Source organism: Narcine bancroftii, chromosome 12, assembly GCF_036971445.1.
Source record: "Narcine bancroftii isolate sNarBan1 chromosome 12, sNarBan1.hap1, whole genome shotgun sequence".
NCBI classification, from domain to species: domain Eukaryota; kingdom Metazoa; phylum Chordata; class Chondrichthyes; order Torpediniformes; family Narcinidae; genus Narcine; species Narcine bancroftii.
In genome coordinates this window covers 49,697,744-49,769,832 of record NC_091480.1, presented here as the reverse complement: position 1 = coordinate 49,769,832, position 72,089 = coordinate 49,697,744, and positions in this window count along the sequence as shown.

The following is a 72,089-nucleotide window of genomic DNA, read 5'->3' as shown; positions in this document are numbered from 1 at the left end:
GTGTGAGGGAGTGTGGGAAAAGGAGTGTGGTGAACTGAGAATGGTGGGAGGGTGATTAGGGGGAGTGCGTGTGATGCGAGGGATTGTGGCGCAAGGGAGTGTGGTGAGATGGCGTGTGGTGCGAGGGTGTTTTGGAGGAGTGTGGTTAAGGGAGTGCGGTGGGAGGGCGTCTGTTCGGAGGGTGTGTGGAGCGAGGGAGTATGTGAGAAGTAGTGTGGTGAAGTGAGGTATGAGCTTGATGTGCGTGTGATGCGAGGGAATCTGGTGGGAGGGCGTGGGGTGCAATGTTGAACGGAGATTGGTGGGAGGGCATGTGTTGTGAGGATGTGTGGTGCGAGGGAGTGTTGAAGAAGGAGTATGGTGAAGGGAGTGTGTTGGGAGGGTGTGTGGTGTGATGGCGTGTGGTTAGTGGCTGTGTGGTACGAAGGGGTGTGGGAGAATGACTGTGGTGGGAGGGTGAGTGGTGGGGGTGCATGTGGTGCGAGGGAGTGTGGTGAGTGGGCGTGCTGTGCGTGTGTGTGTAGGAGAAGGTGTGTGGTGAAGGGAGTGCTGTGGGAGGGCATCCGGTCAGAGGGTGTGCGGAGCGAGAGTGCATGGGAAGGGTAGTGTGGTGAGGTGAGTTTGATGGGAGGGAGTGCGGATGGAGGGCATGTGGTTAGAGGAACTGTGGGATAAGGAGTGTGATTTAGGCAATGTGGTGGGAGGGCATGTGTTGCGAAGGTGTGTGGTGAAAGTTAGTGTGGGGAGGAGTGTGTTAGAAGAAGTGTGGTGAAGGCTGTGTGGTGGGAGGGACTGTGGTTGCAGTACATGTGGTGCCATGGTGTGTGGTGCGTGGGAATGTGGGATAAGGAGTGTGGAAAAGGGAGTGTGGTGGGAGGACGTGTGGTGGGAGGGCTTTTGGGTAAAGGTAGTGTGGGGAGGAGTATGGGAGAAGTAGCGTGGTGAAGGAAATGTCGTTTGAGTTTGTGTGGTGGTTTAGCGTGTGGCCGGAGTGTGTGTGGTGCAAAGGAGTGTGTGACCAGGAGTGTAGCGAAGGGAATTTGGTGGGAGGGTGGTTGGTAGTAGGGCATGTGGTGTGAGGGTGTATGTGAATAGGAATGTGGTGAATGGTGTGTGGTGGGAGTGCGTGTGGTGTGAGGGCATGTGGTACGTAGGAATGTGATGGGTTGACATGTGGAGAAAGAGTGTGGTGGGAGGGCTTGTAGGAAAGGTATTGTGGGGAAGTGTGAGGGTGAAGAAGTGTGGTGAAAGAAATGTGGTGGGAGTACATGTGTTGGGAGAGTGTGTGGAGCGAAGGAGTGTTTGACCAGGAGTGTGGCGAACAGATTTTGGTGAGAGGGCATGTGGTGGGAGGGCGTGTGGTGTGTAGGAATGTGGTGGGTTGACACGTGAAGAAGGAGTGTGGTGAGAGGGCTTGTAGGGAATGGTATTGTGGGGAAGTGTAAGGGTGAAGAAGTGAGGTGAAAGAAGTGTGGTGGGAGTACATGAGGTGGGAGAGTGTGTGGGGCGAAGGAGTGTTTGACCAGGAGTATGACGAATGGAGTTTAGTGGGAGGCCATGTGGTGGGAGGGCTTGTGGTGCGAAGGAATATGGTGGGTAGAGCTGTGGTGAAAGAAGTGTGGTTGGAGGACGTGTGTTGTTTGGGTGCATGGTGGGAGGGCGGGTGTTTGGAGGATGTGTGGTGGTAGTGCGTGTGGTGCGAGTGAGTGTTGAGAAGGGAGAGTAGTGTGAGGTGGTGTGGTGAAATGTTGTTTGGTGCTAGTGAGTGCGGTGAACTGGTAAATGGAGTGTGGTGGTAGGGCGAGTCACCAAGGGTGTTTGGTGCGAGTGAGTGTGGAAGAGAATATGGAGGGTGTGTGTGGCGAGGACATGTTGTGCGAGGTTGACTGGTGCAGGGGAGCATGGGAAGAGCGTGTGGTGCGAGGAGTTTGGGAGAAGGAGTGTAGTGAAGGTTGTGTGGTGGGAGGGCGTGTGGTGCGAGTGTGCGTGGTGCAAGTGAGTGTGGGAGAAGTATATGGAGAAGGGATTATGCTTGGAGGGTGTGTGGGGTGAGGACTCATGGTGCAAGGTTGTGTGGTCCAAGGGAGTGTGGAAGAATGAATGTGGTATGAGGGTGTGTGGGAGAAGGGGTGTGGTGAAGTGAGTGTGCTGGGAGGGCGTGTGGTTGGAGGGCTTGTGGAGTGGGGAGGAATGTGGGAGAATGTGCATGGTGAAGGAAATGTGCTGTGAGGTAGCGTGGTGGGAGAACGTGTGGAGCGAGGGAGTTTGTTAGGAGGAGTGTGGTGAAGGGTCTGTGGTGGGAGGATGTATGGTGTGAGGGCGCGTGGTGCGATGGGCGTGTGGTGGGAGGACGTGTGGTGCTAGGACGTGTGGTGCGAGGGAGTGTGGAGAAGGCAGAGTAGTGTGAGGGCGTGTGGTGCGAGGGAGTGTGGGATAAGGAGTGTGGTGAAGTGAGTGTGGGGAGGGGATGAGTTGGAAGGGCGTGAGGCACGAGGGCGTGTGGTGGGGGTGTGTGGAGAAATGATGGGAGGTCGTGTGGTGCGAGGGTGTTTGGTGCGAATGTTTGTGGGACAAGGATATGTTGAAGGGATTTTTTGGGACGTGTGGAGCGAGTTTGAGTTGTTTGAGGGAGTGTGGGAGAAGGAGTGTGCTGCGAGGGAGTGTGGGAGAAGGAGTGTGGTGAAGGGCGTGTGCTGCCAGCTCGTGAGGTGGGAGGGCATCTGGTGCGAGGTTGTGTGTGAGAAGGAATTTGTTGATGTGTTTGTGGTGGGAGGACCCGTGGTGCGAGGGAATGTGGTGGGAGGCTGTGTGGGAGTAGGAGTGTGGTGGGAGGCCTTGTGGGTAAAGGTTTTGTGGGGAGGAGTGTGGGAGAATGTGTGTGGTGAAAGAAGTGTGGTGGCAGGACGTGGATTGGAGAGCACGTGGTGGGAGGGTGGTGGTGGGAGGGCGAGAGAAGGAAGGACGTGTGGTGCCAGGGCGTGTGGTGCCAGGGCGTGTGGAGAAGGAATGTGGTGGGAGCCAGTGCGGTGCGAGGGAGTGTGGGGGAAGGAGTGTGGTGAAGTGAGTGTGGTGGGAGGCAGGTTGTGGGAATGCGTGTGGTGCGAGGCCATGTGGGTGAAGGAGTGTGGAGAAGGGAGTGTGGTGGGAAGGTGTCCGGTCAGAGGATGTGTGGAACAAGGGAGTATTGGAGAAGTAGTGTGGTGAAGTGAGTGTGGTGGGAGGGGTGTGGTTGGAGGGCGTGTGGTAGGAGGGCATGTGGTGTGAGGGAGTGTGTTAGTAGGAGTGCTGTGAAGGGTGTGTGTTGGGAGGGCGTGTGGTGCGAAGGAATATGGTGGGTTAACGTGTGGAGAGGGAATATGGTGGGAAGGCTTGTAGGGAGAGGTATTGTGTGGAAGTGTAAGGGAGAAGAGTGTGGTGAAAGAAGTGTGGTGGGAGTACTTGTGGTGGTTGGGCGCGTGCTGCGAGCGCGGGTGTTTGGAGGACCTGTGGTGCTTGGTCGTGTGTTGCGAGTGAATGTGGAGAATGGAGAGTTGTGTGAGGGCGTGTTGTGTGAGGGAGTGTGTGATAAGGAGTGTGGTGAAGGGAGTGTTTTGGGAGGGGATGAGGTGGAAGGGCGTGTGGTGGGAGGGCTTGTGGTGAAATAGTGAATGGAGTGTGGTGGTTGGGCATGAGGTGGGAGAGTGTGTGGAGCGAAGGAGTGTTTGACCAGGAGTGTGGTGAACGGAGTTTGGTGGGAGAGCATGTGGTGGGAGGGCGTGTGGTATGAGGGCGTGTGGTGCAAATGAATATGATGGGTGGAGCTGTGGTGAAAGGAGTGTGGTGGGAGGACGTGTGGTAGTTGGGTGCATGGTGGGAGGGCCGGTGTTTGGAGGATGTGTGGTGGTTGTGCGTGTGGTGCGAGTGAGTGTGGAGAAGGGAGAGTAGTGTGAGAGCATGTGGTGTGAAGGCATGTGGTGAAATGGTGAATGGAGTGTGGTGGCAAGGTGTGTGGTGTAAGGGTGTGTGGTGCGAGTGAGTGTGTTCAAAGAATATGGTAAAGAGAGTTAGTTGGGAGGGAGTATGTGGTCAGGACATGTGGTGCGAGGTTGACAGGTGCGAGGGAGTTTGGGAAAAGGGGTGTGGTGAACTAAGAGGAGTGGGGGGAGTTCGTGTGGTGCGAGGGAGAGTGGTGAAGGGAGTGTGGTGAGAGGGCTTCCGTTAGGAGGGTGTGTGCAGCGAGGGAGTATGTGAGAAGTGGTATGGTGAAGTACTTTATGTGGGTGGGAGTGTGTTTGGAGGGCGTGTGGTAAGAGGAAGTGTGGAATAAGGAATGTGATGTTGGCAATGTGGTGGGAGGGCATGTGGAGCGAAGGTGTATGGTGAAAGTTAGTGTGGGGTGATAGGGCGTGTGGTGTAGGGGTGTGTGGTGAAGTGACTTTAGTAAAAGGATATGGTAAAGAGAGTTAGTTAGGAGGGTTTGTGTTGCGAGGACATGTGGTGTGAGGTTGACTGGTGCGAGGGAGTGTGGGAAAAGGAGTGTGGTGAACTGAGAGTGATGGGAGGGCGAGTTGGAGGAGTGCATGTTGTGCTAGAGAGTGTGGTGCGAGGGAGTGTTGGTGGAGTGTGGTGAAGGGAGTGTGGTGGGAGGGTGTCCGTTCGGGGGTTGTCTGGAGTGAGGGAGTGTGTGAGAAGCAGTGTAGTTAAGTGAGTGTGGTGGGAGGGATTGTGGTTGGAGGGCGTGTGGTAAGAGGAAGTGTGGAATAAGGAATGTGATGTTGGCATTGTGGTGGAAGGGCATGTGGAGCGAAGGTGTATGGTGAAAGTTAGTGTGGGGTGGAATTTGTTAGAAGATGTGTGGTGAAGGGTGTGTGGTGGGAGGGACTGTGGTTGGAGCGCATGTGATGCCAGCGTGTGTGGTGCGTGGGAATGTGGGATAAGGAGTGTGGAGAAGGGAGTGTGGTGCGTGTGCGTGTGGTGCGAGGGAGTGTGGGAAAAGGAGTGGGGTGAAGGGAGTGTTGTCAGAGTTACTGTGGTGGGAGCCCGTGTGGTGCGAGGGTGTGTCGTGTGTGGGAATGTGGGTCAAGGAGTGTGGTGAATTGAGTGTTGTGGGAGGTTTTGTGGTGGGAGGGCGTGTTGTGCGAGTGAGTGTGGAGAAATTGTGAATGGAGTGTGATAGTAGGGTGTGTGGTTTAAGGGTGTGTGGTACGACTGAGTGTGGTGACGTGGTGAATGGATTGTGGTGGTAGGGCGTGTGGTGTAGTGGTGTGTGGTGCGAGTGAGTGTAGTAAAATGATATGGTAAAGAGAGTTAGTTGGGAGGGTTTGTGTTGCGAGGACATGTGGTTTGAGGTTGACTGGTGCGAGGGAGTGTGGGAAAAGGAGTGTGGTGAACTGAGAGTGGTGGGAGGGCGAGTTGGAGGAGTGCGTGTGGTGCTAGGGAGTGTGGTGCGAGGGAGTGCTGTGAGATGGCGTGTTGTGCGAGGGTGTGTTGGTGGAGTGTGGTGAATGGAGTGTGGTGGGAGGGATGGTGGCTGGAGTGCGTGTGGTACCATGGTGTGTGGTGCGTGGGAATGTGGGATAAGGCGTGTGGAGAAGGTAGTGTGGTGCGAGTGTGTGTTGTGCGAGGGAGTATGTGAGAGGGAGTGTCGTGAGGGGAGTGTTGTGGGAGGGAGTGTGGTGGGAGTGCGAGTGCTGCGAGGGTGTGTGGTGGGAGGAGTTGTGTGCGAGGGAGTGTGTGGGAGGGTGTGTGGTGGGAAGGTATGAAGTTGATGCAAGCTCGTGTGATGTGCGTGTGATGCGATTGATGCGAGGGCGTGGGGAGCAATGTTGAAAGGAGCTTGGTGGGAGCGCATATGGTGTGAGCATGTGTGGTGTGAGGGTGTATAAGAAGGAGTATGGTGAAGGTGGTGTGTTGGGTGGGTGTGTGGTGTGAGGACGTGTGGTTCATGGTTGTGTGGTTCGAAGGAGTGTGGGAGAATGAGTGTGGTGAGAGGGAGTGTGGTGAGTGGGCGTGCCATGCGTTGGTGTGTGGGAGAAGGTGTGTGGCGAAGGGATTGTGGTGGGAGGGCATCCGTTCAGACGGTGTGTGGAGCGAGCGTGAGGTAGTGTGGTGAGGTGAGTGTGATGGGAGGAAGTGTGATTGGAGGGCGTGTGATTAGAGTAAGTATGGGATAAGGAGTGTGTTTGAGGCAATGTGGTGGGAGGGCATGTGTTGCAAAGGTGTGTGGTGAATGTTAGCATGGGGAGGAGTGTGTTAGAAGAAGTGCGGTGAATGCTGTGTGGTGGTAGGGACTGTGGTGTGATGGCGTGTGGTAAGAACGTGTGTGGGAGGGGTGTGGTGAAGAATGATTGGTGGGTGGGAGTGTGGTTGGAGGGCGTGTGGTAACAGGAAATGTAGAATAAGGAATGTGATGTAGGCAATGTGGTGGGAGGGCATGTGGTGCGAAGGTGTATGGTGAAAGTTAGTGTGGGGTGGAATTTGTTAGAAGAAGTGCGGTGAAGTGTGTGTGGTGGGAGGGAGAGTGCTTGGAGTGTGTGTGGAGCCAGGGTGAGTGGTGCGTTGGAATGTGGAATAAGGAATGTGGAGAAGGGAGTGTGGTGCGTGTGCGTTTGGTGTGAGGGTGTTTGGGAGAATCACTGTGGTGAGGGGAGTGAGATGGGAGGGCGTCCTTTCGGGGGGTATCTGGAGCGAGGGAGTGTGTGAGAAGCAGTGTTGTTAAGTGAGTGTGGTGGGAGGGATTGTGGTTGGAGGGCGTGTGGTAAGAGGAAGTGTGGAATAAGGTATGTTATGTTGGCAATGTGGTGGGTGGGCATGTGGAGTGAAGGTGTATGGTGAAAGTTAGTGTGGGGTGGAATTTGTTAGAAGATGTGCGGTGAAGGGTGTGTGGTGGGAGGGACTGTGGTTGGAGCGCATGTGATGCCAGCATGTGTGGTGCGTGGGAATGTGGGATAAGGGGTGTGGAGAAGGGAGTGTGGTGCGTGTGCGTGTGGTGCGAGGGAGTGTGGGAAAAGGAGTGGGGTGAAGGGAGTGTTGTCAGAGTGACTGTGGTGGGAGCTCGTGTGGTGCGAGGGTGTGTAGTGTGTGGGAATGTGGGTCAAGGAGTGTGGTGAATTGAGTGTGGTGGGAAGTTTTGTGGTGGGAGGGCGTGTGGTGCGAGTGAGTGTGGAGAAGGTAGAATAGTGTGAGGGCGTGTGGTGTGAAAGAGTGGGGAGAAATTGTGAATGGAGTGTGGTGGTAGGGTGTGTGGTGGACGGGTATGTGGTACGAATGAGTGTGTTGACGTGGTCAATGGATTGTGGTGGTAGGGCATGTGGTGTAGGGGTGTGTGGTGCGAGTGAGTTTAGTAAAAGGATATGGTAAAGAGAGATAGTTGGGAGGGTTTGTGTTGCGAGGACATGTGGTTTGAGGTTGACTGGTACGAGGGAGTTTGGGAAAAGGAGTGTGGTGAACTGAGAGTGGTGGGAGGGCGAGTTGGAGGAGAGCATGTGGTGAAGGGAGTGTGGTTGGAGGGCGTCCGTTCGGGGGGTGTCTGGAGCGATGGAGTGTGTGAGAAGCAGTGTGGTTAAGTGAGTGTTGTGGGAGGGATTGTGGTTGGAGGGCGTGTGGTTTGATGAATTGTGGAATAAGGATTTTGACGTAGGTATCGTGGTGGTAGGGCATGTCTTGAGAAGGTGTGTGGTGAAAGTTAGTGTTTGGAAGAATGTGTTAGAAGAAGTGCGGTGAAGGGTGTGTGGTGGGAGGGACGGTGGTTGGAGTGGGTGTGGTGCCATGGTGTGTGGTGCGTGGGAATGTGGGATAAGGAGTGTGGAGAAGGGAGTGTGGTGCTAGTGAGTGTTGTGCGAGGGTGTTTGATGGAATGTGTGGTGAGGGGAGTGTGGTGGGAGGTCCTGTGGTGGGAGTTGCAGCGCTGCAAGGGCGTGTGGTGGGAGAAGGTGTGTGCGAGGGAGTGTGTGAGAGGGAGTGTGGTGAAGGGAGTGTGGTGGGAAGGTATGAAGTTGATGCGAGCTCCTGTGATGTGCGTGTGATGCGTGTGATGCGAGGGCGTGTGGAGCAATATTGAAAGGAGGTTGGTGGGAGCGTGTATGGTGTGAGGATGTGTGGTGTGAGGGTGTATATGAAGGTGTGTGGTGAAGGGGGTGTGTTGGGAGTGTGTGTGGTGTGAGGACGTGTAGTTCATGGTTGTGTGGTTCGAAGGAGTGTGGGAGAATGAGTGTGGTGAAGGGATTTTGGTGGGACGGCGTCCGTTCAGACGGTGTGTGGAGCGAGAGTGTATGCGTGAGGTAGTGTGGTGAGGTGAGTGTGATGGGAGGGAGTTATGGACGGCGTGTGATTAGTGTAAATTTGGGATAAGGAGTGTGAGTGAGGCAATGTGGTTGGAGGTCATGTGTTGCCAAGGTATGTGGTGAATGTTAGCGTGGGGAGGAGTGTGTTAGAAGTGCGGTGAAGGGTGTGTGGTGGAAGGGACTGTGGTTGGAGTGCGTGTGGAGCCAGGGTGAGTGGTGCATTGGAATGTGGGATAAGGAGTGTGGAGAAGGGAGTGTGGTGCGTGTGCGTGTGGTAAAAGGATATGGTAAAGAGAGTTCGTTGGGAGGGTGTGTGTGGCGAGGACATGTGGTGCGAGGTTGACTGGTGTGAGGGAGTGTGGGAATAGGATTGTGGTGAACTGAGTGGTGGGAGGGCAAGTGGGTGGAGTGCGTGTGGTGCTAGGTAGTGGGTTTCGAGGGAGTGTTGGAGGAATGTGGTGATGGGAGTGTGGTGGGAAGGCGTCCGTTCGGGGGGAGTGTTGAGCGAGGGAGTGTGTGAGAAGCAGTGTGGTGAGATGGCGTTTTAAGTGAGGGTGTGTTGGTGGAGTGTGGTGAAGAGAGTGAGGTGGGAAGGCGTCCGTTCGGGGGGAGTGTTGAGCGAGGGAGTGTGTGAGAAGCAGTGTGGTTAACTGAGAGTGGTGGGAGGCTATGTGTTTGGAGAACGTATGGTTAGAGAAAGTGTTGAATAACGAGTGTGATGTAGGGAATGTGGTGGGAGGGGTTGTGGTGAGAAGCTGTGAGGTGTAAGTTAGTCTTTTGAGGAACGTGTTAGAAGAAGTGCGGTGAAGGGTGTGTGGTGGGAGGGACGGTGGTTGGAGTGTGTGTTGTGCCATGGTGTGTGGTTTTCATTTTGAAATTTAAATGCGAATTTCTTTATCTACATTTTGTTTTCTGGTTGTATAGTATATTTTCAAAGTTCTTTAAACGTTTTACAAAGACTATTAACATGAAACATGAAAGTTCATAGATGTCAAGAAATGCTTAAACATTTCTCAAAAAGCATTTTATTTTATGTTTGTAATTTCATTTTAAGCATTTATATTATCTTTTAAATATTGAAATGTAAATGTGAATTTACTGATCTACAATTGGGTTTCTTGAAGAAAAGTACTTTTACAACCTCTGACAAACTTTTACATGTTCTGTTAAACTATAAAATACGTACTTCATACATGAGAAAGCTATGTTTAATCTTTCATAAAATGCATTCAATTCAATGTTCGCACCTTCATTGTGGCATTTATTTATACTTTTTGTAATTGAAATTTAAATGCGAATTTCTTTGCCTCCATTTTGTTTTCTGTTGCATAGTACATGTTAAAACTTCTTTAAACGTTTTATAAAGGCTATTAATATTTAAAGATGAAAGTTCATAGATGTGAAAAAATGTTTAAACATGACTCCAAAAAGTATTTTGTATTATGTTTGTAATTTCATATTGGGCATTCATATCATTCTATTTAAATTTTAAATGTAAATGTGAATTTACTGATGCACAATTTGTGTCTTGAAGAAAAGTACTTTTCCAACCTCTGACACACGTTTAACATATGCTGTTAAACTATAAACAACGTAGTTCATAGATGAGAAAGCTATGTTTAATCTTTTCCAAAAATGAATTCATTTGAATGTTTGCAGCTTCATATTAGCATTAAATTTTACTTTTTGAAATTGAAATGTAAATGCGAATTTCTTTGCCTAAATTTTGTTTTCTTGTTGCATAGTATATTGTAAAACTTCTTTAAATGTTTTACAAAGGCTACTAATATCTAAACATGACTATTGATAGGTGTGAAACATTGTTTAAACATCACTCAAAACTACATTAATGTTTGCAGCTTCATGTTAGAAATTATAATATGCTTTTTAAAATTTGAAATGTAGATGTGAATTTACTCTTCTACATTTCATTTAATTATTACTATTTTTACAAACTCTGACATACGTTTTACATGTATGTTTATATTTTAACGATGGAGTTCATAGCTGAGAAAACTATGTTTAATCTTTCCCAAAAGTGCATTCATTTCAATGTTTCCAGCTTCATATTAGCATTTATTTATACTTTTTCAAATTGAAAATTAAATGCGATTTCCTTATCTACATTTTGTTATCTGGTTGTATAGTATATTATTAAACTTCTTTAAAGGATATTAATATGAAACATGAAAGTTCATAGATGTGAAAAAATATTTAAAAATTTCTCAAAAAAAGCATTTTATTCTATATTTGTAATTTCATTTTAAGTATTTATATTATTCATTTAAATATTGAAATGTAAATGTGAATTTACTGATCTACATTTGGTTTCTTGAAGAAAAGTACTTTTACAACCTCTGACAAACTTTTACATGTTCTGTTCAACTTTAAACAACGTAGTTCATAGATGAGAAAGCAATGTTTAATCTTTCATAAAATGCATTCAATTCAATGTTCGCACCTTCATATTAGCATTTATTTATACTTTTTGAAATTTAAATTTAAATGCAAATTTTTTTGCCTACATTTCATTTTCTGGTTCCATAGTATATTTTAAAACTTCTTTAAACATTTTACAAAGGCTATTAATATTTAAACATGACTATTGATAGGAGTGAATCATTGTTTAAACATTACCCAAAAATACATATATATATTATTGTTCACAGCTTCATGTTAGAAATTATAATATGCTTTTCAAAATTGGAAATGTAGATGTGAATTTACTGTTCAACATTTTATTTCTTTTAGAAAAGTTCTTTTCAAACCTCTGGCAAAGAGTTTTAAATGTGCTGTTTAAATATAAACAACGTAGTTCATAGGTGACAAAACTGGGTTTAACCATTTCTCAAAGAAACATTCTTTCAATGTTTGCAATAAATAAATATTTATTCTTCATGACATTGAAATTTAAAAGCCAATTTTCTTATCTACATTTTGTTTTCTGGTTGTAAAGATAATGTTTTTAACTTTTATAAAAGTTTTACATCTGTTATTAATATTTAAAGATGAACATTCATAGATGTGATACAATGTTTAAACATTTCTGAAAAAAGCATTTATGTTTATGTTTGTAATTTCATTTCAAGCATTTATATTATTCCTTTCAAAATTTAAATGTAGACGTGAATTTCCTGATCTACATTGGGGATTCCTGTAGGAAAGTACTCTTTCAACCTCTCACAAACGTTTTACATGTGCGGTTAAACTCTAAATAACGTAGTTCATCGCTGAGAAAACTATGTTTAATCTTTTCCTAAAAAGCATTTATTTCAATGATTGCAGCTGCATATTAGCATTTATTAACACATTTTGAAATTGAAATTAAAATGCGAACTTCTTTTCTGGTTGTACGTATATTTTAAAAATTCTTTAAACATTTTACATATGCTATTAATATTTAAACATGAAAGTTCATTGGTGAAATAATTTTAATATTTTTCTCAAATATACTTCCGCAATAATGTTTTTAGCTTTATTTTGTAAATTATACTATGGTTTTTAAAATTTGAAATGTAGATGTGAATTTACTCTTCTACGTTTCATTTAATTATAAGTATTTTTACAAACTCTGACAAACGTTTTACAAGCATGTTTATATTTTAACGATGGAGTTCATAGCTGAGAAAACTATGTTTAATCTTTCCCAAAAATGCATTCATATCAATGTTTGCAGCTTCATATTAGCATTTATTTATACTTTTTGAAATTGAAATTTAAATGCGAATTTCTTTATCTACATTTTGTTTTCTGGTTGTATAGTATATTTTTAAACTTCTTTTAACGTTTTACAAAGTTATTAATATTTAAACATGAAAGTTCATAGTTGTGAAAAAATTCTCAAATAAGCAATTTTTTGTAATTTAAAGCATTTATATTATTCTTTTAAATTTTGAAATGTAAATGCGACTTTATTGATCTATAATTGGGCTTCTTGAAGAAAAGTATTTTTCCAAGCTCTGACACATGTTTGACATGTGCTGTTAAACTATAAACGACGTAGTTCTTAGCAGAGAAAGATTGTTTAATCTTTTCCTAAAATGCAGCTTCATATTAGCATTATATTTTACATTTTGAAATTGAAATTTAAATGCGAATTTCTTTGCCTACACTTCGTTTTCTGGTTGCATAGTATATTTTTAAACTGCTTTAAACGTTTTACAAAGGCTATGAATATTAAACATGAAAGTTCATAGATGTGAAGAAATGCTTAAACATTTCTCAAAAAAGCATTTTATTTTATGTTTGTAATTTCATTTTAAGCATTTATATTATCTTTTAAATATTGAAATGTTAATGTGAATTTACTGATCTACAATTTGTTTTCTTGAAGAAAAGTACATTTACAAGCTCTGACAAACGTTTAACATGTGCTGTTAAACTATAAACAACGTAATTCATAGATGAGAAAGCTATGTTTAATCTTTCCCAAAAGTGCATTCATTTCAATGTTTGCAGCTTCATATTAGCATTTATTTATACTTTTTGAAATTGAAATTTAAATGCGAATTTCTTTATCTGCATTTTGTTTTCTGGTTGTATAGTATATTTTTAAACTTCTTTTAACGTTTTACAAAGGTTATTAATATTTAAACATGAAAGTTCATAGTTGTGAAAAAATTCTCAAATAAGCAATTTTTTGTAATTTAAAGCATTTATATTATTCTTTTAAATTTGGATATGTAAATGCGACTTTATTGATCTATAATTGGGCTTCTTGAAGAAAAGTATTTTTCCAAGCTCTGACACATGTTTGACATGTGCTGTTAAACTATAAATAACGTAGTTCTAGCTGAGAAAGCTATATTTAATCTTTTCCTAAAATGCAGCTTCATATTAGCATTATATTTTACTTTTTGAAATTGAAATTTAAATCCAAATTTCTTTGCCTACACTTCGTTTTCTGGTTGCATAGTATATTTTTAAACTGCTTTAAACGTTTTACAAAGGCTATGAATATTTAAACATGAAAGTTCATAGATGTGAAACAATATTTAAATATTTCTGAAAAATACATTTGCGTTAATGTTTTTAGATTCAGTTTGGAAATTATACGATGGTTTTTAAACTTGAAATGTAGATATGAATTTACTCTTCTACATTTCGTTTCGTTAAAGTATTGTTATAAACTCTGACAAACGTTTTACGCATGTTTATATATAAACGATGGTGTACATAGCTGAGAAAACTATGTTTAATCTTTTCCTAAAATGCATTCAATTCAATGTTTGCAGCTACATATTAGCATTTATTTATACTTTTTCAAATTGAAAATTAAATGCGAATTTCTTTATCTACATTTTGTTTCCCGGTTGTAATGTATATTTTTCAACTTCTTTAAACGTTTTACAAAGGCTATTAATATTTAAACATGAAAGTTTAAAGATGTGAAAAAATGTTTAAACATTTCTCAAAAAAGTATTTTGTTTTATTTTTGTAATTTCATTTTAAGAATTTATATTATTTCTTTAAAAATTGATATGCAAATGTGAATTTACTGATCTACATTTTGGTTTCTTGACAACCTTTGACAAACGTTTTACAAGTTCTGTTAAACTATAAACAACGTAGTTCATAGCTGAGAAAGCTATGTTTAATCTTTTCCTAAAATACATTCATTTCAATGTTTGCAGCTTCATATTAGCATTTATTACGTTTTGAACTTGAAATTTAAATGAGAATTTCTTTATCTACATTTTTTTTATGGTTGTATAGTATATTTTTAAACTTCTTTAAACGTTTTACAAAGGCTATTAATATTTAAACATGAAAGTTTATAGATGTGAAAAAATTTCAACATTTCTCAAAAAAACATTTTATTTTATGTTTGTAATTTCATTTTATGCATATATTAATCTTTTTAAAATTAGAATGTAATTGTAAATTTACTGATCTACAATTTGGTTTCTTAAAGAAGTTCTTTTCCAACCTCTGACAAACGTTTTACATGTTCTGTTAAACTATAATCAACGTAGTTCAAAGCTGAGAAAGCAATGTTTAATCGTTTCCTAAAATGCATTCATTTCAATGTTTGCGGCTTCATATTAGCGTTTATTTATACTTTTTGAAATGCAAATTTCTTTCTCTACATTTTGTTTTCTTGTTGTATAGTATATTTTTAAACTTCTTTAAACGTTTTACAAAGGCTATTAATATTTAAACATGACAGTTCATAGGTGTGAAATATTGTTTAAACATTACCCAAAAATACATATATGTTTGCAGCTTCATTTTTGAGGGCGTGGTGAAATAGTGAATGGAGTGCTGTGGTTGGGCGTCTGGTTTAAGGTTGTGTGTTGCGAAGGTGTGTGGGAGAAAGAGTGTGGAGAAGTGAGTGTGGTGGGAGGGTGAGTGGTGGGGGTGCGTGTGGTGTGAGGGTGTGTGGTGAGTGGGCGAGTCATGCGTGGGTGTGTGAGAGAATGTGTGTGGTGAAGGGAGTGTGTTGGGAGGGCATCCGGTCAGAGGGGGTGTGGAGCGAGGCAGTATGGGAGAGGTAGTGTGGTGAACTGTGATGGGAGGGAGTGTGGTTGTAAGAGGTGTGGTTAGAGGAAGTGTGGGATAAGGGGTTTAATGTAGGCAATGTGGTGGGAGGGTTTGTGGGGGAAGGTATTGTGAGGATGAATGTGGTAGAAGGAGTGTGGTGAAAGAAGTGTGGTGGGAGGACGTGTGGTTGGAGGGCGCATGGTTGGAGGGCGGGTGTTTGGGGGACGTGTGGTTCTAGGACGTGTGGTGCGATGGAATGAGGATAAGGGAGAGTATTGTGAGGGTGTGTGGAGCTAGGGAGTGTGGGACAAGGTGTGTGAGGTAAGGAGTGTGGTGAAGGGAGTGTATTGGGAGGGTTATGAGGGTGTGTGGAGCGATGGAGTGTGAGAGAAGGAGTGTGGAGAAGGGAGAGTGGTTTGGGGGCGTGTGGTGCGAGGGTGTGTGGGAGAAGGAGTGTGGTGAAGGGACTGTGCTGGGAGGGCGTGTTGTGCGAGGGCGTGTGGATGCCTGGGCTTGTGGTAGAAGGAATATGTTGAAGGGAGAGTGGTAGGAGAAAGTGTAAGAAGGATATGGTGAAGAGACTGTGTTTGGAGGGTGTGTGGTGCGAGGACATGTCGTGCGAGTTAGTGTGGGAGGAGTGTGATGGGAGGGTATGTGGGAGCAGGAGTGTGGCGAAGGGAGTTTGGTAGGAGGGCGTGTGGTGGGATGCCGTGTGGTGCGACGGAAAGTGGGGAAAGGTAGTGTGGCCTATGATCTCAGTTGATTAAACAGCACATGTAAAACGTTTGTCAGAGGTTGTAAAAATACCTAGCCTAATCTTCTTTGGCTTGGCTTCGCGGACGAAGATTTATGGAGGGGGTAAAAAGTCCACGTCAGCTGCAGGCTCGTTTGTGGCTGACAAGTCCGATGCGGGACAGGCAGACACGATTGCAGCGGTTGCAAGGGAAAATTGGTTGGTTGGGGTTGGGTGTTGGGTTTTTCCTCCTTTGCCTTTTGTCAGTGAGGTGGGCTCTGTGGTCTTCTTCAAAGGAGGTTGCTGCCCGCCAAACTGTGAGGCGCCAAGATGCACGGTTTGAGGCGTTATCAGCCCACTGGCGGTGGTCAATGTGGCAGGCACCAAGAGATTTCTTTAGGCAGTCCTTGTACCTTTTCTCTGGTGCACCTCTGTCACGGTGGCCAGTGGAGAGCTCGCCATATAACACGATCTTGGGAAGGCGATGGTCCTCCATTCTGGAGATGTGACCCACCCAGCGCAGCTGGATCTTCAGCAGCGTGGACTCGATGCTGTCGACCTCTGCCATCTCGAGTACTTCGACGTTAGGGATGAAAGCGCTCCAATGGATGTTGAGGATGGAGCGGAGACAACGCTGGTGGAAGCGTTCTAGGAGCCGTAGGTGGTGCCGGTAGAGGACCCATGATTCGGAGCCGAACAGGAGTGTGGGTATGACAACGGCTCTGTATACGCTTATCTTTGTGAGATTTTTCAGTTGGTTGTTTTTCCAGACTCTTTTGTGTAGTCTTCCAAAGGCGCTATTTGCCTTGGCGAGTCTGTTGTTTATCTCATTGTCGATCCTTGCATCTGATGAAATGGTGCAGCCGAGATAGGTAAACTGGTTGACCGTTTTGAGTTTTGTGTGCCCGATGGAGATGTGGGGGGGCTGGTAGTCATGGTGGGGAGCTGGCTGATGGAGGACCTCAGTTTTCTTCAGGCTGACTTCCAGGCCAAACATTTTGGCAGTTTCCGCAAAGCAGGACGTCAAGCGCTGAAGAGCTGGCTCTGAATGGGCAACTAAAGCGGCATCATCTGCAAAGAGTAGTTCACGGACAAGTTTCTCTTGTGTCTTGGTGTGAGCTTGCAGGCGCCTCAGATTGAAGAGACTGCCATCCGTGCGGTACCGGATGTAAACAGCGTCTTCATTGTTGGGGTCTTTCATGGCTTGGTTCAGCATCATGCTGAAGAAGATTGAAAAGAGGGTTGGTGCGAGAACACAGCCTTGCTTCACGCCATTGTTAATGGAGAAGGGTTCAGAGAGCTCATTGCTGTATCTGACCCGACCTTGTTGGTTTTCGTGCAGTTGGATAATCATGTTGAGGAACTTTGGGGGACATCCGATGCGCTCTAGTATTTGCCAAAGCCCTTTCCTGCTCACGGTGTCGAAGGCTTTGGTGAGGTCAACAAAGGTGATGTAGAGTCCTTTGTTTTGTTCTCTGCACATTTCTTGGAGCTGTCTGAGGGCAAAGACCATGTCAGTGGTTCCTCTGTTTGCGCGAAAGCCGCACTGTGATTCTGGGAGAATATTCTCGGCGACACTAGGTATTATTCTATTTAGTAGAATCCTAGCGAAGATTTTGCCTGCAATGGAGAGCAACGTGATTCCCCTGTAGTTTGAGCAGTCTGATTTCTCGCCTTTGTTTTTGTACAGGGTGATGATGGTGGCATCACGAAGATCCTGAGGCAGTTTTCCTTGGTCCCAACAAAGCTTGAAAAACTCATGCAGTTTGGCATGCAGAGTTTTGCCGCCAGCCTTCCAGACTTCTGGGGGGATTCCATCCATACCTGCTGCTTTGCCACTTTTCAGTTGTTCGATTGCCTTATATGTCTCATCCAGGGTGGGAACCTCATCCAGCTCTAGCCTTAGGGGCTGTTGAGGGAGCTGGAGCAGGGCGGAATCTTGGACTGAGCGGTTGGCACTGAAAAAAGAAGGCCCCGATCCGGGCAGAGAGTGGGAGGCGGCGGCCCCAATCCAGGCACAGGGTGAGCTGCGGCGGCCTCGGCCCCGGTCCGGGCAGTATGGACCGACCTAGGAGGGGAGGCAGGCCCCTCCAGCCCGGGTAAGAAACCTGCATAGGAGAAGGCCACTACGATATAAAACCTACGACCCAAGGACCTCGCTGCCACGTCCCAGCTTGCTTGGCCACGGCACACGAACCGTGGGTGTAAAGTGTGGGGCCAGTACTGCGCGCACTGCACTCCACCTAAAAGCTCCTTTGCGCAGGCCCGAGGACAGGTCCATGTCCTCCCCCTCCACGTCCTCCCCCTCCACGTCCTCCCCCTCAAAAGATGCTCACAAACTCAAGCTAGCATGCTGGAACATCAGAACCATGCTACACAAGGCTGACAGCCACCGACCTGAACGTCGGTCTGCCCTCATTGCACATGAACTCCTCAGACTTGACATCGACATAGCCGCTCTCAGTGAAGTCCGCCTGGCAGATGTAGGCAGCCTCCAAGAACGCGGCGCGGGCTACACACTCTACTGGTCTGGAAAGCCTTCGGATGAACGACGCCTATCTGGTGTAGGCTTCATGGTCAAGAGCTTCATTGCCTCCAAACTCGAAAACCTTACGACAGGCCTCTCGGACCGAATCATGTCCATGCGACTCCCACTTCAAAACAAGCGTCACATCACCCTCATCAGTGTCTATGCTCCAACCCTCCAGGCGGAACCAGCAGAAAAGAACAAGTTCTACACCGACCTGCGCAACCTCATCCAACGTACCCCTACAGCCGACAAGGTTGTCATCCTGGGCGACTTCAACGCTCGTGTCGGCAAAGACTCAGAAACCTGGCCAGGAATCCTGGGCAAGCATGGCGTCGGCAAGTGCAACGACAATGGGCGCCTCCTGTTGGAGCTCTGCGCAGAACAGCGACTTGTCATTACAAACACCCTTTTTCAGCAGAGGGACAGCCTTAAGACCACCTGGATGCATCCCCGATCCAAACACTGGCACCTCCTGGACTACATCCTGGTGCGAGAAAGTGACAAACAAGATGTGCTCCACACCAGGGTCATGCCTAGCGCGGAATGCCACACTGACCACCGGCTGGTTCGCTGCAAGCTCAAACTTCACTTCAAGCCAAAGCCCAGGAACAATAAAGCCCCCAGAAAGAGGTTCAATGTTGGAAACCTGCAGTCAGACGAAGCGAGAGGAAACTTCCAGGCAAACCTCAAAGCAAAGCTCGACGTTGCAACCCGCCTCACGGACCCGTCCCCTGAAACCCTCTGGGATCAGTTGAAGACTACCATACTGCAATCCACTGAAGAGGTACTGGGCTTCTCCTCCAGGAAAAACAAGGACTGGTTTGACGAAAACAGCCAGGAAATCCAGGAGCTGCTGGCAAAGAAGCGAGCTGCCCACCAGGCTCACCTTACAAAGCCGTCCTGTCCAGAGAAGAAACAAGCCTTCCGTCGCGCATGCAGCCATCTTCAGCGCAAACTCCGGGAGATCCAAAATGAGTGGACTAGCCTCGCCAAACGAACACAGCTCAGCGCGGACATTGGCGACTTCAGGGGTTTCTACGAGGCTCTAATGGCTGTGTACGGCCACTCACCCCAAGTCCAAAGCCCGCTGCGCAGCTCAGACGGCAAAGTCCTCCTCAGCGACAAGATCTCCATCCTCAACCGATGGTCACCTAGCCTAATATAGAACACTAAATTCACATCTACGTTTCCAATTTAAAGAAGTATAATATAATTTCGAAAATGAAACAACAATCATTAATATAAATGGATTTTTGGGAAATGATTAAACAATGATTCTCATATGAACTGCCAAGTTCCAATATTAATAGCCTTTCTAATGTAAAAAATTGTCAGAGGCTTGAAAACATAATTATCTTAAAGAAAACAAAATGTCGATCAGGAAATTCACGTCCACATTTAAATTTTAAAAACAATAATATACAGGCTAAAATGAAACTACTAACATCAAAATAAATGCTTTTTTTGCGAAATGTTATCAATTCATTGTTTTACATCTATGAACTTTCATGTTTAAATATTAATAAGACTTGTAAAACTTTTAAAGAATTTTAAAAATATACTTTACAACCAAAACACAAAATGTAGATAAAGTAATTCGAATTAAATTTCAATTTCGAAAAGTATAAATAAATGCTAAAATGAAGCTGCAAATATTGAAATAAATTCCCTTTGCCACACTCCTGGTCACAAACTCCTTCGCACCACACTCTCGCCCACCACATGGACTCCTACCACACTTCTTTCACCATATTTCTTCTCCCTTACACTTCCCCACAATACATTTCCATACAAGCCCTCCCACCACACTCCTTCTCCACACGTCAACCCACCATATTCCTTGGCACCACATGCCCTCCCACCACACGCACTCCCACCACTCCCTTCACCACATTCCTACTCACATACTCCCTCACACCACATGCCCTCCTACCACCCGTCCTCCCACCAAATTCCCTTCGCCACACTCCTGGTCACATACTCTTTTGCACCACACACTCTCCCACCATACGATATCCCACCACACTACCTCACACCACATTTCCTTCACCACGTTCCTTCTCCCACACTCCTCCCGACACTACCTTTACCAAAAAGCCTTCCCACCACACGTCCTCCCACCACACTCCCTTCTCCACACACCTTATCCCACATTCCCTCACACCACACACCATGGCACCACACGCACTCCAACAACAGTCCGTCCCACCACACGGCCTTCACCACACTTCTTCTAAAACACTCCTCCCCACACTAACTTTCACTACACACCTTCGCAACAGATGTCCTCCCACCACATTGCCTAAATTACACTCCTTATCCCACACTTCCTCTAACCACACGCCCTCCAACCACACTCCCTCCCATCACACTCACTTCACCAAACTACCTCTCACAAACACTCTCGCTCCACACACTCTCTGACCGGATGCCCTCCCACCACACTTCCTTCAGCACACACATTCTCCCAGACACCCATGCACGACACGCCCACTCACCACACTCCTTCGCATCACACACACCTCCACCACTCACCCTCCCACCACACTCACTTCGGCACACTCATTCTCCCACAATCATTCGCACAACACAACCAAGAACCACACGTCCGCACACCTCCCACCCTACCAACACACACCTTTCACTATACTCCATCTTCAACATTCCCTCGCACCACACACTAACACACCACACGCCCTCCCACCAACCTCCCTTCACCATTGCCCCTCACGCCCTCCCACCAGATGCCCTCGCATCATACGCACATCAACCTTATAACTTCCCAACACACTCCCTTCACCACACTCCTTCGCCCACATGCCCTCCCACCACTCACACTCCCACCACACGCCCTCCCACCACACTCCCCTCACCACAATAAGTCTCCCAAAAACCCTCACACCACATGCACTCGCACCACACTCCCTTCTCAACACTCCTTGTCACACATTCCCACACACAACACACCCTGGCACCACACGCACTCCAACCACAGTACCTCACGCCAAACACCCTTCACCGCACTTCTTCTAACACACTCCTCCCCACAGGAACTTTCACCACACCTTCACAACACATGCCCTCCCACCACATTGCCTAAATCACACTCCTTATCCCACACTTCCTCTAACAACAAGCCCTCCAACCACACTCCCTCCCATCACACTCACCTCACCACACTATCTCTCCCATACACTCTCGCTCCACACACCCTCTGACCAGATGCCCTCCCACCACACTCCCTTCACCACACACCTTCTCCCACACACCCACATACGGCACGCCCACTCACTACACTCACTCGCACCACACGCACTCCCCCCACTCGCCCTCCCATCACTCTCAGTTCACCACATTCCTATTCCCACAATCACTCGCATGAGTCAACCTCGCACCACATGTCCTCACCACACACACCCTCCCAACTAACTCTCTCTACCATATGCTTTTACCACACTCACTCGCACCACACACCTTTACACCACACGCCCTACTACCACACTCGGTTCATCAGTTCACCACACTAACTCGCAACACACACCCTCTCACCACGTGCTACCACCACACTCCATTCACTATTTCTCACCACTCCTTCACACCACACGCCCTCACACTACTCTCAGTTCTCCACACTCACTCGCACCACATGTCCTCCCACCACATGCCCCCCCACCACACTCAATCACCACACTCCTTGACTCACATTCCCACACACCACACACCCTCGCGCCACACGGACACCCACCACAGTCCCTCCGACCACACAACCTTCGCAGCACTTCTTCTAACACATCCCTCCCAACACTAACCTTCACCACACACCTTCGCACCACATGGGCTCCCACCACATTGCCTACATCATACTCCTTACTCCACACTTTCTCTAACCACACGCCCTCCCACCACATGCCCTTCCACCTCATCCCCTCCCAAAACACTGCATTCACCACACACCTCCGACCACACACCCTCCCACCACACTCCTTCTCCCACATTCCCACGACACACACACCCTCGCAACACACACACTCACACCACAAGCCCTCCCACCACAGTCCCTCCCACCACACACCCTTCATGATCCTCCTACTCACACACTCACTCACACGCCCTGCCACCACATGCCCTCCCACCAAACTCCCTTCGCCACAATCCTCGTCACACACTCCTTTGCACCACACACTCTGCCACCACACGCTATCCCACCACACAACCTAACACCACATTTCCTTCACCAGCCACCTTCTCCCTCCCTGCTCCCCACACTACCTTTACACAAAAGCCCTCCCAACACACGTCCTCCCACCACACTCCATTGACCACACTCCTTGACCCAAATTTCCACACACCACACATCCTCGCACCACACGGACTCCCACCACAATCCCTCCGACCATACACCCTTCACCTCACTTCTTCTAACACACTCCTCCCCACACTAACTTTCACCACACACCTTCGCAATACATGCCCTCCCACAACATTGCCTACATCACACTCATTCTCACACATTTCCTCTTTCCACACGCCCTCCCACCACACTCCCTTCCACCTCATCCCCTCCCAAAACACCCCATTCACCACACTATTTATCACACACTCCCTCTCACCACATGTCCTCCCACCACACTCCCTTCACCACACTGCTTCTCCCACATTCTCACGCACCACACATCCTCGTACCACACGCACTCCCACCACAGTCCCTCCCACCACACTCCCTTCACTACACACCTTCTACCACACAGCCTCGCACCACACGCCCATTCTCCACACTCCTTCGCACCACACTCCCTCGCAACATATGCACTCCCCACACTCACCCTTCCCCTACTCCACTCAGTTCACCACACCCCATCTCCCAAACTCCCTCGCACCAGTCAACCTCACACCACATCTCCTCGCCACACACACCCTCCCAAACTAACTGCCTTTACCATACACTTTTACCAAACTCACTCGCACACACACCCTTACACCACACGCCCTACCACCACATTCACCATTTCACCACACACCTTCACACCACACTCCCTCACACTAATCTCCCTTCTCCACACTCACTCGCACTATACGCACTACCACCACACATCCTCCAAACACCCGCCCTCCCACCATGCGCCCAACCACCACACGTCCTCCCACGAGACTTCTTTCACCACAGCTCCACCCTCTATTTCTTTCGCACCACATGCCCTCGTACCACACGTCCTCCCACCACATGCCCAACCACCAAACTCCATTTGCAACAGTCCTTCTTAAATACTCCTTCTCTCCACACACTCTCCTACCACACGTTCTCCCACCACACTTTTTTCAGCACACTTCATCTCCCTTACACTTCTCCAGAATACCTTTCCCTACAAACCGTCCGAACACATTCCTTCTCCACACGTCAATCCACCACATTCCTTCCCACCACATGTCCTCCCACCACACACTCTTCACCATATTCCTACTCACACACTCTCTCACACCACACCCGCCCTCCCACCAAATTCTCTTCACCACACTCCTGGTCACACACTCTTTTGCACCACACTCTCTCCCACCACATGATAAACCACCACACTAACTCACACCACATTTCCTTCACCACGCTCCTTCTCCCACACTCCCCCCACACTACCTTTACCCAAAAGCCCTCCAACCACACGTCCACACACCACACTCCCTTCTCCACACTCCTTATCCGACATTCCCACGCACCACACACCATGGCACCACACGCACTCTAACCACAGTCCGTCCCATTACACAGCCTTCACCTCACTTCTTCTAACACACTCCTCCCCACAGGAACTTTCACCACGCACCTTCACAACACATGCCCTCCCACCACATTGCCTAAATCACACTGCTTATCCCACACTTCCTCTAACCGCACGCCCTCCAAACACACTCCCTCCCATCACACTAACTTCACCACACTACCTCTCTCATACACCCTCGCAACACACACCTTCGGACCGGATGCCCTCCCACCACACTTCCTTCAGCACACACCTTCTCCCAGACACCCATGCACGACACGCCCATGCATCACACTCCCTCGCATCACACACACCTCCACCACTCACCCTCCCACCACACCCACTTCGGCACACACATTCTCCCACAATCATTCGCACAACACAACCAAGAACCACACGTCCGCACACCTCCCACCCTACCAACACACACCTTTCACTATACTCCTTCTTCAACATTCCCTTGCACCACACAACCAACCTCCCACCAACCTCCATTCACCATTACCCCTCACGCACTCTCACCAGATGCCCTTGCATCACACACACATCAACCTTATAACTTCCCAACACACTCCCTTCACCACACTCCTTCTCCCACATGCCATCCCACCACACTCCCCTCACCACAATAAGTCTCCCAAGAACCCTCGCACCACATGCACTCGCACCATACTCCCTTCTCACCACTCCTTATCCAATATTCCCACACACCACACACCCTGGCACCACATGCATTCCAACCACAGTACCTCACGCCAAACACCCTTCACCACAATTCTTCTAACACACTCCTCCCCACAGGAACTTTCACCACACACCTTCACAAGACATGCCCTCCCACCACATTACCTAAATCACACTCCTATTATCCCACCCTTCCTCTAACCACAAGCCCTCCAACCATACTCCCTCCCATCACACTCACCTCACCACACTACCTCTCCCATACACTCTCGCTCCACACACCCTCTGACCGGATGCCCTCCCACCACACTCCCTTCAGCACACAACTTCTCCCACACACCCACGTATGTCACGCCCACTCACTACACTCACTCGCACCACGCACACTCCCCCCACTCGACCTCCCACCACTCACAGTTCACCACACTCCTTTTCCCACAATCACCTGCACGAGTCAACCTCGCACCACATGTCCTCACCACACACACCCTCCCAACTAACTCTCTCTATCATATGCTTTTACCACACTCACTCGCACCACGCACCCTTACATCACACGCCCTACCACCACACTCGGTTCATCAGTTCACCACACTAACTCACACCACACACCATCCCACCACGTCCTACCACCACACTCCATTCACCATTTCTCACCACTCCTTCACACCACACGCCCTCACACTACTCTCAGTTCTCCACACTCACTCGCACCACATGCCCTCCCACCAAATGCCCCCCCACTACACTCAATTCACCACACTCCTTGACTCACATTCCCACACACCACTCACCCTCGTGCCACACGGACACCCACCACAGTCCCTCCGACCACACAACCTTCACAGAACTTCTTCTAACACATTCCTCCCAACACTAACCTTCACCACACACCTTCGCACCACATGGGCTCCCACCACATTGCCTACATCACACTCCTTACTCCACGCTTCCTCTAAGCACACGCCCTCCCACCACATGCCCTTCCACCTCATCCCCTCCCAAAACACTGCTTTCACCACACACCTCCCACCACACGCCCTCCCACCACACTCCTTCTCCCACATTCCCACGACACACACACCCTCACAACACACACCCTCACACCACACGCACTCCCACCACAGTCCCTCCCACCACACACCCTTCATAACCCTCCTACTCACACACTCACTCACACCACACGCCCACATACCACACGCCCTCCCACCACATGCCCTCCCACCAAACTCCCTTCGCCACAATCCTCGTCACACACTCCTTTGCACCACACACTCTGCCACCACACGCTATCCCACCACACGACCTCACACCACATTTCCTTCACCAGCCACCTTCTCCCACCCTGCTCCCCACACTACCTTTACACAAAAGCCCTCCCAACACACGTCCTCCCACCACACTCCATTGACCACACTCCTTGACCCACATTTCCACACACCACACATCATCGCACCACATGGACTCCCACCACAATCCCTCCGACCACGCTCAGTTCACCACACTCCTTTTCCCACACTCACCCGCACGAGTCCACCTCGCACCAAATGTCCTCACCACACACACCCTCCAAACTACCACTCTCTACCATATACTTTTCCACAATCACTCGCACCACACACCCTCCAACCACACACTCCAACCATCACACTCCACATTTCTCACCCCTCCTTCACATCTCACGCCCTCACACTATTCTCCCTTCTCCACACTCACTCGCACCACACGCCCTCCCACCACATGCCCTCCAAACACACTCACTTCACCTCACTGCTTCTCACATACTCCGTCGCTCCACAAACCCTCCGAACAGACGCCCTCTCACCACACTCCCTTCACCACACTCCTCCAACACACCCTCGCACCACACGCCATCTCACCACACTCCCGAGCACCACACTCCCTTGCAACATATGCACTCCGCCCACTCGCCCTCCCACCCCTCTCAGTTCACCACACTCCTTTTCCTACACTCCCACGCACCAGTCACCCTCGCACCACATGTCCTCGCCACACACACCCTGCCTACTAACTCTCTTTACCATATCCTTTCACCACACTCACTAGCAGAACACACGCTTAAACCACACGCCTTACCATCACACTCCATTCACCTGTTCAACACACTCACTCGCACCACACTCCCTCCCACAACATGTCCTCAAACCACACTCAATTCACCACACTCCTTGACCCATAGTCCCACACACAACACTCCCTCGCACCACATGGACTCCCACCAGAGTCCCTCCGACCACACACCTTTCACCACACTTCTTCTAACACACTCCGCCCCACACAAACTTTCACCTAAAACCTTCGCATTTTGGTCACACCATCTGACGCAATTACGGTCACTGCTGTAGGTCATTCCCACTGTCCCACTCAAAGTCACTTCTGAAGGTCATTCGCACTGACCCGATTACGATCACTGCTGTAGGTCATTCGCACTGACTTAATAATGGTCACTGCTGGCGGTCATTTCCTCTGATCCAATTTCAGTCACTGCTGTAGGTCTTTCCCACTGACACAATCACGGTTACTGCTGTAGGGTACTCCCACTGACCCACTCACTGTCAATGCTGTCGGTCACTCCCACTGACCCATTCACTGTCACTGCTGCAGGTCACTCTCACTGTCCCAATCATGGTCACTGTTGCAGTTCATTCCCTCAGAACCACTCACTGTCACAGCTGTAGAGCACTCCGACTTACACAATCACGGTCACTGCTGTAGGTCACTCCCGCTGAGCCAATCACAGTCACTGCTGTAGGTCACTCTCTCTGACACAATCACAGTAACTGCTGTAGGTCACTGCACTGACCCAATCATGGTCAATGCTGTAGGCCATTCCCACTGACCCAATCACACTCACTGCTGTATGTCTTTCCCTCTGACACAATCACAGTGACTGCTGTAGGTCACACCCACTAACACAATCACTGTAACTGCTGTATAGCACTCCCACTGACACAATCACGGTCACTGCTTTAGGTTACTCCCACTGACCCAATAACTGTCACTGCTGACGGTCACTCCCACTGACACACTCACTGTCACTGCTGTCGGTCACTCCCACTGACCCAATCACAGTCACTGCTGCTGGTCACTCTCACTGTCCCAATCATTGTCACTGTTGCAGGTCATTCCCACAGACCCACTCATTGTCACTGTTGTAGAGCACTCCCACTGACACAATCACGGTCACTGCTTTAGGTCACTCCCACTGACCCAATCACAGACACTGCTGTAGGTCACTCCCACTGAGCCAATCACAGTCTCTGCTGTAGGTCATTCCCACTGACCCACTCACTCTCACTGCTGTATGTCACTCCCACAGACCCAATCACACTCAGTGTAGGTCAGTCCCACTGACCCATTCACAGTCAATGCTGTAGGTCACTCCCACTGACACAATCACGGTCACTGCTTTAGGTCACTCCCACTGACCCAATCACAGACACTGCTGTAGGTCACTCCCGCTGAGCCAATGTCAGTCACTACTGTAGGTCACTCCCACTGACCCCTTCACTCTCACTGCTGTAGGTCACTCCAACTGACCCAAGCAATGTCAATGCTGTAGGTCATTCGCAGTAACACAATCATGGTCAAATCTGTAGGTCATTCCCACTGACCCAATCACAGTCACTGTTGTAGGTCATTCCCACTGATCCACTCACTTCACTGTTGTCGGTCACCCCCACTGACCCACTCACAGTCTCTGCTGTAGGTCATTCCCACTAACCCAATCATGGTAACTGATGGACGTCACTGCCACTCACCCAATCAAGGTTACTGCTATACGTCACTCCACTGACCCAATAACGGTCACTGCTGTATGTCATTCCCAGTGTCCCACTCACAGTCACTGCTGCATGTCACTCCCACTCACTCACTCACTGTCACTGCTGTAGGTAACTACCACTGACCCAATCACGGTTACTGCTGTAGGTCACTTCCACTGCCCCAATCACGGTCACAGCTGAATATTATTCCCACTGACCAAATCACGGTCACTGCTGTACGTCATTCCCACTGACCCAATCACGGACACTGCTGGAGGTCATTCCTACATACCCAATCTAAGTCACTGCTGTAGGTCAATCGCACAGACCCAATCACGGTTAATGCTGTAAGTCACTCCCACTGACCCACTCACTGTCACAGCTGTAGGTCACTCACACTGACCCAATCACAATCACTGCTGTAGGTCACTCTCACTGTCCCAATCATGGACACTATTGCAGGCCATTCACAAGAGACCCACTCACTGTCACTGCTCTAGATCACTCAATCACGGTCACGGCTTTAGGTCATTTGCACTGACCCAATCATGGTCAATGCTGTAGGTCATTCCCACTGACCCAATCAGGGTCACTGCTGTATGTCTTTCCCTCTGACACAATCACAGTGACTGCTGTAGGTCACTCCCACTGACCCACTCACTGTCACTGCTGTCGGTCACTCCCACTGACCCAATCACAGTCACTGCTGCTGGTAACTCTCACTGTCCCAATCATTGTCACTGTTGCAGGTCATTCCCACAGACACACTCATTGTCACTGTTGTAGTGCACTCCCACTGACACAATCACGGTCACTGCTTCAGGTCACTCCCACTGACCCAATCACAGACACTGCTGTAGGTCACTCCCGCTGACCCAATCACAGTCTCTGCTGTAGGTCATTCCCACTGACACACTCACTCTCACTGCTGTATGTCAATCCCACAGACCCAATCACACTCAATGTAGGTCAGTCCCACTGACCCATTCACAGTCAATGCTGTAGGTCACTCCCACTGACACAATCACGGTCACTGCTTTAGGTCACTCCCACTGACCCAATCACAGACACTGCTGTAGGTCACTCCCGCTGAGCCAATGTCAGTCACTACTGTAGGTCACTCCCACTGACCCATTCACTCTCACTGCTGTCGGTCACTTCAACTGACCCAAGCAAGGACAATGCTGTAGGTCATTAGCAGTAACCCAATCATGGTCAAATCTGTAGGTCATTCCCACTGACCCAATCACAGTCACTGTTGTAGGTCATTCCCAATGATCCACTCACTTTCACTGCTGTCGGTCACCCCCACTGACCCACTCACTGTCACTGCTGTAGGTCATTCCCACTAACCCAATCATGGTAACTGATGGAGGTCACTGCCACTCACCCAATCAAGGTTACTGCTATACGTCACTCCACTGACCCAATAACGGTCACTGCTGTATGTCATTCCCAGTGTCCCACTCACAGTCACTGCTGCATGTCACTCCCACTCACTCACTCACTGTCACTGCTGTAGGGAACTACCACTGACCCAATCACGGTTACTGCTGTAGGTCACTCCCACTGCCCCAATCACGGTCACAGCTGAATATTATTCCCACTGACCAAATCACGGTCACTGCTGTAGGTCACTTCCACTGCCCCAATCACAGTCACTGGTGTAGGTCATTCCTACATACCCAATCTATGTCACTGCTGTAGGTCAATCGCACAGACCCAATCACGGTTAATGCTGTTAGTCACTCCCACTGACCCACTCACTCTCAGAGCTGTAGGTCACTCACACAGACCCAATCACAATCACTGCTGTAGGTCACTCTCACTGTCCCAATCATGGACTCTATTGCAGGCCATTCACAATAGACCCACTCACTGTCACTGCTCTAGATCACTCAATCACGGTCACGGCTTTAGTTCACTTCCACTGACCCAATAACAGTCACTGCTGTTGCTCATTCCCACTGACCCAATCACAGTCACTACTGTAGGTCACTCCCTCTGGTCAAATCACAGTAACTGCTGTAGGTCACTCCCACTGACCAAATCACAGTCACTACTGTAGTTCACTCCCACTGACCAACTCACAGTCACTGTTGTTGGTCACTCCAACTGACGCAAATACGATCACTGCTGTAGGTCATTCCCACTGTCCCACTCACAGTCACTTCTGTAGGTCATTCGCACTGACCCGATTACGATCACTGCTGTAGGTCATTCGCACTGACTTAATCACGGTCACTGCTGGCGGTCATTCCCTCTGAACCAATTTCAGTCACTGCTGTAGGTCTTTCCCACTGACACAATCACGGTTACTGCTGTAGTTTACTCCCACTGACCCACTCACTGTCAATGCTGTCGGTCACTCCCACTGACCCATTCACTGTCAATGCTGTAGGTCACTCCCACTGACCCAATTACAGTCACTGCTGTAGGTCATTCCGACTGATCCAATCACGGTCACTGCTGTAGGTCATTCCCACTGAACCAATTTCAGTGACTGCTGTAGGTCTTTCCCACTGACACAATCACGGTTACTGCTGTAGGTCACTCCCACTGACCCACTCACTGTCACTGCTGACGGTTACTCCCACTGACCCATTCACTGTCACTGCTGTAGGTCACTCCCACTGACACAATCACTGTTACTGCTGTAGTTTACTCCCACTGACCCACTCACTGTCAATGCTGTCGGTTATTCCCACTGACCCATTCACTGTCACTGTTGTAGGTCACTCCCACTGACCAAATCACAGTCACTGCTGCAGGTCACTCTCACTGTCCCAATCATGGTCACTGTTGCAGGTCATTCCCTAAGAACAACTCACTGTCACTGCTGCAGAGCACTCCAACTGACACAATGACGGTCACTGCTTCAGGTCACTCCCACTGACCCAATCACGGTCACTGCTGTTGGTCACTCCCACTGCCCTAATGACGGTCACTGCTGTATATCATTCCCACTGAACCAATTTCAGTCACTGCTGTAGGTCATTCCCACTGACACAATCACGGTTCCTGCTGTAGGTTACTCGCACTGACCCATTCACTGTCAATGCTGTCGGTCACTCCCACTGACCCACTCACTGTCACTGCTGTAGGTCACTCCCACTGACCCAATGACAGTCACTGCTGCAGGTCACTCTCACTGTCCCAATCAATGTCACTGTTGCAGGTCATTCCCTTAGAACCACTCACTGCCACTGCTGTAGAGCACTCCCACTGACACAATCACGGTCACTGCTTTAGGGTACTCCCACTGACCCATTCACTGTCACTGCTTTAGGTCATTCCGACTGACCCAATCACGGTCACTGCTGAAGGTCATTCGCACTGAACCAATTTCAGTGACTGCTGTAGGTCTTTCCCACTGACACAATCACGGTTACTGCTGTAGGTCACTCCCACTGACCCACTCATTGTCACTGCTGTAGGTCACTCTCACTGTCTCAATCATTGTCACTGTTGCAGGTCATTCCCACAGACCCACTACTTGTCACTGTTGTAGAGCACTCCGACTGACACAATCACGGTCACTGCTTTAGGTCACTCCCACTGAGCCAATCACAGACACTGCTGTAGGTCACTGCCACTCACACACTATCAGTCACTACTGTAGGTCACTCCCACTGACCCACTCACTCTCACTGCTGTAGGTCACTCGAACTGACCCAAGCAAGGTCACTGCTGTATTTCATTCCCACTGACCCAATTATGGTTACTGCTGTAGGTCACTCCCACTCACCTAATCATGGTTACTGCTATATGTCACCCACACTGACTCAATCACGGTCACGGCTTTAGGTCACTCCCACTGACCCAATGACAGTCACTGCTGTAGGTCATTCCCTCTGACACAAATACAGTCACTGCTGTAGGTCACTCCCACTGCCCCAATCTCAGTCACTGCTGTAGGTCACTCACACTAACCCAATTACAGTCACGGCTCTAGGTCACTCCCACTGACCCAATCACAGTCACTGATGTAGTTCACTCCCACTGCCCCAATCACGGTCACTGCTGTATATCATTCCCACTGAACCAATCTCAGTCACTGCTGTAGGCCATTCCCACTGACCCAATCACGGTCACTGCTTTTGGTTATTCCTACAGACCCAATCTCAATAACTGCTATAGGTCTATCGCACTGACCCAATCACGGTTACTGCAGTAAGTCACTCCCACTGACCCACTCACTGTCACTGCTTTAGGTCACTCCCACTGACCCAATCACAGCCACTGCTGTAGGTCACTCCCGCCGAGCCAATCACAGTCACTGCTGTAGGTCACTCTCACTGTTCCAATCATGGACAATGTTGCAGGCCATTCCCAATAGACCCACTCACTGTCACTGCTCTAGGTCACCCCCACTGACTCAATCACTGTCACGGCTTGAGGTCACTTCCACTGACCCAATCACAGTCATTGCTGTAGCTCATTCCCACTGACCCAATCACAGTAACTGCTGTAGGTCACTCCCTCTGGCCCAATCACTGTCACTGCTGTAGGTCACTCCCACTGACCAAATCACAGTCACTACTGTAGATCCCTCCCACTGACCAACTCACAGTCACTGTTGATGGTCACTCCAACTGACGCAATTACGGTCACTGCTGTATGTCTTTCCCTCTGACACAATGACAGTGACTGCTGTAGGTCACTCCCACTGACACAATCACTGTAACTGCTGTAGAGCACTCCCACTGACACAATCACGGTCACTGCTCTAGGTTACTCCCACTGACCCAATAACTGTCACTGCTGACGGTCACTCCCACTGACCCATTCACTGTCACTGCTCTCGGTCACTCCCACTGACCCAATCACAGTCACTGCTGCTGGTCACTCTCACTGTCCCAATCATGGACACTGTTGCAGGCCATTGCCAATATACCCACTCACTGTCACTGCTCTAGATCACCCCCACTGACTCAATCACGGTCACGGCTTTAGGTCACTACCACTGATCCAATCACAGTCAGTGCTGTAGGACATTCTCACTGACCCAATCACAGTCACTGCTGTAGGTCACTCCCTCTGACCCAATCACAGTCACTGCTGTAGGTCACTCCCAGTGAACAAATCACAGTCACTACTGTAGTTCACTCCCACTGACCAACTCACAGTCACTGTTGTTGGTCACTGCAACTGGGGCAAATACTGTCACTGCTGTAGGTCATTCCCACTGTCCCACTCACAGTCACTTCTCTAGTTCATTCGCACTGACCCGATTACGATCACTGCTGTAGGTCATTCGCACTCACCCACTCTCTCTCTCACTGCTGTAGGTCACTCCCACTGACTCAATCACGGACACTGCTGGCGGTCATTCCCTCTAAACCAATTTCAGTGACTGCTGTAGAGACCTCCCACTGACACAATCACGGCCACTGCTTTAGGTCACTCCCACTGACCCAATCACAGCCACTACTGTAGGTCACTCCCGCTGAGCCAATCACAGTCACTGCTGTAGGTGACTCCCTCTGACACAATCACAGTAACTGCTGTAGGTCACTGCCAGTGACCCACTCACTGTCACTGCTGTCGGTCACTCCCACTGACCCACTCACTGTCACTGCTGTAGGTCACTGTCACTGTCCCAATCATGGTCACTGTTGCAGGTCATTCCCACAGACCCACTCACTGTCACTGCTGTAGATCACTCCCACTGACTCAATCAACGTAACGGCTTGAGCTCACTCCCACTGACCCAATCACAGTCACTGTCGTTGGACACTCCCACTGACCCAATTACGGTCACTGCTGCAAGTCATTCCCACTGTCCAACTCACAGTCACTTCTGTTGGTCATTCCCACTGACTCAATTACGGTCACTGCTGTAGGTCATTCGCACTCATACACTCACTCTCACTGCTGTAGGCCACTCCCACTGACCTAATCACAGTCACTGATGTAGTTCACTCCCACTGCCCCAATCACGGTCACTGCTGTATATCATTCCCACTGAACCAATCTCAGTCACTGCTGTAGGTCATTTGCACTGACCCAGTCATGGTCAATGCTGTAGGTCATTCCCACTGACCAAATCACGCTCACTGCTGTATGTCTTTCCCTCTGACACAATCACAGTGACTGCTGTAGGTCACTCCCACTGACACAATACTGTAACTGCTGTAGAGCACTCCCACTGACACAATCACGGTCACTGCTTTAGGTTACTCCCACTGACACAATAACTGTCACTGCTGACGGTCACTCCCACTGACCCACTCACTGTCACTGCTGTCGGTCACTCCCACTGACCCAATAACAGTCACTGCTGCTGGTCACTCTCACTGTCCCAATCATTGTCACTGTTGCAGGTCATTCCCACAGACCCACTCATTGTCACTGTTGTAGAGCACTCCCACTGACACAATCACGGTCACTGCTTTAGGTCACTCCCACTGACCCAATCACAGACACTGCTGTACGTCACTCCCGCTCAGCCAATCACAGTCTCTGCTGTAGGTAATTCCCACTGACCCACTCACTCTCACTGCTGTATGTCACTCCCACAGACCCAATCACACCCAGTGCTGTAGGTCATTCCCACTGACCCATTCACAGTCAATGCTGTAGGTCACTCCCTCTGACACAATCACAGTCACTGCTGTAGGTCACTCCCTCTGACACAATCACAGTCACTGCTGCCACTCACCCAATGTCAGTCACTACTGTAGGTCACTCCCACTGACCCATTCACTCTTACTGCTGTAGGTCACTCCAACTGACCCAAGCAAGGACAATGCTGTAGGTCATTCGCAGTAACCCAATCATGGTCAAAGCTGTAGGTCATTCCCACTGACCCAATCACATTCACTGTTGTAGGTCATTCCCACTGATCCACTCACTTTCACTGCTGTCGGTCACCCCCACTGACCCACTCACTGTCACTGCTGTAGGTCATTCCCACTAACCCAATCATGGTAACTGATGGAGGTCACTGCCACTCACCCAATCAGGGTTACTGCTATACGTCACTCCACTGACCCAATAACGGTCACTGCTGTATGTCATTCCCAGTGTCCCACTCACAGTCACTGCTGCATGTCACTCCCACTCACTCACTAACTGTCACTGCTGTAGGTAACTACCACTGACCCAATCACGGTTACTGCTGTAAGTCACTCCCACTGCCCCAATCACGGTCACAGCTGAATATTATTCCCACTGACCAAATCACGGTCACTGCTGTAGGTCACTTCCACTGCCCCAATCACAGTCACTGGTGTAGGTCATTCCTGCATACCCAATCTCAGTCACTGCTGTAGGTCTATCGCACTGACCCAATCACGGTTACTGCTGTATATCATTCCCACTGAACCAATCTCGGTCACTGCTGTACGTCATTCCCACTGACCCAATCACGGACACTGCTGGAGGTCATTCCTACATACCCAATCTAAGTCACTGCTGTAGGTCAATCGCACAGACCCAATCACGGTTAATGCTGTAGGTCACTCTCACTGTCCCAATCATGGACTCTATTGAAGGCCATTCACAATAGACCCACTCACTGTCACTGCTCTAGATCACTCAATCACGGTCACGGCTTTAGTTCACTTCCACTGACCCAATAACAGTCACTGCTGTTGCTCATTCCCACTGACCCAATCACAGTCACTACTGTAGGTCACTCCCTCTGGCCAAATCACAGTCACTACTGTAGTTCACTCCCACTGACCAACTCACAGTCACTGTTGTTGGTCACTCCAACTGACGCAAATACGGTCACTGCTGTAGGTCATTCCCACTGTCCCACTCACAGTCACTTCTGTAGGTCATTCGCACTGACCCGATTCCGATCACTGCTGTAGGTCATTCGCACTGACTTAATCACGGTCACTGCTGGCGGTCATTCCCTCTGACCCATTCACTGTCAATGCTGTAGGTCACTCCCACTGACCCAATTACAGTCACTGCTGTAGGTCATTCCGACTGACCCAATCACGGTAACTGCTGTAGGTCATTCCCACTGAACCAATTTCAGTGACTGCTGTAGGTCTTTCCCACTGACACAATCACGGTTACTGCTGTAGGTCACTCCCACTGACCCACTCACTGTCACTGTTGACGGTCACTCCCACTGACCCATTCACTGTCACTGCTGTAGGTCACTCCCACTGACACAATCACTGTTACTGCTGTAGTTTACTCCCACTGACCCACTCACTGTCAATGCTGTCGGTTATTCCCACTGACCCATTCACTGTCACTGCTGTAGGTCATTCCCACTGACACAATCACGGTTCCTGCTGTAGGTTACTCGCACTGACCCATTCACTGTCAATGCTGTCGGTCACTCCCACTGACCCACTCACTGTCACTGCTGTAGGTCACTCCCACTGACCCAATGACAGTCACTGCTGCAGGTCACTCTCACTGTCCCAATCAATGTCACTGTTGCAGGTCATTCACTTAGAACCACTCACTGTCACTGCTGTAGAGCACTCCCACTGACACAATCACGGTCACTGCTTTAGGTCACTCCCACTGACCCAATCACGGTCATTGCTGTTGGTCACTCCCACTGCCCCAATCACGGTCTCTGCTGTATATCATTCCCACTGACCCAATCACGGTCACTGCTGTAGGTCATTCCCTCTGACCTAATCACGGTCACTGCTGGCGGTCATTCCCTCTGAACCAATTTCAGTCACTGCTTTGGTCTTTCCCACTGACACAATCACTGTTATCGCTGTAGGTTACTCGCACTGACCCACTCACTGTCAATGCTGTCGGTCACTCCCACTGACCCACTCACTGTCACTGCTGTAGAGCACTCCCACTGACACAATCACGGTCAATGCTGTAGGTCACTCCCGCTGAGCCAATCACAGTCCCTGATGTAGGTCATTCCCTCTGACAAAATTGCAGTAACTGCTGTAGGTCACTGCAGTGACCCACTCACTGTCACTGCTGTCGGTCACTCCAACTGAACCACTCACTGTCACTGCTGTAGGTCACTCCAACTGACCCAAGCAAGGTCACTGCTGTATGTCATTCCCACTGACCCAATCACGGTCAATGCTGTAGTTCATTTGCACTGACCCAATCATGGTCAATGCTGTAGGCCATTCCCACTGACCCAATCACGGTCACTGCTGTATGTCTTTCCCTCTGACACAATCACAGTGACTGCTGTAGAGCACTCCCACTGACACAATCACGGTCACTGCTTTAGGTTTCTCCCACTGACCCAATAACTGTCACTGCTGACGGTCACTCCTACTGAAACATTCACTGTCACTGCTCTCGGTCACTCCCACTGACCCAATCACAGTCACTGCTGCTGGTCACTCTCACTGTCCCAATCATGGACACTGTTGCAGGCCATTGCTAATATACCCACTCACTGTCACTGCTCTAGATTACCCCCACTGTCTCAATCACGGTCACGACTTTAGGTCACTACCACTGATCCAATCACAGTCAGTGCTCTAGGACATTCCCACTGACCCAATCACAGTCACTGCTGTAGGTCACTCCCTCTGACCCAATCACAGTCACTGGAGTAGGTCACTCCCAGTGAACAAATCAGTGGTAGTTCACTCCCACTGACCAACACACAGTCACTGTTGTTGGTCACTGCAACTGAGGCAAATACTGTCACTGCTGTAGGTCATTCCCACTGTCCCACTCACAGTCACTTCTGTAGGTCATTCGCACTGACCCGATTACGATCACTGCTGCAGGTCATTCGCACTCACCCACTCTCTCTCTCACTGCTGTCGGTCACTCCCACTGACCCAATCACAGTCACTGTTGGTGGACACTCCCACTGACCCAATTACGGTCACTGCTGCAAGTCATTCCCACTGTCCCACTCACAGTCACTTCTGTTGGTCATTCCCACTGACTCAATTACGGTCACTGCTGTAGGTCATTCGTACTCATACACTCACTCTCACTGCTGTAGGCCACTCCCACTGACCTAATCACAGTCACTGATGTAGTTCACTCCCACTGCCCAAATCACGGTCACTGCTGGATATCATTCCCACTGAACCAATCTCAGTCACTGCTGTAGGTCATTTGCACTGACCCAATCATGGTCAATGCTGTAGGTCATTCACATTGACCCAATCACGGTCACTGCTGTATGTCTTTCCCTCTGACACAATCACAGTGACTGCTGTAGGTCACTCCAACTGACACAATTACTGTAACTGCTGTAGAGCACTCCCACTGACACAATCACGGTCACTGCTTTAGGTTACTCCCACTGACACAATAACTGTCACTGCTGACGGTCACTTCCACTGACCCAATCACAGTCACTGCTGCTGGACACTCTCACTGTCCCAATCATTGTCACTGTTGCAGGTCATTCCCACAGACCCACTCATTGTCACTGTTGTAGATCACTCCCACTGACACAATCACGGTCACTGCTTTAGGTCACTCCCACTGACCCAATCACAGACACTGCTGTACGTCACTCCCGCTGAGCCAATCACAGTCTCTGCTGTAGGTAATTCCCACTGACCCACTCACTCTCACTGCTGTATGTCACTCCCACAGACCCAATCACACCTAGTGCTGTAGGTCAGTCCCACTGACCCATTCACAGTCAATGCTGTAGGTCACTCCCTCTGACACAATCACAGTTACTGCTGTAGGTCACTGCCACTCACCCAATGTCAGTCACTACTGTAGGTCACTCCCACTGACCCATTCACTCTTACTGCTGTAGGTCACTCCAACTGACCCAAGCAAGGATAATGCTGTAGGTCATTCGCAGTAACCCAATCATGGTCAAAGCTGTAGGTCATTCCCCCTGACCCAATCACATTCACTGTTGTAGGTCATTCCCACTGTCCCACTCACAGTCACTTCTGTAGGTCATTCGCACTGACCCGATTACGATCACTGTTGTAGGTCATTCGCACTCACCCACTCTCTCTCTCACTGCTGTCGGTCACTCCCACTGACCCAATCACAGTCACTGTTGGTGGACACTCCCACTGACCCAATTACGGTCACTGCTGCAAGTCATTCCCACTGTCCCACTCACAGTCACTTCTGTTGGTCATTCCCACTGACTCAATTACGGTCACTGCTGTAGGTCATTCGCACTCATACACTCACTCTCACTGCTGTAGGCCACTCCCACTGACCTAATCACAGTCACTGATGTAGTTCACTCCCACTGCCCCAATCACGGTCACTGCTGTATATCATTCCCACTGAACCAATCTCAGTCACTGCTGTAGGTCATTTGCACTGACCCAATCATGGTCAATGCTGTAGGTCATTCCCACTGACCCAATCACGGTCACTGCTGTATGTCTTTCCCTCTGACACAATCACAGTGACTGCTGTAGGTCACTCCCACTGACACAATTACTGTAACTGCTGTAGAGCACTCCCACTGACACAATCACGGTCACTGCTTTAGGTTACTCCCACTGACACAATAACTGTCACTGCTGACGGTCACTTCCACTGACCCAATCACAGTCACTGCTGCTGGACACTCTCACTGTCCCAATCATTGTCACTGTTGCAGGTCATTCCCACAGACCCACTCATTGTCACTGTTGTAGATCACTCCCACTGACACAATCACGGTCACTGCTTTAGGTCACTCCCACTGACCCAATCACGGTCACTGCTGTATGTCTTTCCCTCTGACACAATCACAGTGACTGCTGTAGGTCACTCCCACTGACACAATTACTGTAACTGCTGTAGAGCACTCCCACTGACACAATCACGGTCACTGCTTTAGGTTACTCCCACTGACACAATAACTGTCACTGCTGACGGTCACTTCCACTGACCCAATCACAGTCACTGCAGCTGGACACTCTCACTGTCCCAATCATTGTCACTGTTGCAGGTCATTCCCACAGACTCACTCATTGTCACTGTTGTAGGTCACTCCCACTGACACAATCACGGTCACTGCTTTAGGTCACTCCCACTGACCCAATCACAGACACTGCTGTACGTCACTCCCGCTGAGCCAATCACAGTGACTGCTGTAGGTCACTCCCTCTGACACAATCACAGTTACTGCTGTAGGTCACTGCCACTCACCCAATGTCAGTCACTACTGTAGGTCACTCCCACTGACCCATTCACTCTTACTGCTGTAGGTCACTCCAACTGACCCAAGCAAGCATAATGCTGTAGGTCATTCGCAGTAACCCAATCATGGTCAAAGCTGTAGGTCATCCCCCCTGACCCAATCACATTCACTGTTGTAGGTCATTCCCACTGATCCACTCACTGTCACTGCTGTGGGTCATTCCCACTAAACCAATCATGGTAACTGATGGAGGTCACTGCCACTCACCCAATCAAGGTTACTGCTATACGTCACTCCAATGACCCAATAACGGTCACTGCTGTATGTCATTCCCAGTGTCCCACTCACAGTCACTGCTGCATGTCACTCCCACTCACTCACTGACTGTCACTGCTGTAGGTAACTACCACTGACCCAATCACGGTTACTGCTGTAGGTCACTCCCACTGCCCCAATCACGGTCACAGCTGAATATCATTCCCACTGACCAAATCACGGTCACTGCTGTAGGTCACTTCCACTGCCCCAATCACAGTCACTGGTGTAGGTCATTCCTACATACCCAATCTCAGTCACTGCTGAAGGTCTATCGCACTGACCCAATCACGGTTACTGCTGTATATCATTCCCACTGAACCAATCTCGGTCACTGCTGTACGTCAATCCCACTGACCCAATCACGGACACTGCTGGAGGTCATTCATACATATCCAATCTAAGTCACTGCTGTAGGTCAATCGCACAGACCCAATCACGGTTACTGCTGTAAGTCACTCCCACTGACCCACTCACTGTCACACCTGTAGGTCACTCACACTGACCCAATCACAATCACTGCTGTAGGTCACTCTCACTGTCCCAATCATGGACACTATTGCAGGCCATTCACAATAGACCCACTGACTGTCACTGCTCTAGATCACTCAATCACGGTCACGGCTTTAGGCCACTTCCACTGACCCAATCACAGTCACTGCTGTTGCTCATTCCCACTGACCCAAATCACATTCACTGCTGTAGGTCACTCCCTCTGGCCCAATCACAGTAACTGCTGTAGGTCACTCCCACTGACCAAATCACAGTCACTACTGAAGTTCACACCCACTGACCAACTCAGAGTCACTGTTGTTGGTCACTCCAACTGACGCAAATACCGTCACTGCTGTAGGTCATTCCCACTGTCCCACACACAGTCACTTCTGTAGGTCATTCGCACTGTCCCGATTACGATCACTGCTGTAGGTCATTCGCACTGACTTAATCACGGTCACTGCTGGAAGTCATTCCCTCTGAACCAATTTCAGTCACTGCTGTAGGTCTTTCCCACTGACACAATCACGGTTACTGCTGTAGGTTACTCCCACTGACCCACTCACTGTCAATGCTGTCGGTCACTCCCACTGACCCATTCACTGTCACTGCTGTAGGTCACTCCCACTGACCCAATCACAGTCACTGCTGCAGGTCACTCTCACTGTCCCAATCATGATCACTGTTGCAGGTCATTCCCTCAGAACCACTCACTGTCACTGCTGCAGAGCACTCCCACTGACACAATCACGGTCACTGCTTTAGGTCACTCCCACTGACCCAGTCATGGTCACTGCTGTTGGTCACTCCCACTGACCCAAACCCGGTCACTGCTGTATATCATTCCCACTGGCCCAATCACGGTCACTGCTGTAGGTCATTCGCACTGACCTAATCACGGTCACTGCTGGCGGTCATTCCCTCTGAACCAATTTCAGTCACTGCTGAAGGTCTTTCCCACTGACACAATCACGGTTCCTGCTGAAGGTTACTCGCACTGACCCATTCACTGTCACTACTGTCGGTCATTCCCACTGACCCACTCACTGTCACTACTTTAGGTCACTCCCACTGACCCAATGACAGTCACTGCTGCAGGTCACTCTCACTGTCCCAATCATGGTGCTTGTTGCAGGTCATTCCCTTAGAACCACTCACAGTCACTGCTGTAGAGCACTCCCACTGACACAATCACGGTCACTGCTGTAGGTCACTCCCGCTGAGTCAATCACAGTCACTGTTGTAGATCACTCCCACTGACACAATCACGGTCACTGCTTTAGGTCACTCCCACTGACCCAATCACAGACACTGCTGTACGTCACTCCCGCTGAGCCAATCACAGTCTCTGCTGTAGGTAATTCCCACTGACCCACTCACTCTCACTGCTGTATGTCACTCCCACAGACCCAATCACACCCAGTGCTGTAGGTCAGTCCCACTGACCCATTCACAGTCAATGCTGTAGGTCACTCCCTCTGACACAATCACAGTTACTGCTGTAGGTCACTGCCACTCACCCAATGTCAGTCACTACTGTAGGTCACTCCCACTGACCCATTCACTCTTACTGCTGTAGGTCACTCCAACTGACCCAAGCAAGGATAATGCTGTAGGTCATTCGCAGTAACCCAATCATGGTCAAAGCTGTAGGTCATTCCCCCTGACCCAATCACATTCAATGTTGTAGGTCATTCCCACTGTCCCACTCACAGTCACTTCTGTAGGTCATTCGCACTGACCCGATTACGATCACTGCTGCAGGTCATTCGCACTCACCCACTCTCTCTCTCACTGCTGTCAGTCACTCCCACTGACCCAATCACAGTCACTGTTGGTGGACACTCCCACTGACCCAATTACGGTCACTGCTGCAAGTCATTCCCACTGTCCCACTCACAGTCACTTCTGTTGGTCATTCCCACTGACTGAATTACGGTCACTGCTGTAGGTCATTCGTACTCATACACTCACTCTCACTGCTGTAGGCCACTCCCACTGACCTAATCACAGTCACTGATGTAGTTCACTCCCACTGCCCCAATCACGGTCACTGCTGTATATCATTCCCACTGAACCAATCTCAGTCACTGCTGTAGGTCATTTGCACTGACCCAATCATGGTCAATGCTGTAGGTCATTCCCACTGACCCAATCACGGTCACTGCTGTATGTCTTTCCCTCTGACACAATCACAGTGACTGCTGTAGGTCACTCCCACTGACCAAATCACAGTCACTACTGTAGTTCACTCCCACTGACCAACTCACAGTCACTGTTGTTGGTTAATCCAACTGAGGCAAATACGGTCACTGCTATAGGTCATTCCCACTGTCCCACTCAGAGTCACATCTGTAGGTCATTCGCACTGACCCGATTACGAACACTGCTGTAGGTCATTCGCACTCACCCACTCTCTCTCACTGCTGCAGATCACTCCCACTGACCCAATCACGGTTACTGCTGTATATCATTCCCACTGACCCATTCACTGTCACTGCTGTAGGTCACTCCCACTAACCCAATCACAGTCACTGCTGCAGGTCACTCTCACTGTCCCAATCATGGTCACTGTTTCAGGTCATTCCCTCAGAACCACTCACTGTCACTGCTGTAGAGCACTCCTACTGACACAATCACGGTCACAGCTTTAGTTTACTCCCACTGACCCAATCACAGCCACTGCTGTCGGTCATTCCCGCTGAGCCAATCACAGTCACCGCTGTAGGTGACTCCCTCTGACACAATCACAGTAACTGCTGTAGGTCACTGCCAGTGACCCACTCACAGTCACTGTTGTTGGTCACTCCAACTGACGCAAATACGGTCACTGCTGTAGGTCATTCCCACTGTCCCACTCACAGTCACTTCTGTAGGTCATTCGCACTGACCCGATTACGATCACTGCTGTAGGTCATTCGCACTGACTTAATCACGGTCACTGCTGGCGGTCATTCCCTCTGAACCAATTTCAGTCACTGCTGTAGGTCGTTCCCACTGACACAATCACGGTTACTGCTGTAGTTTACTCCCACTGACCCACTCACTGTCAATGCTGTCGGTCACTCCCACTGACCCATTCACTGTCACTGCTGTAGGTCACTCCCACTTACCCAATCACATTCACTGCTGTAGGTCATTCCGACTGACCCAATCACGGTCACTGCTGTAGGTCATTCCCACTGAACCAATTTCAGTGACTGCTGTAGGTCTTTCCCACTGACACAATCACGGTTACTGCTGGAGGATACTCCCACTGACCCACTCACTGTCACTGCTGACGGTCACTCCCACTGACCTATTCACAGTCACTGCTGTAGGTCACTCCCACTGACACAATCACTGTTACTGCAGTAGTTTACTCCCAATGACCCACTCACTGTCAATGCTGTCGGTTAGTCCCACTGACCCATTCACTCTCACTGCTGTAGGTCACTCCCACTGACTCAATCACAGTCACTGCTGCAGGTCTCTCTCACTGTCCCAATCATGCTCACTGTTGCAGGTCATTCCCTAAGAACAACTCACTGTCACTGCTGCAGAGAACTCCCACTGACACAATGACGGTCACTGCTTCAGGTCACTCCCACTGACCCAATCACGGTCACTGCTGTTGCTCACTCCCACTGCCCTAATGACGGTCACTGCTGTATATCATTCCCACTGACCCAATCACGGTCACTGCTGTAGGTAATTCGCAGTGACCTAATCTCGGTCTCTGCAGGCGGTCATTCCCTCTGAACCAATTTCAGTCACTGCTGTAGGTCACTCCCGCTGATCCAATCACAGTCTCTGCTGTAAGTCATTCCCACTGACACACTCACTCTCACTGCTGTATGTCACTCCCACAGACCCAATCACACACAGTGTAGGTCAGTCCCACTGACCCATTCACAGTCAATGCTGTAGGTCACTCCCACCGACACAATCACGGTCACTGCTTTAGGTCACTCCCACTGACCCAATCACAGACACTGCTGTAGGTCACTCCCGCTGAGCCAATGTCAGTCACTACTGTAGGTCACTCCCACTGACCCATTCACTCTCACTGCTGTAGGTCACTTCAACTGACCCAAGCAAGGACAAAGCTGTAGGTCATTATCAGTAACCCAATCATGGTCAAATCTGTAGGTCATTCCCACTGACCCAATCACAGTCACTGTTGTAGGTCATTCCCAATGATCCACTCACTTTCACTGCTGTCGGTCACCCACACTGACCCACTCACTGTCTCTGCTGTAGGTCATTCCCACTAACCCAATCATGGTAACTGATGGAGGTCACTGCCACTCACCCAATCAAGGTTACTGCTATACGTCACTCCACTAACCCAATAACGGTCACTGCTGTATGTCATTCCCAGTGTCCCACTCACTGTCACTGCTGTCGGTCACTCCCACTGACCCAATAACAGTCACTGCTGCTGGTCACTCTCACTGTCCCAATCATTGTCACTGTTGCAGGTCATTCCCACAGACCCACTCATTGTCACTGTTGTAGAGCACTCCCACTGACACAATCACGGTCACTGCTTTAGGTCACTCCCACTGACCCAATCACAGACACTGCTGTACGTCACTCCCGCTCAGCCAATCACAGTCTCTGCTGTAGGTAATTCCCACTGACCCACTCACTCTCACTGCTGTATGTCACTCCCACAGACCCAATCACACCCAGTGCTGTAGGTCATTCCCACTGACCCATTCACAGTCAATGCTGTAGGTCACTCCCTCTGACACAATCACAGTCACTGCTGTAGGTCACTCCCTCTGACACAATCACAGTCACTGCTGCCACTCACCCAATGTCAGTCACTACTGTAGGTCACTCCCACTGACCCATTCACTCTTACTGCTGTAGGTCACTCCAACTGACCCAAGCAAGGACAATGCTGTAGGTCATTCGCAGTAACCCAATCATGGTCAAAGCTGTAGGTCATTCCCACTGACCCAATCACATTCACTGTTGTAGGTCATTCCCACTGATCCACTCACTTTCACTGCTGTCGGTCACCCCCACTGACCCACTCACTGTCACTGCTGTAGGTCATTCCCACTAACCCAATCATGGTAACTGATGGAGGTCACTGCCACTCACCCAATCAGGGTTACTGCTATACGTCACTCCACTGACCCAATAACGGTCACTGCTGTATGTCATTCCCAGTGTCCCACTCACAGTCACTGCTGCATGTCACTCCCACTCACTCACTAACTGTCACTGCTGTAGGTAACTACCACTGACCCAATCACGGTTACTGCTGTAAGTCACTCCCACTGCCCCAATCACAGTCACAGCTGAATATTATTCCCACTGACCAAATCACGGTCACTGCTGTAGGTCACTTCCACTGCCCCAATCACAGTCACTGGTGTAGGTCATTCCTGCATACCCAATCTCAGTCACTGCTGTAGGTCTATCGCACTGACCCAATCACGGTTACTGCTGTATATCATTCCCACTGAACCAATCTCGGTCACTGCTGTACGTCATTCCCACTGACCCAATCACGGACACTGCTGGAGGTCATTCCTACATACCCAATCTAAGTCACTGCTGTAGGTCAATCGCACAGACCCAATCACGGTTAATGCTGTAAGTCACTCACACTGACCCACTCACTCTCACAGCTGTAGGTCACTCACACAGACCCAATCACAATCACTGCTGTAGGTCACTCTCACTGTCCCAATCATGGACTCTATTGAAGGCCATTCACAATAGACCCACTCACTGTCACTGCTCTAGATCACTCAATCACGGTCACGGCTTTAGTTCACTTCCACTGACCCAATAACAGTCACTGCTGTTGCTCATTCCCACTGACCCAATCACAGTCACTACTGTAGGTCACTCCCTCTGGCCAAATCACAGTAACTGCTGTAGGTCACTCCCACTGACCAAATCACAGTCACTACTGTAGTTCACTCCCACTGACCAACTCACAGTCACTGTTGTTGGTCACTCCAACTGACGCAAATACGGTCACTGCTGTAGGTCATTCCCACTGTCCCACTCACAGTCACTTCTGTAGGTCATTCGCACTGACCCGATTACGATCACTGCTGTAGGTCATTCGCACTGACTTAATCACGGTCACTGCTGGCGGTCATTCCCTCTGACCCATTCACTGTCAATGCTGTAGGTCACTCCCACTGACCCAATTACAGTCACTGCTGTAGGTCATTCCGACTGACCCAATCACGGTAACTGCTGTAGGTCATTCCCACTGAACCAATTTCAGTGACTGCTGTAGGTCTTTCCCACTGACACAATCACGGTTACTGCTGTAGGTCACTCCCACTGACCCACTCACTGTCACTGTTGACGGTCACTCCCACTGACCCATTCACTGTCACTGCTGTAGGTCACTCCCACTGACACAATCACTGTTACTGCTGTAGTTTACTCCCACTGACCCACTCACTGTCAATGCTGTCGGTTATTCCCACTGACCCATTCACTGTCACTGCTGTAGGTCATTCCCACTGACACAATCACGGTTCCTGCTGTAGGTTACTCGCACTGACCCATTCACTGTCAATGCTGTCGGTCACTCCCACTGACCCACTCACTGTCACTGCTGTAGGTCACTCCCACTGACCCAATGACAGTCACTGCTGCAGGTCACTCTCACTGTCCCAATCAATGTCACTGTTGCAGGTCATTCACTTAGAACCACTCACTGTCACTGCTGTAGAGCACTCCCACTGACACAATCACGGTCACTGCTTTAGGTCACTCCCACTGACCCAATCACGGTCATTGCTGTTGGTCACTCCCACTGCCCCAATCACGGTCTCTGCTGTATATCATTCCCACTGACCCAATCACGGTCACTGCTGTAGGTCATTCCCTCTGACCTAATCACGGTCACTGCTGGCGGTCATTCCCTCTGAACCAATTTCAGTCACTGCTTTGGTCTTTCCCACTGACACAATCACTGTTACCGCTGTAGGTTACTCGCACTGACCCACTCACTGTCAATGCTGTCGGTCACTCCCACTGACCCACTCACTGTCACTGCTGTAGAGCACTCCCACTGACACAATCACGGTCAATGCTGAAGGTCACTCCCACTCACTCACTAACTGTCACTGCTGTAGGTAACTACCACTGACCCAATCACGGTTACTGCTGTAAGTCACTCCCACTGCCCCAATCACAGTCACAGCTGAATATTATTCCCACTGACCAAATCACGGTCACTGCTGTAGGTCACTTCCACTGCCCCAATCACAGTCACTGGTGTAGGTCATTCCTGCATACCCAATCTCAGTCACTGCTGTAGGTCTATCGCACTGACCCAATCACGGTTACTGCTGTATATCATTCCCACTGAACCAATCTCGGTCACTGCTGTACGTCATTCCCACTGACCCAATCACGGACACTGCTGGAGGTCATTCCTACATACCCAATCTAAGTCACTGCTGTAGGTCAATTGCACAGACCCAATCACGGTTAATGCTGTAAGTCACTCACACTGACCCACTCACTCTCACAGCTGTAGGTCACTCACACAGACCCAATCACAATCACTGCTGTAGGTCACTCTCACTGTCCCAATCATGGACTCTATTGAAGGCCATTCACAATAGACCCACTCACTGTCACTGCTCTAGATCACTCAATCACGGTCACGGCTTTAGTTCACTTCCACTGACCCAATAACAGTCACTGCTGTTGCTCATTCCCACTGACCCAATCACAGTCACTACTGTAGGTCACTCCCTCTGGCCAAATCACAGTAACTGCTGTAGGTCACTCCCACTGACCAAATCACAGTCACTACTGTAGTTCACTCCCACTGACCAACTCACAGTCACTGTTGTTGGTCACTCCAACTGACGCAAATACGGTCACTGCTGTAGGTCATTCCCACTGTCCCACTCACAGTCACTTCTGTAGGTCATTCGCACTGACCCGATTACGATCACTGCTGTAGGTCATTCGCACTGACTTAATCACGGTCACTGCTGGCGGTCATTCCCTCTGACCCATTCACTGTCAATGCTGTAGGTCACTCCCACTGACCCAATTACAGTCACTGCTGTAGGTCATTCCGACTGACCCAATCACGGTAACTGCTGTAGGTCATTCCCACTGAACCAATTTCAGTGACTGCTGTAGGTCTTTCCCACTGACACAATCACGGTTACTGCTGTAGGTCACTCCCACTGACCCACTCACTGTCACTGTTGACGGTCACTCCCACTGACCCATTCACTGTCACTGCTGTAGGTCACTCCCACTGACACAATCACTGTTACTGCTGTAGTTTACTCCCACTGACCCACTCACTGTCAATGCTGTCGGTTATTCCCACTGACCCATTCACTGTCACTGCTGTAGGTCATTCCCACTGACACAATCACGGTTCCTGCTGTAGGTTACTCGCACTGACCCATTCACTGTCAATGCTGTCGGTCACTCCCACTGACCCACTCACTGTCACTGCTGTAGGTCACTCCCACTGACCCAATGACAGTCACTGCTGCAGGTCACTCTCACTGTCCCAATCAATGTCACTGTTGCAGGTCATTCACTTAGAACCACTCACTGTCACTGCTGTAGAGCACTCCCACTGACACAATCACGGTCACTGCTTTAGGTCACTCCCACTGACCCAATCACGGTCATTGCTGTTGGTCACTCCCACTGCCCCAATCACGGTCTCTGCTGTATATCATTCCCACTGACCCAATCACGGTCACTGCTGTAGGTCATTCCCTCTGACCTAATCACGGTCACTGCTGGCGGTCATTCCCTCTGAACCAATTTCAGTCACTGCTTTGGTCTTTCCCACTGACACAATCACTGTTACCGCTGTAGGTTACTCGCACTGACCCACTCACTGTCAATGCTGTCGGTCACTCCCACTGACCCACTCACTGTCACTGCTGTAGAGCACTCCCACTGACACAATCACGGTCAATGCTGTAGGTCACTCCCGCTGAGCCAATCACAGTCCCTGATGTAGGTCATTCCCTCTGACAAAATTGCAGTAACTGCTGTAGGTCACTGCAGTGACCCACTCACTGTCACTGCTGTCGGTCACTCCAACTGAACCACTCACTGTCACTGCCGTAGGTCACTCCAACTGACCCAAGCAAGGTCACTGCTGTATGTCATTCCCACTGACCCAATCACGGTCAATGCTGTAGTTCATTTGCACTGACCCAATCATGGTCAATGCTGTAGGCCATTCCCACTGACCCAATCACGGTCACTGCTGTATGTCTTTCCCTCTGACACAATCACAGTGACTGCTGTAGAGCACTCCCACTGACACAATCACGGTCACTGCTCTAGGTTTCTCCCACTGACCCAATAACTGTCACTGCTGACGGTCACTCCTACTGAAACATTCACTGTCACTGCTCTCGGTCACTCCCACTGACCCAATCACAGTCACTGCTGCTGGTCACTCTCACTGTCCCAATCATGGACACTGTTGCAGGCCATTGCTAATATACCCACTCACTGTCACTGCTCTAGATTACCCCCACTGTCTCAATCACGGTCACGACTTTAGTTCACTACCACTGATCCAATCACAGTCAGTGCTCTAGGACATTCCCACTGACCCAATCACAGTCACTGCTGTAGGTCACTCCCTCTGACGCAATCACAGTCACTGGAGTAGGTCACTCCCAGTGAACAAATCAGTGGTAGTTCACTCCCACTGACCAACACACAGTCACTGTTGTTGGTCACTGCAACTGAGGCAGATACTGTCACTGCTGTAGGTCATTCCCACTGTCCCACTCACAGTCACTTCTGTAGGTCATTCGCACTGACCCGATTACGATCACTGCTGTAGGTCATTCGCACTCACCCACTCTCTCTCTCACTGCTGTCGGTCACTCCCACTGACCCAATCACAGTCACTGTTGGTGGACACTCCCACTGACCCAATTACGGTCACTGCTGCAAGTCATTCCCACTGTCCCACTCACAGTCACTTCTGTTGGTCATTCCCACTGACTGAATTACGGTCACTGCTGTAGGTCATTCGTACTCATACACTCACTCTCACTGACCTAATCACAGTCACTGATGTAGTTCACTCCCACTGCCCAAATCACGGTCACTGCTGGATATCATTCCCACTGAACCAATCTCAGTCACTGCTGTAGGTCATTTGCACTGACCCAATCATGGTCAATGCTGTAGGTCATTCCCATTGACCCAATCACGGTCACTGCTGTATGTCTTTCCCTCTGACACAATCACAGTGACTGCTGTAGGTCACTCCAACTGACACAATTACTGTAACTGCTGTAGAGCACTCCCACTGACACAATCACGGTCACTGCTTTAGGTTACTCCCACTGACACAATAACTGTCACTGCTGACGGTCACTTCCACTGACCCAATCACAGTCACTGCTGCTGGACACTCTCACTGTCCCAATCATTGTCACTGTTGCAGGTCATTCCCACAGACCCACTCATTGTCACTGTTGTAGATCACTCCCACTGACACAATCACGGTCACTGCTTTAGGTCACTCCCACTGACCCAATCACAGACACTGCTGTACGTCACTCCCGCTGAGCCAATCACAGTCTCTGCTGTAGGTAATTCCCACTGACCCACTCACTCTCACTGCTGTATGTCACTCCCACAGACCCAATCACACCTAGTGCTGTAGGTCAGTCCCACTGACCCATTCACAGTCAATGCTGTAGGTCACTCCCTCTGACACAATCACAGTTACTGCTGTAGGTCACTGCCACTCACCCAATGTCAGTCACTACTGTAGGTCACTCCCACTGACCCATTCACTCTTACTGCTGTAGGTCACTCCAACTGACCCAAGCAAGGATAATGCTGTAGGTCATTCGCAGTAACCCAATCATGGTCAAAGCTGTAGGTCATTCCCCCTGACCCAATCACATTCACTGTTGTAGGTCATTCCCACTGTCCCACTCACAGTCACTTCTGTAGGTCATTCGCACTGACCCGATTACGATCACTGTTGTAGGTCATTCGCACTCACCCACTCTCTCTCTCACTGCTGTCGGTCACTCCCACTGACCCAATCACAGTCACTGTTGGTGGACACTCCCACTGACCCAATTACGGTCACTGCTGCAAGTCATTCCCACTGTCCCACTCACAGTCACTTCTGTTGGTCATTCCCACTGACTCAATTACGGTCACTGCTGTAGGTCATTCGCACTCATACACTCACTCTCACTGCTGTAGGCCACTCCCACTGACCTAATCACAGTCACTGATGTAGTTCACTCCCACTGCCCCAATCACGGTCACTGCTGTATATCATTCCCACTGAACCAATCTCAGTCACTGCTGTAGGTCATTTGCACTGACCCAATCATGGTCAATGCTGTAGGTCATTCCCACTGACCCAATCACGGTCACTGCTGTATGTCTTTCCCTCTGACACAATCACAGTGACTGCTGTAGGTCACTCCCACTGACACAATTACTGTAACTGCTGTAGAGCACTCCCACTGACACAATCACGGTCACTGCTTTAGGTTACTCTCACTGACACAATAACTGTCACTGCTGACGGTCACTTCCACTGACCCAATCACAGTCACTGCTGCTGGACACTCTCACTGTCCCAATCATTGTCACTGTTGCAGGTCATTCCCACAGACCCACTCATTGTCACTGTTGTAGATCACTCCCACTGACACAATCACGGTCACTGCTTTAGGTCACTCCCACTGACCCAATCACGGTCACTGCTGTATGTCTTTCCCTCTGACACAATCACAGTGACTGCTGTAGGTCACTCCCACTGACACAATTACTGTAACTGCTGTAGAGCACTCCCACTGACACAATCACGGTCACTGCTTTAGGTTACTCCCACTGACACAATAACTGTCACTGCTGACGGTCACTTCCACTGACCCAATCACAGTCACTGCAGCTGGACACTCTCACTGTCCCAATCATTGTCACTGTTGCAGGTCATTCCCACAGACCCACTCATTGTCACTGTTGTAGGTCACTCCCACTGACACAATCACGGTCACTGCTTTAGGTCACTCCCACTGACCCAATCACAGACACTGCTGTACGTCACTCCCGCTGAGCCAATCACAGTGACTGCTGTAGGTCACTCCCTCTGACACAATCACAGTTACTGCTGTAGGTCACTGCCACTCACCCAATGTCAGTCACTACTGTAGGTCACTCCCACTGACCCATTCACTCTTACTGCTGTAGGTCACTCCAACTGACCCAAGCAAGCATAATGCTGTAGGTCATTCGCAGTAACCCAATCATGGTCAAAGCTGTAGGTCATCCCCCCTGACCCAATCACATTCACTGTTGTAGGTCATTCCCACTGATCCACTCACTGTCACTGCTGTGGGTCATTCCCACTAAACCAATCATGGTAACTGATGGAGGTCACTGCCACTCACCCAATCAAGGTTACTGCTATACGTCACTCCAATGACCCAATAACGGTCACTGCTGTATGTCATTCCCAGTGTCCCACTCACAGTCACTGCTGCATGTCACTCCCACTCACTCACTGACTGTCACTGCTGTAGGTAACTACCACTGACCCAATCACGGTTACTGCTGTAGGTCACTCCCACTGCCCCAATCACGGTCACAGCTGAATATCATTCCCACTGACCAAATCACGGTCACTGCTGTAGGTCACTTCCACTGCCCCAATCACAGTCACTGGTGTAGGTCATTCCTACATACCCAATCTCAGTCACTGCTGAAGGTCTATCGCACTGACCCAATCACGGTTACTGCTGTATATCATTCCCACTGAACCAATCTCGGTCACTGCTGTACGTCAATCCCACTGACCCAATCACGGACACTGCTGGAGGTCATTCATACATATCCAATCTAAGTCACTGCTGTAGGTCAATCGCACAGACCCAATCACGGTTACTGCTGTAAGTCACTCCCACTGACCCACTCACTGTCACACCTGTAGGTCACTCACACTGACCCAATCACAATCACTGCTGTAGGTCACTCTCACTGTCCCAATCATGGACACTATTGCAGGCCATTCACAATAGACCCACTGACTGTCACTGCTCTAGATCACTCAATCACGGTCACGGCTTTAGGCCACTTCCACTGACCCAATCACAGTCACTGCTGTTGCTCATTCCCACTGACCCAAATCACATTCACTGCTGTAGGTCACTCCCTCTGGCCCAATCACAGTAACTGCTGTAGGTCACTCCCACTGACCAAATCACAGTCACTACTGAAGTTCACACCCACTGACCAACTCAGAGTCACTGTTGTTGGTCACTCCAACTGACGCAAATACCGTCACTGCTGTAGGTCATTCCCACTGTCCCACACACAGTCACTTCTGTAGGTCATTCGCACTGTCCCGATTACGATCACTGCTGTAGGTCATTCGCACTGACTTAATCACGGTCACTGCTGTCGGTCATTCCCTCTGAACCAATTTCAGTCACTGCTGTAGGTCTTTCCCACTGACACAATCACGGTTACTGCTGTAGGTTACTCCCACTGACCCACTCACTGTCAATGCTGTCGGTCACTCCCACTGACCCATTCACTGTCACTGCTGTAGGTCACTCCCACTGACCCAATCACAGTCACTGCTGCAGGTCACTCTCACTGTCCCAATCATGGTCACTGTTGCAGGTCATTCCCTCAGAACCACTCACTGTCACTGCTGCAGAGCACTCCCACTGACACAAACACGGTCACTGCTTTAGGTCACTCCCACTGACCCAATCATGGTCACTGCTGTTGGTCACTCCCACTGACCCAAACCCGGTCACTGCTGTATATCATTCCCACTGGCCCAATCACGGTCACTGCTGTAGGTCATTCGCACTGACCTAATCACGGTCACTGCTGGCGGTCATTCCCTCTGAACCAATTTCAGTCACTGCTGAAGGTCTTTCCCACTGACACAATCACGGTTCCTGCTGAAGGTTACTCGCACTGACCCATTCACTGTCACTACTGTCGGTCATTCCCACTGACCCACTCACTGTCACTACTTTAGGTCACTCCCACTGACCCAATGACAGTCACTGCTGCAGGTCACTCTCACTGTCCCAATCATGGTGCTTGTTGCAGGTCATTCCCTTAGAACCACTCACAGTCACTGCTGTAGAGCACTCCCACTGACACAATCACGGTCACTGCTGTAGGTCACTCCCGCTGAGTCAATCACAGTCACTGTTGTAGATCACTCCCACTGACACAATCACGGTCACTGCTTTAGGTCACTCCCACTGACCCAATCACAGACACTGCTGTACGTCACTCCCGCTGAGCCAATCACAGTCTCTGCTGTAGGTAATTCCCACTGACCCACTCACTCTCACTGCTGTATGTCACTCCCACAGACCCAATCACACCCAGTGCTGTAGGTCAGTCCCACTGACCCATTCACAGTCAATGCTGTAGGTCACTCCCTCTGACACAATCACAGTTACTGCTGTAGGTCACTGCCACTCACCCAATGTCAGTCACTACTGTAGGTCACTCCCACTGACCCATTCACTCTTACTGCTGTAGGTCACTCCAACTGACCCAAGCAAGGATAATGCTGTAGGTCATTCGCAGTAACCCAATCATGGTCAAAGCTGTAGGTCATTCCCCCTGACCCAATCACATTCAATGTTGTAGGTCATTCCCACTGTCCCACTCACAGTCACTTCTGTAGGTCATTCGCACTGACCCGATTACGATCACTGCTGCAGGTCATTCGCACTCACCCACTCTCTCTCTCACTGCTGTCAGTCACTCCCACTGACCCAATCACAGTCACTGTTGGTGGACACTCCCACTGACCCAATTACGGTCACTGCTGCAAGTCATTCCCACTGTCCCACTCACAGTCACTTCTGTTGGTCATTCCCACTGACTGAATTACGGTCACTGCTGTAGGTCATTCGTACTCATACACTCACTCTCACTGCTGTAGGCCACTCCCACTGACCTAATCACAGTCACTGATGTAGTTCACTCCCACTGCCCCAATCACGGTCACTGCTGTATATCATTCCCACTGAACCAATCTCAGTCACTGCTGTAGGTCATTTGCACTGACCCAATCATGGTCAATGCTGTAGGTCATTCCCACTGACCCAATCACGGTCACTGCTGTATGTCTTTCCCTCTGACACAATCACAGTGACTGCTGTAGGTCACTCCCACTGACCAAATCACAGTCACTACTGTAGTTCACTCCCACTGACCAACTCACAGTCACTGTTGTTGGTTAATCCAACTGATGCAAATACGGTCACTGCTATAGGTCATTCCCACTGTCCCACTCAGAGTCACATCTGTAGGTCATTCGCACTGACCCGATTACGAACACTGCTGTAGGTCATTCGCACTCACCCACTCTCTCTCACTGCTGCAGATCACTCCCACTGACCCAATCACGGTTACTGCTGTATATCATTCCCACTGACCCATTCACTGTCACTGCTGTAGGTCACTCCCACTAACCCAATCACAGTCACTGCTGCAGGTCACTCTCACTGTCCCAATCATGGTCACTGTTTCAGGTCATTCCCTCAGAACCACTCACTGTCACTGCTGTAGAGCACTCCTACTGACACAATCACGGTCACAGCTTTAGTTTACTCCCACTGACCCAATCACAGCCACTGCTGTCGGTCATTCCCGCTGAGCCAATCACAGTCACCGCTGTAGGTGACTCCCTCTGACACAATCACAGTAACTGCTGTAGGTCACTGCCAGTGACCCACTCACAGTCACTGTTGTTGGTCACTCCAACTGACGCAAATACGGTCACTGCTGTAGGTCATTCCCACTGTCCCACTCACAGTCACTTCTGTAGGTCATTCGCACTGACCCGATTACGATCACTGCTGTAGGTCATTCGCACTGACTTAATCACGGTCACTGCTGGCGGTCATTCCCTCTGAACCAATTTCAGTCACTGCTGTAGGTCGTTCCCACTGACACAATCACGGTTACTGCTGTAGTTTACTCCCACTGACCCACTCACTGTCAATGCTGTCGGTCACTCCCACTGACCCATTCACTGTCACTGCTGTAGGTCACTCCCACTTACCCAATCACATTCACTGCTGTAGGTCATTCCGACTGACCCAATCACGGTCACTGCTGTAGGTCATTCCCACTGAACCAATTTCAGTGACTGCTGTAGGTCTTTCCCACTGACACAATCACGGTTACTGCTGGAGGTTACTCCCACTGACCCACTCACTGTCACTGCTGACGGTCACTCCCACTGACCTATTCACAGTCACTGCTGTAGGTCACTCCCACTGACACAATCACTGTTACTGCAGTAGTTTACTCCCAATGACCCACTCACTGTCAATGCTGTCGGTTAGTCCCACTGACCCATTCACTCTCACTGCTGTAGGTCACTCCCACTGACTCAATCACAGTCACTGCTGCAGGTCTCTCTCACTGTCCCAATCATGGTCACTGTTGCAGGTCATTCCCTAAGAACAACTCACTGTCACTGCTGCAGAGAACTCCCACTGACACAATGACGGTCACTGCTTCAGGTCACTCCCACTGACCCAATCACGGTCACTGCTGTTGCTCACTCCCACTGCCCTAATCACGGTCACTGCTGTATATCATTCCCACTGACCCAATCACGGTCACTGCTGTAGGTAATTCGCAGTGACCTAATCACGGTCTCTGCAGGCGGTCATTCCCTCTGAACCAATTTCAGTCACTGCTGTAGGTCACTCCCGCTGATCCAATCACAGTCTCTGCTGTAGGTCATTCCCACTGACACACTCACTCTCACTGCTGTATGTCACTCCCACAGACCCAATCACACACAGTGTAGGTCAGTCCCACTGACCCATTCACAGTCAATGCTGTAGGTCACTCCCACCGACACAATCACGGTCACTGCTTTAGGTCACTCCCACTGACCCAATCACAGACACTGCTGTAGGTCACTCCCGCTGAGCCAATGTCAGTCACTACTGTAGGTCACTCCCACTGACCCATTCACTCTCACTGCTGTAGGTCACTTCAACTGACCCAAGCAAGGACAAAGCTGTAGGTCATTATCAGTAACCCAATCATGGTCAAATCTGTAGGTCATTCCCACTGACCCAATCACAGTCACTGTTGTAGGTCATTCCCAATGATCCACTCACTTTCACTGCTGTCGGTCACCCACACTGACCCACTCACTGTCTCTGCTGTAGGTCATTCCCACTAACCCAATCATGGTAACTGATGGAGGTCACTGCCACTCACCCAATCAAGGTTACTGCTATACGTCACTCCACTAACCCAATAACGGTCACTGCTGTATGTCATTCCCAGTGTCCCACTCACTGTCACTGCTGTCGGTCACTCCCACTGACTCACTCACTGTCACTGCTGTAGGGAACTACCACTGACACAATCACGGTTACTGCTGTAGGTCACTCCCACTGCACCAATCACGGTCACAGCTGAATATTATTCCCACTGACCAAATCACGGTCACTGCTGTAGGTCACTTCCACTGCCCAAATCACAGTCACTGGTGTAGGTCATTCCTACGTACCCAATCTATGTCACTGCTGTAGGTCAATCGCACAGACCCAATCAAGGTTAATGCTGTAAGTCACTCCCACTGACCCCCTCACTCTCACAGCTGTAGGTCACTCACACTGACCCAATCACAATCACTGCTGTAGGTCACTCTCACTGTCCCAATCATGGACACTATTGCAGGCCATTCACAATAGACCCACTCACTGTCACTGCTCTAGATCACTCAATCACGGTCACGGCGTTAGGTCACTTCCACTGACCCAATCACAGTCACTGCTGTTGCTCATTCCCACTGACCCAATCACATTCACTGCTGTAGGTCACTCCCTCTGGCCCAATCACAGTAACTGCTGTAGGTCACTCCCACTGACCAACTCACAGTCACTGTTGTTGGTCACTCCAACTGACGCAAATATGGTCACTGCTGTAGGTCATTCCCACTGTCCCACTCACAGTCACTTCTGTAGGTCATTCGCACTGATCCGATTACAATCACTGCTGTAGGTCATTCGCACTGACTTAATCACGGTCACTGCTGGCGGCCATTCCCTCTGAACCAATTTCAGTCACTGCTGTAGGTCTTTCCCACTGACACAATCACGGTTACTGCTGTAGGTTACTCCCACTGACCCACTCACTGTCACTGCTGACGGTCACTCCCACTGACCCATTCACAGTCACTGCTGTAGGTCACTCCCACTGACACAATCACTGTTACTGCAGTAGTTTACTCCCAATGACCCACTCACTGTCAATGCTGTCGGTTAGTCCCACTGACCCATTCACTCTCACTGCTGTAGGTCATTCGCACTGATCCGATTACAATCACTGCTGTAGGTCATTCGCACTGACTTAATCACGGTCACTGCTGGCGGTCATTCCCTCTGAACCAATTTCAGTCACTGCTGTAGGTCTTTCCCACAGACACAATCACGGTTACTGCTGTAGGTTACTCCCACTGACCCACTCACTGTCACTGCTGACGGTCACTCCCACTGACCCATTCACAGTCACTGCTGTAGGTCACTCCAACTGACCCAAGCAAGGATAATGCTGTAGGTCATTCGCAGTAACCCAATCATGGTCAAAGCTGTAGGTCATTCCCCCTGACCCAATCACATTCACTGTTGTAGGTCATTCCCACTGTCCCACTCACAGTCACTTCTGTAGGTCATTCGCACTGACCCGATTACGATCACTGTTGTAGGTCATTCGCACTCACCCACTCTCTCTCTCACTGCTGTCGGTCACTCCCACTGACCCAATCACAGTCACTGTTGGTGGACACTCCCACTGACCCAATTACGGTCACTGCTGCAAGTCATTCCCACTGTCCCACTCACAGTCACTTCTGTTGGTCATTCCCACTGACTCAATTACGGTCACTGCTGTAGGTCATTCGCACTCATACACTCACTCTCACTGCTGTAGGCCACTCCCACTGACCTAATCACAGTCACTGATGTAGTTCACTCCCACTGCCCCAATCACGGTCACTGCTGTATATCATTCCCACTGAACCAATCTCAGTCACTGCTGTAGGTCATTTGCACTGACCCAATCATGGTCAATGCTGTAGGTCATTCCCACTGACCCAATCACGGTCACTGCTGTATGTCTTTCCCTCTGACACAATCACAGTGACTGCTGTAGGTCACTCCCACTGACACAATTACTGTAACTGCTGTAGAGCACTCCCACTGACACAATCACGGTCACTGCTTTAGGTTACTCCCACTGACACAATAACTGTCACTGCTGACGGTCACTTCCACTGACCCAATCACAGTCACTGCTGCTGGACACTCTCACTGTCCCAATCATTGTCACTGTTGCAGGTCATTCCCACAGACCCACTCATTGTCACTGTTGTAGATCACTCCCACTGACACAATCACGGTCACTGCTTTAGGTCACTCCCACTGACCCAATCACGGTCACTGCTGTATGTCTTTCCCTCTGACACAATCACAGTGACTGCTGTAGGTCACTCCCACTGACACAATTACTGTAACTGCTGTAGAGCACTCCCACTGACACAATCACGGTCACTGCTTTAGGTTACTCCCACTGACACAATAACTGTCACTGCTGACGGTCACTTCCACTGACCCAATCACAGTCACTGCAGCTGGACACTCTCACTGTCCCAATCATTGTCACTGTTGCAGGTCATTCCCACAGACCCACTCATTGTCACTGTTGTAGGTCACTCCCACTGACACAATCACGGTCACTGCTTTAGGTCACTCCCACTGACCCAATCACAGACACTGCTGTACGTCACTCCCGCTGAGCCAATCACAGTGACTGCTGTAGGTCACTCCCTCTGACACAATCACAGTTACTGCTGTAGGTCACTGCCACTCACCCAATGTCAGTCACTACTGTAGGTCACTCCCACTGACCCGTTCACTCTTACTGCTGTAGGTCACTCCAACTGACCCAAGCAAGCATAATGCTGTAGGTCATTCGCAGTAACCCAATCATGGTCAAAGCTGTAGGTCATCCCCCCTGACCCAATCACATTCACTGTTGTAGGTCATTCCCACTGATCCACTCACTGTCACTGCTGTGGGTCATTCCCACTAAACCAATCATGGTAACTGATGGAGGACACTGCCACTCACCCAATCAAGGTTACTGCTATACGTCACTCCAATGACCCAATAACGGTCACTGCTGTATGTCATTCCCAGTGTCCCACTCACAGTCACTGCTGCATGTCACTCCCACTCACTCACTGACTGTCACTGCTGTAGGTAACTACCACTGACCCAATCACGGTTACTGCTGTAGGTCACTCCCACTGCCCCAATCACGGTCACAGCTGAATATCATTCCCACTGACCAAATCACGGTCACTGCTGTAGGTCACTTCCACTGCCCCAATCACAGTCACTGGTGTAGGTCATTCCTACATACCCAATCTCAGTCACTGCTGAAGGTCTATCGCACTGACCCAATCACGGTTACTGCTGTATATCATTCCCACTGAACCAATCTCGGTCACTGCTGTACGTCAATCCCACTGACCCAATCACGGACACTGCTGGAGGTCATTCATACATATCCAATCTAAGTCACTGCTGTAGGTCAATCGCACAGACCCAATCACGGTTACTGCTGTAAGTCACTCCCACTGACCCACTCACTGTCACACCTGTAGGTCACTCACACTGACCCAATCACAATCACTGCTGTAGGTCACTCTCACTGTCCCAATCATGGACACTATTGCAGGCCATTCACAATAGACCCACTGACTGTCACTGCTCTAGATCACTCAATCACGGTCACGGCTTTAGGCCACTTCCACTGACCCAATCACAGTCACTGCTGTTGCTCATTCCCACTGACCCAAATCACATTCACTGCTGTAGGTCACTCCCTCTGGCCCAATCACAGTAACTGCTGTAGGTCACTCCCACTGACCAAATCACAGTCACTACTGAAGTTCACACCCACTGACCAACTCAGAGTCACTGTTGTTGGTCACTCCAACTGACGCAAATACCGTCACTGCTGTAGGTCATTCCCACTGTCCCACACACAGTCACTTCTGTAGGTCATTCGCACTGTCCCGATTACGATCACTGCTGTAGGTCATTCGCACTGACTTAATCACGGTCACTGCTGTCGGTCATTCCCTCTGAACCAATTTCAGTCACTGCTGTAGGTCTTTCCCACTGACACAATCACGGTTACTGCTGTAGGTTACTCCCACTGACCCACTCACTGTCAATGCTGTCGGTCACTCCCACTGACCCATTCACTGTCACTGCTGTAGGTCACTCCCACTGACCCAATCACAGTCACTGCTGCAGGTCACTCTCACTGTCCCAATCATGGTCACTGTTGCAGGTCATTCCCTCAGAACCACTCACTGTCACTGCTGCAGAGCACTCCCACTGACACAATCACGGTCACTGCTTTAGGTCACTCCCACTGACCCAATCATGGTCACTGCTGTTGGTCACTCCCACTGACCCAAACCCGGTCACTGCTGTATATCATTCCCACTGGCCCAATCACGGTCACTGCTGTAGGTCATTCGCACTGACCTAATCACGGTCACTGCTGGCGGTCATTCCCTCTGAACCAATTTCAGTCACTGCTGAAGGTCTTTCCCACTGACACAATCACGGTTCCTGCTGAAGGTTACTCGCACTGACCCATTCACTGTCACTACTGTCGGTCATTCCCACTGACCCACTCACTGTCACTACTTTAGGTCACTCCCACTGACCCAATGACAGTCACTGCTGCAGGTCACTCTCACTGTCCCAATCATGGTGCTTGTTGCAGGTCATTCCCTTAGAACCACTCACAGTCACTGCTGTAGAGCACTCCCACTGACACAATCACGGTCACTGCTGTAGGTCACTCCCGCTGAGTCAATCACAGTCACTGTTGTAGATCACTCCCACTGACACAATCACGGTCACTGCTTTAGGTCACTCCCACTGACCCAATCACAGACACTGCTGTACGTCACTCCCGCTGAGCCAATCACAGTCTCTGCTGTAGGTAATTCCCACTGACCCACTCACTCTCACTGCTGTATGTCACTCCCACAGACCCAATCACACCCAGTGCTGTAGGTCAGTCCCACTGACCCATTCACAGTCAATGCTGTAGGTCACTCCCTCTGACACAATCACAGTTACTGCTGTAGGTCACTGCCACTCACCCAATGTCAGTCACTACTGTAGGTCACTCCCACTGACCCATTCACTCTTACTGCTGTAGGTCACTCCAACTGACCCAAGCAAGGATAATGCTGTAGGTCATTCGCAGTAACCCAATCATGGTCAAAGCTGTAGGTCATTCCCCCTGACCCAATCACATTCAATGTTGTAGGTCATTCCCACTGTCCCACTCACAGTCACTTCTGTAGGTCATTCGCACTGACCCGATTACGATCACTGCTGCAGGTCATTCGCACTCACCCACTCTCTCTCTCACTGCTGTCAGTCACTCCCACTGACCCAATCACAGTCACTGTTGGTGGACACTCCCACTGACCCAATTACGGTCACTGCTGCAAGTCATTCCCACTGTCCCACTCACAGTCACTTCTGTTGGTCATTCCCACTGACTGAATTACGGTCACTGCTGTAGGTCATTCGTACTCATACACTCACTCTCACTGCTGTAGGCCACTCCCACTGACCTAATCACAGTCACTGATGTAGTTCACTCCCACTGCCCCAATCACGGTCACTGCTGTATATCATTCCCACTGAACCAATCTCAGTCACTGCTGTAGGTCATTTGCACTGACCCAATCATGGTCAATGCTGTAGGTCATTCCCACTGACCCAATCACGGTCACTGCTGTATGTCTTTCCCTCTGACACAATCACAGTGACTGCTGTAGGTCACTCCCACTGACCAAATCACAGTCACTACTGTAGTTCACTCCCACTGACCAACTCACAGTCACTGTTGTTGGTTAATCCAACTGATGCAAATACGGTCACTGCTATAGGTCATTCCCACTGTCCCACTCAGAGTCACATCTGTAGGTCATTCGCACTGACCCGATTACGAACACTGCTGTAGGTCATTCGCACTCACCCACTCTCTCTCACTGCTGCAGATCACTCCCACTGACCCAATCACGGTTACTGCTGTATATCATTCCCACTGACCCATTCACTGTCACTGCTGTAGGTCACTCCCACTAACCCAATCACAGTCACTGCTGCAGGTCACTCTCACTGTCCCAATCATGGTCACTGTTTCAGGTCATTCCCTCAGAACCACTCACTGTCACTGCTGTAGAGCACTCCTACTGACACAATCACGGTCACAGCTTTAGTTTACTCCCACTGACCCAATCACAGCCACTGCTGTCGGTCATTCCCGCTGAGCCAATCACAGTCACCGCTGTAGGTGACTCCCTCTGACACAATCACAGTAACTGCTGTAGGTCACTGCCAGTGACCCACTCACAGTCACTGTTGTTGGTCACTCCAACTGACGCAAATACGGTCACTGCTGTAGGTCATTCCCACTGTCCCACTCACAGTCACTTCTGTAGGTCATTCGCACTGACCCGATTACGATCACTGCTGTAGGTCATTCGCACTGACTTAATCACGGTCACTGCTGGCGGTCATTCCCTCTGAACCAATTTCAGTCACTGCTGTAGGTCGTTCCCACTGACACAATCACGGTTACTGCTGTAGTTTACTCCCACTGACCCACTCACTGTCAATGCTGTCGGTCACTCCCACTGACCCATTCACTGTCACTGCTGTAGGTCACTCCCACTTACCCAATCACATTCACTGCTGTAGGTCATTCCGACTGACCCAATCACGGTCACTGCTGTAGGTCATTCCCACTGAACCAATTTCAGTGACTGCTGTAGGTCTTTCCCACTGACACAATCACGGTTACTGCTGGAGGTTACTCCCACTGACCCACTCACTGTCACTGCTGACGGTCACTCCCACTGACCTATTCACAGTCACTGCTGTAGGTCACTCCCACTGACACAATCACTGTTACTGCAGTAGTTTACTCCCAATGACCCACTCACTGTCAATGCTGTCGGTTAGTCCCACTGACCCATTCACTCTCACTGCTGTAGGTCACTCCCACTGACTCAATCACAGTCACTGCTGCAGGTCTCTCTCACTGTCCCAATCATGGTCACTGTTGCAGGTCATTCCCTAAGAACAACTCACTGTCACTGCTGCAGAGAACTCCCACTGACACAATGACGGTCACTGCTTCAGGTCACTCCCACTGACCCAATCACGGTCACTGCTGTTGCTCACTCCCACTGCCCTAATCACGGTCACTGCTGTATATCATTCCCACTGACCCAATCACGGTCACTGCTGTAGGTAATTCGCAGTGACCTAATCACGGTCTCTGCAGGCGGTCATTCCCTCTGAACCAATTTCAGTCACTGCTGTAGGTCACTCCCGCTGATCCAATCACAGTCTCTGCTGTAGGTCATTCCCACTGACACACTCACTCTCACTGCTGTATGTCACTCCCACAGACCCAATCACACACAGTGTAGGTCAGTCCCACTGACCCATTCACAGTCAATGCTGTAGGTCACTCCCACCGACACAATCACGGTCACTGCTTTAGGTCACTCCCACTGACCCAATCACAGACACTGCTGTAGGTCACTCCCGCTGAGCCAATGTCAGTCACTACTGTAGGTCACTCCCACTGACCCATTCACTCTCACTGCTGTAGGTCACTTCAACTGACCCAAGCAAGGACAAAGCTGTAGGTCATTATCAGTAACCCAATCATGGTCAAATCTGTAGGTCATTCCCACTGACCCAATCACAGTCACTGTTGTAGGTCATTCCCAATGATCCACTCACTTTCACTGCTGTCGGTCACCCACACTGACCCACTCACTGTCTCTGCTGTAGGTCATTCCCACTAACCCAATCATGGTAACTGATGGAGGTCACTGCCACTCACCCAATCAAGGTTACTGCTATACGTCACTCCACTAACCCAATAACGGTCACTGCTGTATGTCATTCCCAGTGTCCCACTCACTGTCACTGCTGTCGGTCACTCCCACTGACTCACTCACTGTCACTGCTGTAGGGAACTACCACTGACACAATCACGGTTACTGCTGTAGGTCACTCCCACTGCACCAATCACGGTCACAGCTGAATATTATTCCCACTGACCAAATCACGGTCACTGCTGTAGGTCACTTCCACTGCCCAAATCACAGTCACTGGTGTAGGTCATTCCTACGTACCCAATCTATGTCACTGCTGTAGGTCAATCGCACAGACCCAATCAAGGTTAATGCTGTAAGTCACTCCCACTGACCCCCTCACTCTCACAGCTGTAGGTCACTCACACTGACCCAATCACAATCACTGCTGTAGGTCACTCTCACTGTCCCAATCATGGACACTATTGCAGGCCATTCACAATAGACCCACTCACTGTCACTGCTCTAGATCACTCAATCACGGTCACGGCGTTAGGTCACTTCCACTGACCCAATCACAGTCACTGCTGTTGCTCATTCCCACTGACCCAATCACATTCACTGCTGTAGGTCACTCCCTCTGGCCCAATCACAGTAACTGCTGTAGGTCACTCCCACTGACCAACTCACAGTCACTGTTGTTGGTCACTCCAACTGACGCAAATATGGTCACTGCTGTAGGTCATTCCCACTGTCCCACTCACAGTCACTTCTGTAGGTCATTCGCACTGATCCGATTACAATCACTGCTGTAGGTCATTCGCACTGACTTAATCACGGTCACTGCTGGCGGTCATTCCCTCTGAACCAATTTCAGTCACTGCTGTAGGTCTTTCCCACTGACACAATCACGGTTACTGCTGTAGGTTACTCCCACTGACCCACTCACTGTCACTGCTGACGGTCACTCCCACTGACCCATTCACAGTCACTGCTGTAGGTCACTCCCACTGACACAATCACTGTTACTGCAGTAGTTTACTCCCAATGACCCACTCACTGTCAATGCTGTCGGTTAGTCCCACTGACCCATTCACTCTCACTGCTGTAGGTCATTCGCACTGATCCGATTACAATCACTGCTGTAGGTCATTCGCACTGACTTAATCACGGTCACTGCTGGCGGTCATTCCCTCTGAACCAATTTCAGTCACTGCTGTAGGTCTTTCCCACTGACACAATCACGGTTACTGCTGTAGGTTACTCCCACTGACCCACTCACTGTCACTGCTGACGGTCACTCCCACTGACCCATTCACAGTCACTGCTGTAGGTCACTCCAACTGACCCAAGCAAGGATAATGCTGTAGGTCATTCGCAGTAACCCAATCATGGTCAAAGCTGTAGGTCATTCCCCCTGACCCAATCACATTCACTGTTGTAGGTCATTCCCACTGTCCCACTCACAGTCACTTCTGTAGGTCATTCGCACTGACCCGATTACGATCACTGTTGTAGGTCATTCGCACTCACCCACTCTCTCTCTCACTGCTGTCGGTCACTCCCACTGACCCAATCACAGTCACTGTTGGTGGACACTCCCACTGACCCAATTACGGTCACTGCTGCAAGTCATTCCCACTGTCCCACTCACAGTCACTTCTGTTGGTCATTCCCACTGACTCAATTACGGTCACTGCTGTAGGTCATTCGCACTCATACACTCACTCTCACTGCTGTAGGTCATTCCTACGTACCCAATCTATGTCACTGCTGTAGGTCAATCGCACAGACCCAATCAAGGTTAATGCTGTAAGTCACTCCCACTGACCCCCTCACTCTCACAGCTGTAGGTCACTCACACTGACCCAATCACAATCACTGCTGTAGGTCACTCTCACTGTCCCAATCATGGACACTATTGCAGGCCATTCACAATAGACCCACTCACTGTCACTGCTCTAGATCACTCAATCACGGTCACGGCGTTAGGTCACTTCCACTGACCCAATCACAGTCACTGCTGTTGCTCATTCCCACTGACCCAATCACATTCACTGCTGTAGGTCACTCCCTCTGGCCCAATCACAGTAACTGCTGTAGGTCACTCCCACTGACCAACTCACAGTCACTGTTGTTGGTCACTCCAACTGACGCAAATATGGTCACTGCTGTAGGTCATTCCCACTGTCCCACTCACAGTCACTTCTGTAGGTCATTCGCACTGATCCGATTACAATCACTGCTGTAGGTCATTCGCACTGACTTAATCACGGTCACTGCTGGCGGTCATTCCCTCTGAACCAATTTCAGTCACTGCTGTAGGTCTTTCCCACTGACACAATCACGGTTACTGCTGTAGGTTACTCCCACTGACCCACTCACTGTCACTGCTGACGGTCACTCCCACTGACCCATTCACAGTCACTGCTGTAGGTCACTCCCACTGACACAATCACTGTTACTGCAGTAGTTTACTCCCAATGACCCACTCACTGTCAATGCTGTCGGTTAGTCCCACTGACCCATTCACTCTCACTGCTGTAGGTCATTCGCACTGATCCGATTACAATCACTGCTGTAGGTCATTCGCACTGACTTAATCACGGTCACTGCTGGCGGTCATTCCCTCTGAACCAATTTCAGTCACTGCTGTAGGTCTTTCCCACTGACACAATCACGGTTACTGCTGTAGGTTACTCCCACTGACCCACTCACTGTCACTGCTGACGGTCACTCCCACTGACCCATTCACAGTCACTGCTGTAGGTCACTCCAACTGACCCAAGCAAGGATAATGCTGTAGGTCATTCGCAGTAACCCAATCATGGTCAAAGCTGTAGGTCATTCCCCCTGACCCAATCACATTCACTGTTGTAGGTCATTCCCACTGTCCCACTCACAGTCACTTCTGTAGGTCATTCGCACTGACCCGATTACGATCACTGTTGTAGGTCATTCGCACTCACCCACTCTCTCTCTCACTGCTGTCGGTCACTCCCACTGACCCAATCACAGTCACTGTTGGTGGACACTCCCACTGACCCAATTACGGTCACTGCTGCAAGTCATTCCCACTGTCCCACTCACAGTCACTTCTGTTGGTCATTCCCACTGACTCAATTACGGTCACTGCTGTAGGTCATTCGCACTCATACACTCACTCTCACTGCTGTAGGCCACTCCCACTGACCTAATCACAGTCACTGATGTAGTTCACTCCCACTGCCCCAATCACGGTCACTGCTGTATATCATTCCCACTGAACCAATCTCAGTCACTGCTGTAGGTCATTTGCACTGACCCAATCATGGTCAATGCTGTAGGTCATTCCCACTGACCCAATCACGGTCACTGCTGTATGTCTTTCCCTCTGACACAATCACAGTGACTGCTGTAGGTCACTCCCACTGACACAATTACTGTAACTGCTGTAGAGCACTCCCACTGACACAATCACGGTCACTGCTTTAGGTTACTCCCACTGACACAATAACTGTCACTGCTGACGGTCACTTCCACTGACCCAATCACAGTCACTGCTGCTGGACACTCTCACTGTCCCAATCATTGTCATTGTTGCAGGTCATTCCCACAGACCCACTCATTGTCACTGTTGTAGATCACTCCCACTGACACAATCACGGTCACTGCTTTAGGTCACTCCCACTGACCCAATCACGGTCACTGCTGTATGTCTTTCCCTCTGACACAATCACAGTGACTGCTGTAGGTCACTCCCACTGACACAATTACTGTAACTGCTGTAGAGCACTCCCACTGACACAATCACGGTCACTGCTTTAGGTTACTCCCACTGACACAATAACTGTCACTGCTGACGGTCACTTCGACTGACCCAATCACAGTCACTGCAGCTGGACACTCTCACTGTCCCAATCATTGTCACTGTTGCAGGTCATTCCCACAGACCCACTCATTGTCACTGTTGTAGGTCACTCCCACTGACACAATCACGGTCACTGCTTTAGGTCACTCCCACTGACCCAATCACAGACACTGCTGTACGTCACTCCCGCTGAGCCAATCACAGTGACTGCTGTAGGTCACTCCCTCTGACACAATCACAGTTACTGCTGTAGGTCACTGCCACTCACCCAATGTCAGTCACTACTGTAGGTCACTCCCACTGACCCATTCACTCTTACTGCTGTAGGTCACTCCAACTGACCCAAGCAAGCATAATGCTGTAGGTCATTCGCAGTAACCCAATCATGGTCAAAGCTGTAGGTCATCCCCCCTGACCCAATCACATTCACTGTTGTAGGTCATTCCCACTGATCCACTCACTGTCACTGCTGTGGGTCATTCCCACTAAACCAATCATGGTAACTGATGGAGGTCACTGCCACTCACCCAATCAAGGTTACTGCTATACGTCACTCCAATGACCCAATAACGGTCACTGCTGTATGTCATTCCCAGTGTCCCACTCACAGTCACTGCTGCATGTCACTCCCACTCACTCACTGACTGTCACTGCTGTAGGTAACTACCACTGACCCAATCACGGTTACTGCTGTAGGTCACTCCCACTGCCCCAATCACGGTCACAGCTGAATATCATTCCCACTGACCAAATCACGGTCACTGCTGTAGGTCACTTCCACTGCCCCAATCACAGTCACTGGTGTAGGTCATTCCTACATACCCAATCTCAGTCACTGCTGAAGGTCTATCGCACTGACCCAATCACGGTTACTGCTGTATATCATTCCCACTGAACCAATCTCGGTCACTGCTGTACGTCAATCCCACTGACCCAATCACGGACACTGCTGGAGGTCATTCATACATATCCAATCTAAGTCACTGCTGTAGGTCAATCGCACAGACCCAATCACGGTTACTGCTGTAAGTCACTCCCACTGACCCACTCACTGTCACACCTGTAGGTCACTCACACTGACCCAATCACAATCACTGCTGTAGGTCACTCTCACTGTCCCAATCATGGACACTATTGCAGGCCATTCACAATAGACCCACTGACTGTCACTGCTCTAGATCACTCAATCACGGTCACGGCTTTAGGCCACTTCCACTGACCCAATCACAGTCACTGCTGTTGCTCATTCCCACTGACCCAAATCACATTCACTGCTGTAGGTCACTCCCTCTGGCCCAATCACAGTAACTGCTGTAGGTCACTCCCACTGACCAAATCACAGTCACTACTGAAGTTCACACCCACTGACCAACTCAGAGTCACTGTTGTTGGTCACTCCAACTGACGCAAATACCGTCACTGCTGTAGGTCATTCCCACTGTCCCACACACAGTCACTTCTGTAGGTCATTCGCACTGTCCCGATTACGATCACTGCTGTAGGTCATTCGCACTGACTTAATCACGGTCACTGCTGTCGGTCATTCCCTCTGAACCAATTTCAGTCACTGCTGTAGGTCTTTCCCACTGACACAATCACGGTTACTGCTGTAGGTTACTCCCACTGACCCACTCACTGTCAATGCTGTCGGTCACTCCCACTGACCCATTCACTGTCACTGCTGTAGGTCACTCCCACTGACCCAATCACAGTCACTGCTGCAGGTCACTCTCACTGTCCCAATCATGGTCACTGTTGCAGGTCATTCCCTCAGAACCACTCACTGTCACTGCTGCAGAGCACTCCCACTGACACAATCACAGTCACTGCTTTAGGTCACTCCCACTGACCCAATCATGGTCACTGCTGTTGGTCACTCCCACTGACCCAAACCCGGTCACTGCTGTATATCATTCCCACTGGCCCAATCACGGTCACTGCTGTAGGTCATTCGCACTGACCTAATCACGGTCACTGCTGGCGGTCATTCCCTCTGAACCAATTTCAGTCACTGCTGAAGGTCTTTCCCACTGACACAATCACGGTTCCTGCTGAAGGTTACTCGCACTGACCCATTCACTGTCACTACTGTCGGTCATTCCCACTGACCCACTCACTGTCACTACTTTAGGTCACTCCCACTGACCCAATGACAGTCACTGCTGCAGGTCACTCTCA